General features: G+C 41.9%; 1 protein-coding gene across 2 annotated transcripts; it reads left to right on the forward strand.

The window, feature by feature from the left end:
* Nucleotides 1-13,675: 13,675 nt before the first annotated feature.
* Nucleotides 13,676-47,419, forward strand: spata17 (spermatogenesis associated 17). 2 transcript variants are annotated; one of them, XM_052063696.1, is made up of 10 exons: nucleotides 13,676-14,047; nucleotides 14,270-14,359; nucleotides 15,272-15,353; nucleotides 17,101-17,151; nucleotides 20,506-20,609; nucleotides 26,206-26,329; nucleotides 27,863-28,099; nucleotides 30,531-30,661; nucleotides 32,523-32,638; nucleotides 47,212-47,419. In XM_052063696.1, exons 1-9 carry the CDS (start codon nucleotides 13,980-13,982, stop codon nucleotides 32,602-32,604), a joined length of 969 nt encoding a protein of 322 aa, XP_051919656.1. In that variant the 5' UTR covers nucleotides 13,676-13,979; the 3' UTR covers nucleotides 32,605-32,638; nucleotides 47,212-47,419. The 2 variants fall into 2 exon arrangements, with proteins under 2 accessions (XP_051919656.1, XP_051919657.1); XM_052063697.1 differs by having other exon boundaries at nucleotides 20,506-20,540.
* The last annotated feature ends 24,670 nt before the right edge of the window (nucleotides 47,420-72,089 follow it).

A 72,089-nucleotide genomic window follows, 5' to 3' on the forward strand; every position in this document is an offset into this window, starting at 1 on the left:
AGTGAGTGGAAGCAGTTAAAGGAAGAGTGGGAAAGGTGACCCCATATAGGAAGAAAGAATGACCTCTGATAGCCATCTTTAGATCAGTGGAGAAAGAGATACCCGATTGGGCTTTGAATAATTTAAAGGGACATTCCGCACAGTCTTGTAACCCCACCCTCGGACACCCGGCTAAAATAAACAAATGTTACTCTTGACTTCAGATGAATGGCTGAGTTCAAGCATCGGCTGAAACATTTTCCCTAACTTGCATTAGTTCTTATTCAATATTTAATCAGGATTTTATACATGAAAGAGTTTTGATCCGAAATATAATGCATTCAACAAGATTACGTCATTTTTTTAAATCACACTCTTGGTAATTGAATGTCACGGGAAGAGCGAGTTGTTACTGTGTCAACAGCGGCGATGATGAGAAGTCGGACGAGAAAAAAAGAAATAATGCTGTGCTCTAAAGACAGAAATAGGAACATAAAGTTGCCATTTGAAGGCAATATTTTGAGATTGCCAACTTTAGGAGACAAAATATTTCAAATAAAATAAAGCTGCCATTAAAAAAACTAAACTCGCAGATTTGACAAAAACACAATTTCAATGTGAGCATGAGAGACGGACTGCCGGTCTTTGATGGAGTCATTTATCATATTACGTTTCCATTTTATTTTTTTTAATGCATTTTATTTCTCCTTTTTTCTGTGACACAAATACTCATACAAACACTTTTACATTAAATCTCAAAACGTGAGAAAAACTGGAATCCTGAAACACACTTTTAGTAAGGATGAATTACAAAACATTGAAACAAGAACAAAATCCAATGAGACGGCAAGGCAAAGAAAGGCAGTTTCATTTATCGAGCACATTTCAAACACAAGGCAACTCCATGTGCTCAAGCAAACAACTAATTTTCTGTACTCACCCAACTCAAAAAACATTTTAAGAAAGGCCATCACAGTTAACAGACTCAATCGCATCTCACAAAACGTCAACTAAATTGCAACCCAATGATGAGCTTCATTTAACTCGTCAGTCACTTGAGTCAACACGCACTTAATGAAATGCCAGCTCCACGAAAATGTGCACACCACTCATCAAACTAAACGTTGTAGTGTACTTCCTCCCAGAAAATTAGAAGACAGCAAAAAGTGCGGCAGTTCCACTGCTTATGTCATTTGCCCGTGAATTCAACATACGAATTCCACACAATGAGTTTAAAACAAGAGCACTATTCGGTAAGCCTGCTCCGTGTGGCAGCCGTGATGGAAAGATTTATTATCGTAATTTGTTGACACCTGCACTCGCGTTCGTGTGAGATGGGTGAAAGGCCAAGGTCAGGTTTAACAGGGTCGAGCTCAGTCGCTCTCCCTGCTGCACTGCATTATGCAGTCAGGGGGAGGGAATTAGCATTACAACCCGATTTGGCCAGTCTCTTTTCTGCAGATTCATCACAATAAGACATGCGCACATAAACATAGGCTAGGATTAGACACATCATTGATAAACAGGTATTCAAAATGCATGAAAGCATGTCATCAAAATGTTTTTAAGGTTGGTGGACTGCAGCTTTGATTTGGCGCCATGTGTGCAAATTATATTCTAGATTTCCTCGATAAGTAACGATACTACACACAATCGTGCACTAAAGACAAGTCCATTTTACCATTAGGGGAAAAAAAGGGTCATAACTAACCTGTGCAGTTGGCAGACAATTGTTCAGTCGGACCTTAAATAGCACTGGTCAATGGCAAATTTTAATCAGAGACGTGTCCTGAAATATATTTTTGATGCTGATTTCAAAAAATTCTCTTTTTTTCCGAGCATATCAGGTTTTAGAGATATTTGAAAGTTTGACCTATAAAAGCTTGCACAATACAAATATTCCATCGGTTGCTGAACCTTCAAAAATATTATTGAATAGATGACTAATAATTTCCTGTGTTATTTATCATATTATTATTAATGGTTAATATTAATTATTATTATGAGAACCACCTGTGCTGTAGAAAAAACAAGTGCAGGTTCAGAATCAGTACTACTCCCTTGAACATAACTGTTGAATGAAGACTGATTTATTTCCTTTTACTTTTTATCTACCTTATGTTCTGTCAATTACTGTATATGTTTTATGTTCAATAAACAATAAAAAAACAAACAAGTACATAATAATAACAAAAAAAATAATCTAGAGAAGCTTATTTGCTTCTCTGATTAAAAAATGTAACTGTTGATCAGTGTCGTTTAGCTGAGCCCGTTTAACTAGCCAAAAAAGCAGCACAGTGAAGTGGAGATTTAGCCTTGAAAACAAATTCAAGGCACGGTATTTCAGAAGGTTATGCGTTATTTACGGATGACGTCTTTTCCAGTGAGGAGCGTTCCAGTGGCCTCTCATGTGCTCACTCCACAACGTAGTTTGTGTTGGTCTTTATGCTGCCTCGTCTCCCTCACTTCTTTTCTCTTTCTCAAAATGTTTCCATCGTGGTGGTTGTTCCATCCAGTTTGACCTGATTCCTAATATACGCAGACCAAATGTTCGCATTCCTTACTATTACCAAAACGGTATCATTTGTTGACATCACAGCAAAATAGCAATGGGGAGAGCTCAGCAATAGATGTGTTAGGCTGCACGGGAATGCAAACGCCGGGTTACAGATCGCCCAGCAAAGCAAGGAGAGACAGGGGGGGGGGGACAGCCTAAATCTAAATTAAGATGTTGGATGCTGGCTTTCCAATAGGACCTTGACACAGCAGTTGACCTACTCATGACAGAATCACAGTGCCGCGGATTTGGAATTCTATTAGTATTACCCGCTCTGGGGTAGGGAGAAAAAAAATGCCATGCAGTCATCAGGAAGAGACCAATCCATAGCTTCTATCCATCAGCCAATTACTGGTGCTAAAGTGGAATTAGATATGGTATTGACAATGAGAGGAGGTGGAGGGAGATTAAGGGGGTAGAGATGGAAAGATGAGGAAGGAGGAGGGGCTGAGGGGCAGAGTGGTGCAGTCCTGCAAGAAATGTGTTTGTCATTTCAGTACTGTTTGTTTATGATTGGCTGGTGACCGGTCTAGGGTGTACCCTGCGTCTCAGCCAAAGACAGCTGTCATATGGACAAAATCACCCGCAATGTATGTACTGTATTGGTTTGTTTGAAGTAATAAAGCCAGCTGGTGGTTTAAAGCAGTAAACGCAAGTGAGGGATGGTTATGAGAGTTTCAGTGGTGCGTAAAACACTGGGTGAATTGATGCCCCAAAAACATTGGACCTAACAGGCTGGCTTGACCAACAGCCATAGCCATATTTCTAAGAATTCGGGGGGGGGACGAACTATATTTGTTGGTAGCGCTTCATATTTTTTGTCTGAAAGCAACCAACCAAACCTAAAATATTACCTTCCCATTTTTTTTGTCACTGTGATTAATACTATAACAAAAGAGATCAAGCAAAGATGATTATGTATAGTGAATGTTGAGCCACACTACGAAATGGATTTACGCCTGCTTGGCAGATCTTTATAAGTTATTGGAAAAATAGCCGTGGCGGTGTATTGACGCAGCTGGCTCTAAGATCAATACATCGAGAATGGGCAATACATTTTAATTTAAAGCTGTTCAAACTTTAGCAGCAAATCCATGCGGCTCGGAGCGGAGCAGCCTCCTGCCCCATCCCGGCGAACACACTTGCACACATACTCGATGTGAGGACCACACACACAAAAGTGAAAAATATAGCAGCCCACTCTGCTTGATCGCATGCTTCTTGTGTGTAGCAATTTGCGAGTAAAAGTTTGAAAACTACTTTTACACAGGTATGATCTAATGGTGAAGACAATTCATTGGGGTTGCTACAGAAAATAACTGAACAGCCTCTCTGTGATCAGCAGTCAAGAGATTATTTATTATTCATATTCATCTGGGCGAGCAGCAACCCAAGTGAGAGGTCCGGAGATGTGATGTGAAGGGGGGGGGGGGGGGGGGACTTTTACTCATAGATCACATCAATATTGTCAAATGGTAATGTATTGTCAAAAGATTTCAAACAGAGCCAAATCTAAAGTGGAAAACTAAATTGAACATAAAAATATTCTCGATTTAGGAAAAAGTCATGCCTTTATGTTGTGCTGGTGTCGGATTGTGTTATCTTTGTCAAAATAAATTGCTGCTATGAACACAAAAATGGTGAGAGAAAAACGGTGTGTCGAATCTACTCGATACTCTTATTTTGTCAAGTAGCTCCACACAATTGAACCATTTTTTTTCTGAAAACCACTTGACAAAGTAAAATTGAGTCAATTTTGAAAAATGTTAAGTTGAAGTTGAGGAAATAGACAACTGACTTGTGGTGTGTTTTTACTCACTCATACCACAAGCTGACATCCAAATGCTAAGCTAACACTGACCCCAAATGCTAAGCTAATTGTTTTTGCTCATGCCTTTTTTTAGAGTGTTTTGTTGCATGGTGGAGGTTTAAATCAGATTTAGGGTCTTTCCTTGTAAGAATCTACAAGAAGACAAAATCATGCACCGCCAAAGAAAGCTGACCGAGCCGCAGGATGAATTCAGAGAACCACACCGCACAGCGATTTTTACCAATGCAGGGCGGCAGTAGGCGGGTAAAAACAAGGAATGACTATTCACAATTAACACATGTGTAAACAAATTTTACACACAGTCCCTGCGGGTTTCATGTGAAATGGTACCAGGACATATGCTCACACGCGTGCGCACACACACACACACACACACACACACACAAGCTCTCACGTTCCCACTCAAACGCACCTAATATTGTTATATAGCTGTCAGCTTGGCAGTGGTGTGGGTTAATCAGAGAGGCAAGGGGAAGGGTGCTATCTACTCCCCACACTGCCACATTTATCGATTCCATTTACACACAAATACACTTGCGCTCAGATGTGCACGCACACACACGCGCACACAAATTGACACCCATTTTCTCCACAAGAACAGGCACCCATAACACCCCTCTAACAATTCTATTGGCCCCCAAATAGATTTTCCCATTTTACGCCACAGAGGCAGGGGGAAACACTGGAGCAGAACTGAAAGTGATATAAATGCATCAAAAAGCAGATGAACAAACATTGGGGGAAGATTTATTACTGGGAATTTTAATAAAAGTTACAGGCGGATGAATTGATTTTGGTTTAAGGGCGGGTTTTCTCAGGAACAATTTATTGGGATGGCCCAGGTAAGATGCATTATTTTCCAATTGTAATCCGGCTCTGCTGTTTAAGGGGCTGATTTGTGTTGTGTGTTGCATTTTATGGGTAAGAAGCAAAGGGGAACTTTCAATGATTTAGGTGGGATGTATTAATCAAAGGCGGCTTGTGTGAACCATACATCGCCACGCCAAGGAGGCACAGGTGACAGCTCATTCAGCGGAAGACTGTTTTGGGGCTGCACATCACCGCTTTTCCATTCCACTTCCTTCTTCACACTTTCCCTGCCGCTCTCTTTTGACATCACCCCTTCCTGCTTCATCATCTTCAACCCCCCCCCTTTCCATCCATTCCTCGTTCGCTATCCATACCTCTTGGCCACAGTTCAGTGCACATTTGCTGTTAATTTTACGAGGCTGAGAGTAGCATTTAACCATCCATGCGGCAAATAAACGGGGATTAGGAGTATTTAGTGGTTTCCTCCTCCCGAAAAGCCTCATACTTCCTCGCTGCTCAGTGACCTTTGCTGCTGCCTCTGACATGTGAAGAGACAAGCCCGTCATCATCATCCGACATACGACATACTCTGCTTCCATTTGATGTGGCAGTGCCTGTAAAATGATGTATTGTTTTCCTTTGTCTAAATGGCTCACTTGCCACTCAGTCAGCAACTTAGTTTGGACGTGTTACTCTCTTTTGGGGCATTTTAGGCAGCCGATTTTAATTTTTTTTACTGCCATCGTTTATGCAAGGGTGGAGACTTTTTCCCATCAGGGGCCATTCTAGTTTTAATAAAGCCACGTGAGCGCCATATTACATTTATGAGAATATATGATGCAACAATTGAACAAATCCTGATGATCCTTATTCTGTATGGAATGTCTTGGCTATACTTATGCTTGGACTCAACCGTGCTTAGAATGTTTTTTTTTCTTCTTTTGTCTAAAAGTTGCAATATGTGTTCAATCTGCAGCATTGTAAGATTTCAAATGACTCGCGTCATGAAAGTACTTACTACAGGAGTCACACGAAAGTGAACGCCCAGATCTGTTTATTAGACACTCCTCTATCTAAATTCACAGCCGAATGTGCAAGCCACCCTTTACTCACCTGGATGATGAAATTCTATTAGGTCAGGCCCAGTCACCTGTGGACAAGGTTGATTTTGTTGACTTGAATTTTGGATTGCCTCTGTAATGAATGGGCTTTTCTATGTGTGGGCATGCACGCTAAATGCGAGACAAATTTCATAAGAAGTAATGTGATTCAGATTCGATAAAAATATTCTTTTTAATAAATAGTAAAGATCATTTGTTTTTCTTATTTTGAAACCAAAAAAACGATTATCTTTGCATTTACACAAAAAAGGCTCTCGGGTGCATGTCAAGTAAAAGTTCAATCATGGTAGTCATTCAGCTGTGAATATGGGAGTGGAAAAAACAAATCGCCGTGCAAGGATATTGGCCAAACTGGCCAAAGCCAGTCAAAGTTCTTTGGACACAGACTGCGAAGCACAAATGGGAGGCTGTTGATGCGTGTTATCGTGTGGTCACCACCAGCAACCAGTAACTACTTCATCCTGTGACCAAAAAGAGTTTCCACTAGGAAAGAGATTGCGGTCCAGACCCTCAATCAGGTCCAATATCAGTGACCTCACAGCTCACAAAGGTATTTCTGGATAAATGTAAAAATATTCCAGGCACACACAGACACAACTCAAAATCTTGATCAATGGATTCCAGGTAGGGACAGACTCCACGTCTTTCACTTCCAGTAATAGTCATGGCGAAGTGTCCTTTGTCCCTATAGATGAAAATGTACGACCCCTTTCATTTCCCAACCACATACACAAACAGATAAATGGCATCAGAGGCCTCTGTGGCCTGTGAACAATGTCCAGAGATCCATCGTAGTCAAAGGTCAAGGTTTGGATGAGTGACTCAGGGCTCAAAACGGTGAGGTGGAATGAACCCTTGCTATTGACCTTTTTCTCTCTCTCTCTCTCTCTCTCTCAAAAGAAGAGGGCACAAGTATCGTTGATCTTCAACTGTGATCGTGATGTCATCATTGTACCTTAGAGAGGTGGCGCATCTCGACACTGTACACTCACAACCAAAGGCCGCTGGAGACTGCGTAATTGGTTTGTGGGGGAGAGACATTGTCAAGGGAACGGTGACCCAGAGGCACGTGCACCCGAAGCTACATGACTCCATTGCCGTTACTTCCTGCCTCGGGCTCACAAATATACAAACGATGAGATGGGGTTCGTATGCCTGAGTGACTGAATAGTGGGTGGTTAATTTGAACATTTTTTGGTTCAGTCTGCTCACCACACTGAGGCTGCAGCACAGGCCAATACATTATCTTTTCGAGACATGTGATGAACACTAGATCTTCTGAAACCGCAATGCAATAAATGAACTCTCAAAAACTGTAACCGCCACCGAGAATTAGGCTGGTTCATGTAAGTGGTGCTAGAAGCAAAGGTTAAGCAAGCATGAAGGAAGAAACTTTTGACACGAACAACAGATGTCTGCGTAAATGTTCAAACAAGAAGAGATTCGTTTATCATTAAAGGACACCACATGTCAGTGAGTTTAAAAAAAAAAAAACAAAAGCATCAGTCTATCTGAGCCTGGGCTGCTGTGCATGCTCATGTTTGTGTGTCAGAGCTGATTGCTCTTGACTTCATTAATCTCTGCAGTGTGGTTATGATTAGCTCTGCGAACCACGCCAGAGGACATCTGACATGCTCGCTCACTCACCGTCAGGTCTGGCCTCCTCTCAAGCCTACCTCTCTCACACGCCGACCAATTATCTGGGAGCAAAGAGGGGGGGGGCAAATCAAAGGGACGTCCATAGTGACATCTTTACTTTTATTTCATTGTTGACATAAAATGCATCTGATGCGAGTGTCAATTCTTTCGTCACTCACATTGATTGTTTGAAAGTGTTGAGCCAAGTTATTTCTGGTCAAAGTGTGCTGCATGGATCATTATTATCCTCAAGAAACTCGAAATGGTCTGTGAGTAACTGAGTGCTTGATTTTGGCGACACTGCCTCAATCTTGTACATGGTACTGCCCAATGTTTTGAGGAACAACATTTCAAGAAACTGTTGCTAATTTTAAATCATAGTAGTTCAGAAACTTGCCTTCCACAAGACTATTTTCAATCTCTTTTTTTCCTTATTGGCATCATAGCTAAGTTAAATTTTCAGGTTATGATTAGTGATACGTTTGTGCGATGGTACACACTGACAAAAGCCAAATAAATTGCATTAACACACACTAATTATGTATATTAAATACCTTTATCATTATTGTCTGATTGTTGAACTGTCGAACTGTCGAACAATGGAATGTCTGATGGTCCCCTGGATATATGAGATTAGCTGGTGCATTGCTTTGGTCCATTTAAAAAAAAAAAGGATTTGAATAACACGGCTTTGGGGAACAAAGCACATTCAGTTGGTAATTTTCAGAAAAGAATTGCACAAATGCACATGAAATCAGAATCGGATTGTTAAAATCTCTGCCGAAAAAAGACAGCAAGACAACATAGAAAAGTTAAAGTGCATGTGTGTTGGATTATGAATTAGAGAGCAACATAAATAGAACATGTAAAGCATCAGTGAGGTAAAAAGACTAGAAATGGAAAGGTGAAGAGTCAAATTTTGAACCAAAAATTGAAAACACTGTCCATCTCAACTGATCAACTTCTCACGTCTTGGGACAGAACAGCAGTGCATGCAATATACACAAAACATTCCAAAACTGGATTATTTGGAAAAATTACACAACTTTTCCTCTAATATGCCCGACTTGGAGTTGTCCAAAACATGGTAGGCATATTTGTGGCACTCGTTTGCTCATTTCTTGGAGCTGCCTCGTTTGCTTGGACAAATTCAATCTCATTTCTAATTCTTGGCTGTATACGCACGCGGGCAAACACACACACACACACAAAATACATACAGTAAACACATATGAATCTATTTGTGTGATTGTGCGTCACCACAAGACAGTGCGGTGACAAATTGCTGAAAGGAGGAACGAGAGGAATAATGATGGACAATAATGCCACATGTGTACTGTAGCCAGTGTGTGAGCATGTGTGCCGATGAATCTCTCATCGTGACAGCGGGGCCCGGCAGCAGTGAATGTCCTTCTGGGTGGGACACGCACACGCGCGCACACACACACACAGATGGAAACGGCCACACTAATGGATCACCCCTGTCTACACACAATCCGCCGCAAATAATGATGAACCACCCCTGCATTTAACTATTTTACACAATACTCAATTCATTACTTCTCTCTCCCTCTTCCTCTCCCCGTTTGTGTAGAGAGGTGAGCTAATAAAAGGTATGATATTTCTCCTCTAACAGCAGAGTCATAGTTTTTATCCGTTAGTAGCATATTAGGAGGGGAAATGAGGAGAGGTGGCGGGGTGGGGGGTGGCTTCAAATTGGTTTAAAAGCAACAGATGCCTGAGGCATTTAAAAAAAGGAAAAAAAAGGAAGCGTTTTCCTCGATGAAGAGCAGCAATGCCAAACTATGCTCCACCGGTGAGTTTTTGCTTCGAAGGAATACTCAAACACACAGCTGTTCAAAGATGGATGGAATTGGAACTATTTATTGCAAAACGTTCATTCAATAGTCATTAATATTTAAAATGCATGTCATTTATATGCAATACATAAGACTCAACTAATTGCTTCATTTCTCCAGTCATAATGGAAAAATAAAAATAGAGCGTGGCGTAAAAAATAGAACTGCATGACGACAACTACAATCAAATAAAAGCTTCTAACATGTCATCTTGATCAAATCAAAATGATAAGACTGCATGTACCATATTAATCAAAAATATTCACAATATTTTTTTTGGGGGGGGGGGGGGGTTCCAAATGTATAAACTTTCAATAAATAGTGAATGGCTGCATTTATTAGGTGTGTTAAGTCGACTGTCAGTTAAAACACCCAACTTAAAAAGTGTGTGAAACTGTCTTGATTCTCCTTTAAGAATGTGACGAGTTAGACACAGACTACACCCACATAAATAAAATATGGAGTCAAGTTGTATTTGTTCTTTTTATTTCGAAGATGTGCTGAAGAAACACATCTAAGATTAAATGTAGTGATTATCTTAAAATCATTTCTGAGATGATCATATTAAATGTTTTGTATTTCGATGAAGGTATCTATTAAAACGTGCTCAAAGCTATTGCAATACTTGATAAGACTGATTTCAAAAAGAAAAAGTATCATCTGGCTTGCTTCAGCGCAGCAGAGAAGGGAAGAGTCATTATGGATTTCAATTAAGTGATCCCTGGCCAGAGAGGGATGCGTCAGAGTGGAGGGATTAATGTGCTGCGGACAGATGTTTAATAATAATGGCCGAACTGGCCCTGCCGAGAAACACACATTCCGCCCGCTGCATCCTGCTGAGGCACGCACGCACAAACACATGCACAGACACTCAATTCTAATCACTCACACACTGCCACGCACAATAATGATTCACGCACAGTGGGGAAGGGAGTGTGACAGTCTTACTCACACATATACTCATCCATAGACGCACGCTGTCGCTATATCAAGAAAGTGTCCGCGCGCCTGTCTTTATGACCAGTGCCGGCCACAGTGCATATGGCCCTCATTTAGGAACAATGGGCATGACTGGGTGGATGAGCTTCCTGGCTGCAAAGAGGGGACTGGAGGAGTGTGAAATGGCATGCCCCGTACGGAGAGATGGAGCACGCGGCAGACAGAGCAAAGGGGAGAGGGTATGGATGGGTGAAGCTGGATAATGACTGTCTCGCTTTGGAAGCAAAATATTTTCTTTCGGCATCATCATCAGTCCAACGAATGAGGAAGTTGGACAAAGAAAGCCAGCAGAATGCCAGGATGACAGTAAAGGAATGTCGTGTGCAACCTCGCTGTTATACAAGTATGAAGAGGAGCAAAACCACTGGTGAATGGAACTAAAATAAAGTAAAACCACTCACTGGTTGATGCCTCACTGGTCAATGAAAGGGTTTGCAGAGTGATTCTGCCACCTAGTGGCATTTCACAAGTATTGTTTAATTAATTATGCAATAGATAAAATGTATTACACATTCGCGTTTTCTTGGCCAAATTAATGTGCCTGTATACCGTATCATTTGCAGTGCGTTACGGCTGCTTGGTGAACCAAGGGTTTGCATGTCTGCTTCAGGCCTTCTGGATGGAGTTTGCTTGTTTTCCTGTCGTCTCTGGGTACACTATCTTCCTCCCACATTCCAAAAACATACATTTTACGTTATTTGAACACCACCTCAATCAGTGGTTCTCAAAGTGTGGTATGAGTACAAATAGTGGGGTGAAGGCTCCCTCTAGTGGTGCATGAAATCATCACTGAATTAAATCGTTATAGTGTACACAATGTTACGGTAGTTAATTTAACAACAATACTTTTGCATGTAATCTTTTAAAACCGTTTATAAAATTTGTTTAGGTGCATATTTTAAATGAACTTTGGAGTGGAATACATATGAATTAAACCTTTGCTTAAGTAGAGTCTGCATTTTATCGCTGTGTTTGCATGTTTTCTTCAGGTACTTCACTCACAAATTTCCCAAAAATGCACATTAGGTTCATTTAGCAATCTAAATTTTCGGTGTTAATACCCTGCGATTGGCTGGCAACCAGTCCAGGACGTACCACACCTCTAACACAAAGTCAACTAGGATTGGTTCAAACTCACCTCACAAGATCAGTATACTGTATAGAAAATGGGTTATCATTGCATTTTTCCTCCTCCGCATTATAAAAAAAGCCAAAGTTTCAAAGCACATTTTTCCAGGTAATTTTGCAAAAAATAAATTACTTGAGGAACCACTGTATTTCAAGACCACTGAAGAACATAGTTTGTCCAAAACAAGAAGTTGGTCATTAGAGTGTAAACAGCATTTTTCCATCAAGTGCTTTCACTCTCTATTTTTTTAATCACCCCCTCACCTAGTGACACCTAATCAGCACGATGGCAGGACAAATTGCTTGCTCCCATCATCACACTCTCGTCAAAAAATAATACTTCGCATTCGGTGTACGTGCCATCTTGTCGCAGCCATGTACCTTCAGTAATTACTGGACCGGCCATCCTTCCGCCACTTCAACGATGGATAGTCCGAAGTCTAGCGGGTTCACTTTGGAGTCATAACTCTACGTGGGACATCTGCCTTCTTCTCTTCACAACTGCCGTGACCCCCGGACAGCAAATTAGCCTGAGAGAAAAACAAACAGAGAGGAGAGAGAAAATGACACTCAAATCGCTGCACAGGCACAACGTCTATATGCAACACACGTGGAGAACACAATGTCATTGACATGCAACATTTGTGGTTTGTCTCTCTCTAAAACTTCGAGTCATTACCAAAACCGGGATGCAAGTCATCTGTGATTGGATCACCAATTGCCAGCGTGAAACACGATAAAGAAATGTTATTCATCAAGGAGGCACACAATTTCTCTACAAAAAAATTTTGAGCAGTTTTTATTCAAATACATTCGTATCGGTTGATTTCTTCATCATTAATGCATGTGCATTTTGTTACAGCAAAGTACAATATATTTCAGTAACTTTGGGCCTTTGGGGAACCAAATAATTTAGATCTTGAGAACACTTTACAGAAACCCTCATCATAGGATTAATCCATCATATGGAGGCTAGCTAGATATCTTTGCTTGCACACAGTCATGCTGAGGGGATCATTTCGACAGGTGAATATGGCTGAAGAGGAGGAGATGTGGGGGGGAAATGAGGAATGAAGTGGAGGGATAAATAAACCGATAAGTGATGATGAAGAGGAAAAGATGAAGATACTGTCAGAAAAGAGGCTAAATGGAAGATAGAAGGCAATGGAAGAGTGGTGGCATGACAGATCAATCAATACACACAATCTGCATTCACAGAAGGGAAATTTTAACCTACTTACAAATAGTTACATATAATAATAGGGAGTTTTTTTCTGTCCATTCCAGCTACATTTCAGGAGTAATTTAATCAGTTTTAACCTTGCATAGGATGCTGCTTTCTATTTGCATTTGTTATTGCCCTGTCAATTCCTGTGCATTTTTGATTCTTTGTGTGCGTGTGTGTGTGTATCCTGAAATTTCTTCATTAATGTGCTGCAAGGGATAGCTTTTGGATAGTTTTTTCTTTACTTCAGCTTTATTCCAAACAAAAAGTAGACTGAAAAATATTTTTAAGGCGTTCAACAAGTTTAAGGAATTGATTCATAACTCACATAAATTCAACGGTGGCTCTATAAATATTTAGTCTAATACTTGACTCACAACAATACGTTTCAGTGCATTGTATGAATTTAGATTACAGATTGCAACTGCAACAACCTAAAAATGACCTCGATGCTTCATACAAATACAATACATTGATAAAATCAGAAACAGAAATACATAACAAAATGTGACTGACCTTCTGGACGAGCCTCGCACGTGTGTGTCGGGACTGACGATAGCCAACATCCGCGTAATTTGCTTTAAAACAATCAGCTGGCTGCCATTTTGCGTCGTGGGGGTGCATTTTCGTCACTGTGTTCAAAACCAAAATATGAAAACTACTCTCGATATTTTTGAATACCAAGAAATAATAAGAGGAGCGGTATCAAACAAATTAAGTTTTTTTAAAAATTAAACATTTTATCTTTATAGCACCGGAAGTAAACTGCGACCTCGGGTTTATTTTGACAGCTGTGTTTCCAGGGCAACCGTAAACGGACGCCCGTGGAGACATGGCGGAGCTCCTGCAGATTCAATGCGTGCTCGAAGAGTTCCGAAAGCTACAGTTCTACAAATCAAGGTATCACTAAGAACGACACAAATAGGCAAGTTACAAGGATATACTGACGTGACAGCTAAATAAACTAGATCTAAGATAAATAAGGTATGTATTAGTATTCGTTTATTTTAACCACACACGCTCAAATTTAAGTGATTTATAGTAGCGTTTGTGAAACATTTTCTTCATTTTTCATTCCATAAAACGAGTACAATTAAAGTGTTTTATTTTCTTTTACTTCAGGTTAGAAGAGGCAACTAGACAGCAGGAATACAGAGCTGCTCTCCGGATTCAGAGCTGGTTCCGAGGATACAGGGTGCGCTTTTACATCAGGTAATGCTGAAGTGCCAAGTTTTCATTGTCATGTGACAAATTACTGCTTTTTATTTCATACAAGCCCAGCCATTTTAGCACTTCTATGGCCTCTAGGACTTATAAAACATCTAGTCTTCGCATGGGTATGTTAATTTACAGGGAATACCCCGATACTGGCTCCCTCCCGGAATTGTAGGACTTCTGGATCTTTGTAAATGGCCTTGAGAGCCTGTTCTGTATTACGACCCCAGCGCCATTCTGCAGGGTCAGCAGACAAACTTCCAGACAGTAGGTTAATTCAGATTACTTTAGTTAATTGATCAATACGTTAAGTGGATAATTAGCAACAATTTTAGCTGCCTAAGTGCAACTCTGGGGTTGTGCTATCCCACTATAAGCATTGATTTTCCAGGTGTATAAATGGCCTTTTGGAAATTGATGGCCTCATTGGAGGTGGAGATTTGCAATGGACTTGCATTTAGGGTATGTTTGAAGATGAATACAAATGTCTGCTGCTGCATAAAGGGGGGGAGAAAGGCTCATCGGGCATGATAGAAAGGCCTGGAGGAGCAGCAATTTTGTGTGTGTGTGTGTAACATTAACGATCCCGTGACCTTTGAATTCAATTCCTTTACATCATAACAGTTGTGAGCAGAAAGCAAAATCACTGTTTTCCTTTCTTTTTAAAATAAAAGTAGCGTTAGTTCATAATTGATTTTCCGCTTTAGGCAACACCTACGGGTAATTTGAATGAATTTCATGCGGGATTTCCATTTTTAAGGCTGTTTTCAGTTTCATTTGCTGCTCTTGTATTTTAGGTTTTATTTGACACCCTAACAAAGAGATTCACAATTTAATTTAAATTCTCCGCCCCGTTTCAGCAGCACAAAATACCCATCTAATCCTCTTCCCAATATGACTTCATGACAGGCATCTGCACGAGAAGGCGGTCATTATACAGAAGATATGGCGAGGCTTCAGAGCAAGGGCACGTTGCAGACAAATGGTGATGGTAAGCCAGAACGCGGAACAGCTATAGATGTATTGATTTGGTTATGATAGCATGCATTAGAATTCAATTTCTATATGCCTAAGTCCCTGCATCTGACCTTAAGAAATATAATTCACTCATTACACATTGGGAAATTAGCACTTAGGAAATATGATGTAATATGCGATGGAATTTTATCTCTATTGCCAAGTGTGGTGAAGTAAATGGTGGGAGCAGAAGTGCAGAAGTGTTCGCACGTAGCGTGTGTGTCGTTGTGTTTGTGTGTATTTGTGTGCTTTGGAAAAACAAGGCCGCCTTTTCGGCATATTGCCTCCAACTGCTTCTTAATTGAACAGATTGTTGATACCGGATCCAATACCCAGCGCTCTCACATATAATTTTCCCCTGGATTGAGTTTTGTAAATGTATCACAACAAGCTATTTATCATGCCCCTAAATTGACTGTTTGCTAAAGCAAAACTGCCAGCCGTCATTTGGGAGCCGTTCAAAAAAAACGGGGGGGACGGCGGCGAGGGGCACTAAAATAAACGATGAAGGATGTGTCGCAATGCACATTTGGGCAAAAAAGTGGCTGTTTGGGAGCAGACGAGCGCTCGATTGAATCACTAACACTTTTCATAGTTTGGAATTAGCCTCCTGTGGCTCCATTCCTCAACTCTAGGGATCTGCCATTAAAACTTCAGTTCAGAGTCCCCTCAGGGTACTCTCGATTCCATTCAAAAACATGCTCCATAAGTTTACCGAAGACTCAAAATTGTCCACAGGTATGAATGTGAGTGCTGATGGTCGTAATCGGCTGATGACCTGTCCAAGGTGTAACCCACCACTCGCCCAAAGACGGCTGAGATAGGCTCCAGCTCATCCGCATCCCCAGTGTCATGGACTTCTCTCCTCGCACATGCCGACTTTCTCCACTCGCAAAGCTGCTCTGAATAAACTATTCGATTGGCTAGGTGGCGGCATGCGGGAGGAGTTACAAACATGCCCTTTGCTTGTGTATTACCTGTGTTACTGTCATCCCATAAGTTGCGCAAATGTATCAAATTTGTATTAGCCTGGCTACGGATCACGGCCAGAGTCCACCTACTGAGGATCTCAATTCTTTCTCACTCCCTCCAAATACTTTTATAAATAATGGGAGTTGTACAAAAGCCTCATCTCATAACACTGAGTGGAATTTACAACCCCCCTTTCAAGTCTCCTCCGTGTCTTCCCCGTCGTTATTAAAAAAAGATATGTTGAGGTATGAATCGCCATTATGGACGACTCTCCATTTTGCTCCCGAAACGGGCCTGCAGTGCTCAGCCTCGTGCGTTTGGTGTGAGTGTGCCGCTGCATATTCTCGGGCCTTTTGTGATTCTCTTCTGGCACCTCTGTCATTGATTATGAAATCCAGAGGAGAGCGTTTGGCCGTCATACATCTCCATTAGCTCGCTGCTTCAGCGCCATAGATTTTCCTGGCCCTTGCGTGTGTTGGTGTATTAAGAGAGCACTGTCCTCCCCTTGATACAAAGTCCCCCTCATCATTCTCTCTCTCTCTATCTCTCTGCCTCCACATTGCCTTGACGCTTTGTCTTTTTCTTCACCGTTGCTTTCCCCTCAACTCTTCTCGTCCGGAGCGGCCCTATCTGTGCTGCCTGTGTGAAATGTATTATGTAAAAAGCTGTTTATCTTTGATGTCTGCTGTGGACAGATCAGAGGGCTGTGAGACAGCGCGTAACGTCATCTTTTCCTTTTGTGTTCACAGGAAGCATATTTTATCATGAAGAGGAATTTCTACAACGAGATGGCGATCAGGGTAAATATCGCCGCGGTGCTTTTTTTTAACAGAAAGAGTGTCGCGGCGGCGGGACGTATTGTATGGTGACGGGAAACTTGATCAAGACGGCTCATTGTTGCAAAATGAACATCATAAACGTATGTCTTTGTTTTTGCAACGTTTTTGGAAAAAAAAATAGGAGGTCTGTCAAATAGGTTCCAAATGATTTAAAATCCAAATGACAAATTAAATGTTTTCTTATCTTCAAACCCCATCTCTGCCAAACATTTACACACCTCATGAATGGTTCTTCCAAGATTCCTCCACAGCACCGTCGGTCGGGATAGCCGTCTAGGTCTTGTTGACATCTTCAAAATGGATCCCCTTGATGAACCCTATGACCTTGAGGAAGAGGGGCGGGGGGAAATCCCAATAAGTCATGTTTGCTTTGCTGGGTGGTTTCTCCAGCACAGCGATGTAGTTCTCTGCAAGGAATTTTCTGATGCTTACGGCGTTTTGAGAAGATGATTTGTCATGGTGAACCAGCCGCAATTTGCGCTGCCACAACGCAACCCTTTTCACGCTCACTGAACAAAGCATATGCACTAGGATTTATTTGTAGATGCAAGGGTTAATTGTTTGGCCCACACTGACATGGAAAATGTCTAGTTTGTAATTAGTGTTTGAAAAATATCTTTTTGACACATCAGTGGATAGATGAAACTTTTCTTACAAACCGAACAATAACGTACATTTACAAAAATGTGTTGGAATTAAAAAGCCGTTCCGTTCAGTTGTCTTCTGTCTTTTTATAATTTACGTAGAAAACTATTCTCTATATATCGTTTGCATTTATATGTTTTATTCATTCATTCATTCATCTTCTGTACCGCTTGATCCTCACTAGGGTCGCGGGGGGTGCTGGAGCCCATCCCAGCCGTCTCCGGGCAGTAGGCGGGGGACACCCTGAATCGGTCGCCAGCCAATCGCAGGGCACACAGAAACGAACAACCATCCACGCTCACACTCACACCTAGGGACAATTTAGAGTGTTCAATCAGCCTGCCACGCATGTTTTTGGAATGTGGGAGGAAACCGGAGCACCCGGAGAAAACCCACGCAGGCCCGGGGAGAACATGCAAACTCCACACAGGGAGGCCGGAGCTGGAATCGAACCCGGTACCTCTGCACTGTGAAGCCGACGTGCTAACCACTGGACTACCGGGCCGCCCTTATGTTTTATGTTTGTTAGTATTCAAAAAGATGTGTGTAATCAGGGCCGGCAAGGCAAGCAGTGCCGCCCCCTGCTGGTAGTTCTTTGCATGCGAAGAATCGATGCAATAATTAGGTGCTCATATATCATCACACTTTGACTGATGTGTTTGGTATTTTTACGCAATACATTTGCACAGAAATCTTGTTTTCACAATTCCATATGGCCTCTTTTTTTCTGGCTATCAGCTTCATTCTGCGTCAGCTATTAAGGGGCTTAATAGGCCAACAAAAACAAAGTCTACCAGCTTTTATTAAAGAAGTTGTGTTGCTAACCAGCTGCACAAACGTTTGTCGGAACAGCTTGGAAATTGAACACTTCCAGGTTTTACACTTTTATTGGAAAAATGAACCAATGAAAACTGACCAGCCAATTATTTCAATAAATGTCACAGTAAGCAAGACATATATCCAGGAGTAGACTCTGCTGGTGTAGCTTATTGGGATGAAAGGTCAGGGGTTGCTGTCACCACGTGGAGCGGAGAACAAGCTACTTAAAGTGGAGAAAAAGCTGCTTTACGACCCTTATAAAATATCACAGCTTCCTCCTTTACGGCACAATAGCAATTTTAATGGAAAGGAAATGAATGCGAACGGAGCAGGGAATTGACTCCGTGCTCGGTGGTGGAAGAAGGATCTAAGTTTGAACCCCACAGAGGCCAAATAAGACTTTTCTTTGCAAAGTTAGTGTTTCACTTTGTGAGATTAATGAGAGTTTGGTCTGGATTTTGTCATGTCGTGCCAACACTAAAGTCAAATGGGAACAATACTGGCATTACCCTTGGCCAAGGCACTGGCCCCTGAAGAGGAGTTACTTATAGCCCCTGAAAAAGAAACCAAAAATGTACCACATGTATCTTAAAATAAGATTATAAATGGTTAGCGTGAGTGTACTGTTATTCTCCATGTTAGGAAGTTTCTTTCTCCCTGCCAGTGAGGGGCACACTTTTCTTATCAATGGACATTTTTTTACGCTTACAAATGAGCTTCGCTTTTCTTCACCATGAAATAGTTTTACGAATGCTTGCTCTATGGCGTTATTATACTAAAGATATCTATCAGTGATCTTGTTTTGCTCTCTTTGGGGATAGGAAACGTCTTTTAGCGCGTGTGGTTATTTTTTTTTTCTGATTGTCAATGCACTCAACAATGACAGCATGATATCTATTAGAGCAAGCCAAGACAACTCTTTTGTAATGTGTTGGGGGGGGTTTGGTTTTCTGTAGCATCGCAAAGTGGACTTACATTAAAGTTGAAGAACTTCTGTGCCAAACTTTGGAATGTGTGTGGCCTCTCACTTGCATTCTCTGCAGGAGTGTGCGCACATTCGAATAAGACTGAAATCCAGTGCCAGTGACCCTTTTCAAGAACAAATCAGTGAAGGGCGACGACGGTACTTGCCAAGCCGTTATTACCAAAGAAATATTTGATAGCGTGGGAATGGAAGTGAAAACACAGTGGGAGAAACAATCATCCCCGAATCCCCTGTGACACTTCCTTTGAATGATTCTTGTCGCTCCCCTCCAGTTTATGGCGCCGCGCTAGCTAACGGAGGATAATGTATTAAGTCCGTAATAGAAACTACTGTTTACACGCTGCACCTCGGATTTGTTATCAGATTCAACAGCATCGATTTCACTTGTCAACAAAGGTCAGCAAGAACTCGAGAGGCGGCAATTACTTTATTTAAAATTATCTATTGACTAGAAGATCAATGCTAATTCTCATTTTGCTCTTTGTTGTTTTTCCGCCCCACCCTCGAACCGTCGTTTCTCCTATTCCTTCGTCTTGATAGTGTGATGATTCTTTTACTCGCTGTTGTTTTAATCTCCTAATTAGTTTGAAGGACACCCAGCCTTCTGCCTCACACTTCTTCACTCTCGTGTGTGGGTGTGAGGCGAGGCTAATCTGCAGCCTCGACAATCAATCCGAAACAACATAGTAAAACGTATGGAGCTTTGACAGCTATCCATCCCACCTTGGCTTGTCCCTTCATCACGACAGTGAAAAAAAAAATTGCATGATGAGATGATGTGTGATTTAAGGCTGTTGTTCAGGCCGTTAATACTGTCATCCGTTTTTGTAATGTGTTTTTTTTTTCCCATGCTTTTTCTCTTACAGATCCAGCGAAGGTGGCGAGGTTTCTACGTGCGAAAGTACATCCATAGCTTCTATTCACGCAAGTGCTATTTGGAAAGAATATCCAGAACAAATGAATTAATAAGGTAAAAACAAGACAATAATGCAAACTATCATTGTGATAATAAAACCAGGCAATTTAGAAAAATTTGCTGGGCCGCCATTCGTCATCCATTGGCGGTTTGGGCACCCATTCGTCGTCGTCAGTCCATTTTTTTTAAGCTCAACCAAATTGGAATCGACAGTCCGTTATGTTTTGTTTTGTTTTGTTTTGTTTTGTTTTGTTTTGTTTTGTTTTTAACTGCGCTTCTATCATCGCTTCCGTCAGCAAATTTTACTGGGTTGCAATTATGGCAAAAAACTGATGCTAGAAAAATTAGAAACTCACCAGAATAAAGTTGTAATTTTAGTATCTGAACATCAGAAATGTCTTGACAAATGTCAATGTAACAGCGTCACTGAGACCATTAACGCTGCTCATCTTTTCACAGGATTGTGATCGGATTTTTTTGGGAGATAATGGTCTGATGAAACCAAGTTTGAAATTTTTGCCCCGGGGATAATTTATCACAGGCATGGAGGGAGTTATCAGCCGTCATTTGCTAGGACGCAGAAATAAATGCCAAAAGCCTACTAGAACATCTAAAACATGAATTTGTGTTTCCCTCGAACTGTGGGTTTATCAGGCACCGAGCAAGCGAGACGCCAGTGTTAAGATCCGTCCTTGTAGACTAGATATTACCTCAGAGAACATGTAAAAGAGTGAAAGTGACAGAGAAGACAGAGCGCTCAGAAGAGGGAAGGAGAAAACTCCTTGAAAGGCTGGAGGCGAAGCAAAGGGAGAAGTGAACGATGTGAAGAAATTAAAAATTAGCCTCCGACGTCAACCCCAGCTGCTGCGTTAATATAACACCCGGCGCTCCAGGGCTTACTGCTCTATCTACACCATCTTTTACTTTTGACAAAAAAGGGGGAAAAAACACGCTTAGTTAATAAGTCATATTTTAACATAATATATTTTAGCACCAAATATCTTTAGGCTTTTGCTAAAATTAAATGTAAATTTGTTACGATGTCTTGGATCATTGACTGCCCCCCTCCCGCACGCCCGCTTCCCAGCAGCATTTTCACCTTTTCATAGAGGTGAAAAGGGAGCAGACTTTTAAAGCCTATTAGGAAAGTGTTTCCACTTTACTACAATAGCAAATAAAAATAGATGGAAAAAGTGCAACCTCATCAAGCTTTCTGTAAATTACTTTAACTTTTCCATGATTCCCCTCATTTGAGTTTCCTAATTTGCATATCCCTACCCTTAACGCTGTTAAGAAACAAAAATGAAAGAACCAAAATAAGGGTGAGTGTTAGGTTCAATTCAATCTTCCAAACGAAGCAGAGCCCTGCTCAAGAGTCTCTTCTGATTCAGTCAATTGTGACAACCCATATGGTAGACATGCATCTACAGAGCCCCTCCTCTGCTGTGGTTGGGGGTGTTTAGGTCATTTACTCTCCAGTTAATCACATGTTTATTTAGTGCCACCGAGGTCACGATCAATTAATGCTGTGCGGGCGTTTATTTGAAACATCCTGTGAGCTGCTGAGCCTTTCGCTGTCCGATCAGTCATCCCGCAAAGGTCCGCTTTTTAATCCACCAGCGTGCTCCCTTCCTCTGTAAGAGCGTATGTCTGTCCAGCACTCGGAATGAATTATTCAAAGTTGGACTAATGGTCCCCGTTTAGCGCAGGCCGACCGGTTGTGCATGGTAATCGTATTGGGGAATTGCACCGACTGCCTGTTGTCCCTTATTGCCTTACTTCTATTTACACCTTAAGCGGTGTATGCTTTTAAAGTGTATTTTTAAAAATATTCAGTTTTTTTTTAATTGAAAAAAGTCAGACAACAATTGCATTTTTAAAAAATATATATGATTATTACATCGTATTGTCTTTATCATTCAAGGTCAAGAACTTGCCAAAGCGACAAGTGTCACTATAATATTTCAACCTTGGTTTCTTCAAACTTCAAAAAAAAGAAAAATTCTCCCAAACAGTGAAAATGTGCTATGGTCTGATGTGTGCTGACTTCGTTTAGCCTGAGTTTGAATGTGCTCTGTTATTATTTTTATCATCCCCTTTGTTTTGAAATTGAGTTTGAAAGGTTGCAGGTCACATTGATGATGGCAAACCATTTTTATTTTGCTTTAATTTTTTACTTATTTTTTTGTGCCTCCGTTTGGTGTTAGTACACCACTTGATTTTAACTCCAGCACCTCCTCACCAGCCTCTCCTCTTCTTTTTCTAATTTTGCTTTGTTTGTATCCTCCTCTTGCCCCCTCCGCCATTCCCATCAGTTCACTGAGCCTCCGCGCGCATCCTCATTCATCCTCCCTCTCCTTCCGCACAGCCTAATGAAGTCAAGACCCCAGCGCAGTCCCCACTCTGCCACAGTTTTCCTGGGCACCCCAACAATTTATCACTTTGTCAGTGAGACACTTAAAGTTCCTGGGCTTTAATAAGGGCACGCGGGTGGGACAATGGGGGCAATTAGGAAAGCAGAGCAAGGCTGTTTTGCATATTTACTAAATGCGCTTGAGTCATTGCCGCAGCCACCGTTGGCTACATGAATTATTCCTCTATCTGCCATAAACAGCTGGGTAATTATTACTGCCATCATCTGATAAATAGACTCGCCTATGATGCCGCAACAACACAGGAACTTATTTTGCTTTCACTTGAAGAAACGCGCAGACAGTGTGGCCGCGGTTATTTATTCTCCTCTCCTGTGGCGTCTCACATCCTCCGGCGACTTTTTCTCCTGTCTCTCTTTTCTCCAGCCTTCTTCATCGCTCCCTTTCTCATGTCCCTCCCAAGGACATTGATGAAAGGCGAGCCGCTACACTGGAGTGGGACCTGCGCTGCCAACATTCCCCATTTCGACGCGTCACTCTTTCTTTTGCCGCTTCTTTCTGATCCAGTTTGGTGGAGACAAGTTCACTCCCTCAGTTTGATTGGATTTGTATATTCAGTGCGTGTGTGTGTGTGGTGTGTGTGCGGCGTCGCATAATCTGGCTGCTGTGCTCTCCTTGACTCTTAAGAAAATTACTTTTGAGGAGGAAACAAAGAAGGGACATGAGGACGGTCTGAGAATGTTTCAACGTTTTTTAAGAGGGGGAATAAAAATATGGATCATATAATGTTTTTTCATACTTTACAGAAGGAACTGATCCATTTGTGAGTCACTTACCGGCATGGAAAGTCAGTGCAAGAAGCTCAATATATTGAGCTGGTCATGGTCTCAATCGAGTGTCTGACAGCCCCCTTCTCTTCCTTGCCTACTATTGAATCATTTAATTGGAGCAATTAAAGCAGCCAATCAGGTCACGTCTCCATTAAATATTTAGAACGTGGCCAATTAGTTGCACTGTTGCTGGCCTTGATGACCGCATGTGTGGACCGCTGTCCCGCACTGCCTCTGTCTCTGATATCCCTTGAGGCCTTTGACTCCTCATTCTGAACCAGGGGCTAAATTATTGAGGGAGAGGTGGGAAATTTAGCTGTACCGTATTAGCCATTAAATCAGTGAACAGACCTGGGTCAGGTCGGTTTGGGTTTCGGTGATTTGAACCGGCCTTAAGCTTGATTGGTTCCTGCATTCGCCGTCTCCATACTAGATGAGATTTTCTCTGGTCTGTCAGTCATGTGATGAGTATCGTGCTTCATATTTTTCTTTATGTTTAGACAACTCATATATCATATACTGTATGTATCTCTAAAGTCAATGGTGTCAACCTCATTTTTCATGGGCCACATGAAATGATGTTGTGAATGCGAAACCATATCATTGCATAATCATCGACCTGGTACTATTGTTTATTTGTTTACACAACAAATTGTTGAATAACTCGTTTTGAAATCAGAAGTCAAAGAAAAGAATTTGGTAATTATCTGCAAAAATAAGCACCACCAAATCTGCTCTCAAGTTTGACCATTTACTTTCCCTTCTTTCTTTTTTTTTGCGTTCATCACTCATTCATTCATTTATACACACACACACACACACACACACACACAGTGCATGTGCAGCGTGCCGAACAGGGCTAATGAGGGTTGTATGTTGTGTCGGCGGGTTGGGTCGACACAGATCGAGATGCCTTCAGCCGTTACAAATCTGTTTGGCTTTTGTCCACTACACAGCAATTAATAATGCTGGGGCTGGGGGCAGGGAAACAAAGGTCACCCATTCAGCCCAACACACACACACGCACACACACACACACAAACACTTAGACGCATGCTCATCCCCATAGTAATGTTCAACGCTGAACTCAAATTCAGGAAAGCCCTTTGAACACTGCATGAATATTGTCACGAGTTATTGTCTACTTTGGCAGTCACACGACAGAAATATTGGACCATATCCATTTTCGAAAAGCAGTTTAATGCATTGATGAACATAAACACTTTCATAAAGTACCTTGTAAGCTGTGCACATCGAATTATTTCACGAAGCGCTTTGTCCCGGAGTAAATCCAAACTACATATTTCATATTAATAAGTAATATTCCAGTTAGCCGGGTTGACAAATGAAGGCCAAGCAACCTCGATATTTATGCATATAGGCACTATCATACATAAACATGCGCAAATTCTTAAACTACTGAGTTTAACACCTAAACACACACACACGCATGCACCCACATTCTTGCGAGTGGGTAATGTTCTGCATATTTCATTTATTTGGTAATTTAATCCAATGCCGAGAAAGAAATGAAAATGCAAAGGCGCCGGCAACCACGTTGTGATTTCTTTTTAAAGGCTACTATCGCCGATGAATGTATTAACCCGCCATTACACACCCGCTAAGAATATTCTGATTCGTCTGTTGAGGTCTGTAATAGAAAATAGAAGTCGGATACAACAGTGGAGTGGAAGCAGTGAAAATGGCCGAATTGTTGATGAGCAAAGAGCGAACTCGTACTGGGATTGCTCTTGTGGAAATAGATTGGCTTTTGCGTGTGTGTGCGTGTTTTCACATTACCGTCATATGAGGGTTTTAGTAATTGTTTCCAATTCCCTCTTTTAAGTTATTACCCCCTTGTAACAATAAGGCTTGGTGATTGCCGGATGAAATTGCTGTGTATGGGCTTTTAATGCATCCCATTTAAGCAGCTCGGCTTAACAGATGTCACAGACAGACCTATCCTGGCTGTTGTGATGAAATATATTCATCATCTTCCCACTTATACCCTCACACTCGTTCACTTTAACCCCGCCCCCCCATCCCCCACCTTTCCCCGTTCTCTTGTTTTTCTCCCACGGTGCCTCTGCTGTCCCAGCCTCTTATTATCAGCCGCTTTTTCATTCATCTGAAGGACACTTCAGGGAATTACCACCAAAGGCTGCATGATAAATACACAGACACGGATCCACATTAATAGTACTATATGTGCTCAAAACTTCATATTTAGTCCTTAAAATAGAAAGCAGTTTTCCTCTACTTTCATAATTATAATGCATGAATAACGAAGCTTATATTTAAACAATATGCATGCATGGTAATATTTTGTCCCAATGTTTTTGAGATATTGAATGTGATTGAATTCAAATCTCAGAAAGAACGTCGATATAAAAATGCTGGTTTTAAATGAGTTTTGAAGCCCAATCAGTGGTATCCATTTGTTTTTAGGGGAGAGATGGATCAACTTGAAGAGCTCCAGAAGAAAGAGAGAGTCTGTCTGAAAAAAGTGAAGGAACAGAAAGCTAAACTCTATCAAGCTTACAGGTGGCATCACCTACTCAGCACCAAGCGGGTTTGTCGGAGACACACACTCGCGCACGGTCACAATGTTGTCGGCTTGATCATGAGCAAACCAAATGGGTATTCCATGTTCTCCATAAACAGTTTCATATACTCAATTGCAGGCCAGATTCTAAAAACATGCATGGTAGGTTAAACACAGATCCTAAATTGTCTGTCGGTGTCCGTGTGAGTGTGATTTGTTGTTTGTTTGTGTCCTGCAATTGGCTGGCGACCCAACCCTCGCCTTTTTTTGGGGGGGGGGGGGGTACATCTTATAAGCTTTTGTGTAAAATGGGAATTTTGTTTTTTGGTGTGTTCAGCATTTCCTAATTCACTGGGTGTTGAGTTCAGAGAAAAGTTCTACTTCTCCCACAATTCTCAGCTGGCCTGTTGTCTCGATGGATACTGTATACAGTATATTGTCTCTTTCTGCATATGGTGGGGGACTCTTTCCCTTCATAGCTCTGATGACCTTGTCAGCAATGAATAGATGGCTCTCCCACACAGTTCATCCTTCTGCACTTCTCGGACCCCGGCACACACACACACACACACGCTCACATTTTACCAAAAGGCCCCAAGTCCCTCTGACAGAGACAGAGATGCTGTGTTCTTGGGGTCAACATCATTGCTCTTCCCATAGCTTGCTCGTTGCTACTGTGGGATTAAGTGCGTCTGCGTTTGTGTGAATGTGTGTCTGTGTTTGTGGCAAGTGACACAGTTTGTGAGCTTTCTGAGGGTTGTTTTGGGGGCTTATCTCTGACACATGTCCCACACCACTCGCAGTTCATGTCAGACATGACTACAGTAAATGACGATGTTTGGGATTATTTTGTGTGTGAACGTGTGCTGCTTTATGCATGTGGAAATAAGCAGTTGTTCTGGTTTTCAGTCAATATGCAAATTCTGTTTGTAGTATTAGTATTCATTAGTTCATTCATTCCCTTGTAATTTGGTGAAGTGACAGTAAATTTGTTAAACGACATAAGATAGTTTTGCTTCGGTAAGGGACACGCATTCTCCGATCCGATATTGCCAAGCTCCGTATTAACTGAAGTTAATAGACTTTATTTTACAAATACAGACTAAATCCTCAGCAATATTAAACAAACCTTTACTAATCAACTGGTCTCTAAATGTTATTTTGAAAAGCGCTGAGACGCGGTCATCCTCATTTCCCACTTAAACCCTTTTCTCATTTTTGGAGTGTCCTAAAAATCTTGTGGCGTTATTAGCATATAAAGTAGAGTCTGACAACTCAAAGCTTTGGTCTGGTAATTAAGATACGTGCACAAGGATCACTGTGATGTGAATAATTCTTACTTGGGCCTTCTGGAACAAATCCACTTCAGATCTTGTGTATATATGTGTGTGGTTATGCTTGTGTGTAATGGAATTTTTGAACACGTGTTCATTATACCACGTTGTGTGCTTTTTGTGAAATTGGGAAAAGTGGATGCGAATCTGTGTCATTTGCTCATATAAAGTAATGTGAAGATGATGTCTATCGCTTGAATAGGGTTTCCCATCTCTTGCCCTTTAGTGCCCAGGGGTCTTCAACTCTCCATTCAGGCTGGCCCCCCATGAGATGGAGTTACTACTGAGGCAGGTCAAGTACCAGGCCCCCACCAAGCTTGTCCCGAGGGACTGCGCTCCTCTGACACCTGCAGCTCCTACACTCCCCAGTTTTCATGAGACTGTTGAATCCCCGAGGAGCAAAACAAGAGCTGGCTGTTCCCCCAGGCCCATACCTCCCCGCACAGCTAGCGCAAAACAGCAGGTAAGATGGTCTTCAATCGAAGGTTCACATCACTGTCCTCCACCAAAATCCCCTCTTACCAAACACGCATCGTAGTAAATTCCTCCCTCCAAGCTTAGCTGTATTGTCCACAAAAGACCACTTCCTAGGGGTGGTTGTGAATTTGAATTAGGGCTTCAACTAATGATTATATTAATATTCGATTAATCAGTCAATCATTTTGTCGATTAATCTGTAAAATTGGTTTTCAAATAACATGACATTATTTCAAATTGACAGTGCACAAACATGAAGGAAGTATGATTCAGTTAATCATTTGGTCCGTAACATGTCATAAAATACACAAATTTTGACCACTGTCAAAGCAAATGTTTTGTTTTGATTCAACCAACGATAATCGGTTGGCTTTCATGGCGTAGCGTAGAAATCGGACAGTATTTACTGTTGAGAAACTGAAATTTAAAAAGGTGTCGAAACAATGCATCAATCAGCAAAAACAATTATCAATACATTTGAGAATCGATTAGTCGTCAGTTCATCAAATAATAGTTGGACCACATGAGTTATTGTTTTATTGATTGTAATGCAACTATAGTCCTGTACTGCAAAGCACCTGACCTTTGACACAATGATGAACTGAGGATTCCAAAATATTTTATTTTTTCTTGGCCCGTGCAACACCTGTCCAAAATGATTTGTAGAAATCAAGAGACTGGCCTTTTTATGTGTAGTCATCAATACAGAATGGGAGATGAAGCAAAAGTAAAACTAATCCCTGCAGATACGAGAGCAATAATTTTATAGTGTCCTTCTCATGATTTGAGACCCCAACGTACTCGCCTTGCCCAATGGGGAATTATTCCCGTTGAAGGCAGAGATGCTTGAAAACTAATTGAATGGCATCATTGAAACATGGCACACAGCTCTCTCGTAGATAACTGTAAAGAGACGTGAACCATCTCTGATTGAACGTTGTTAGTGTGCAGCTCTGTCACAATTGTACGCATGGGTGACATGTTGGAAAAGCCCAATTTATGTTAATTGGTAATAATTATTGTGTTGTTTTTTGTTTTATTGTGTGATCAATGCATCCATCTGATTTTACTCCCAATGTGTTTGATTGTCTTTACGTTTAAGATTAACATAAATGACATAATACAAGAGTTGAGTGGCAAAAGTGTGTGTCACTTTTTCACTTGTAGAGGTCTAATAATTGACATTCAAAACATTTAACGGAAATCTGAACTAGGATACATTTCTGTAGTTTGTTGTTTTCTGTCTTATTAGTGCAGACAGGCCCGCTTTCTTTCTTCTGCTTTTACCCCATTCACCCCTAACTACCGTGATGACTATCTGGTAGTGATGGATAAGGTTGAGGTGGAGGTTGTGCAAATGGTCAGGCCAGGCCACTGATCCCATGGCGATAGGAGCAAGGACAGGTTGCCCCACACCTGTCCCTTCCTCTGTATCTCCCCCCCCCACCCCCCGCCAAACCGCCTTTTTCAAAGCCAACAAGGTCACCTCCGCAAAGCAACAACATGTACCATCTCCTTAATCTGTGCTACACTGTCGAATTGAACATTCAATTCTCAAACTGCTTCAAACAACAAAGCGTGTGCTTAGGACTGCACGGCTGTCCGTGTTTTATGTCATGTCTTGTGTTTATTATTTTACTTTGTTAACTGTTTTGTTAAACGATTTGTTACAGCTGCCGCTGTTGTGAAAGCGCTATATAAATCAGCATGTATTGTATTCTATTGTATTGTATTGTATTGTATTATATTGTATTGTATTGTATTGTATTTGCACAAGTTACACGTTTGTGCAAGCACATCCATTTGCGTTGGTGAATTTTGGATTTGGAGCATGAACAAAGTTATTATGTATTATATAGTCATGGTGTCATTTTTATTGTATAGATTTATTTTCAAGTCATCTATAATCTTGAAAGAAATGTCGGCTATTGAGAATTAACATTTCTAAATGATTATTGTGTTCACGGGGAGAACATGCAAACTCCACACAGGGAGGCCGGAGCTGGACTTTAACCCGGTACCTCTGCACTGTGAGGTTGCTAACCACTCGATAACCGGGCCGCCCCACCGTATTCATTTGCTTGGCAATTACGTTTCACAGCTGTGATGATGCAGCAATTGTGATTAAATGATGACGGAAGTTGAAGCTCAGCGTACATATAGCTCAGCGTATCATTTCTTTATCTTGCTCCCACAATGGCGCCACTTATGTTTCTTTCATTGCTCACTTACTTTAAGACTACTTTAGATGGATTGTGTCTTTTTTTTCCTCTCTGCCTCTCCTGTGGTGTGATTGGCTTCTGCTTTTAGCTGTAAAACCATCACCAACTGCAGAAAGATTGACAGAGAGGAGAAGCTGAAACAGAAAGAAGCAGTCATCATTGACTGATAATTGTAACTCTCTTTGGTTATTTCAGGTCCGGATCAGAGACCCTGTGGAGACGTGGGAGCCAAGTGTACGTTTTCCTGAGCTTTTCGTGGGTCTGCACAGCTCGTGCACACATTTGGACGAGGCTCAGAATGATTTGCGAGCCTACAGTGGCACAAGGTCAGTCAAGAAAGTATTTTTAATTTTTTTTCTGGACTGCAACATTAGCTTGACTCCATCCATTGTTTTTTATGTTCCATATTGTTCACGGGTGAGCGGGAGCTTATCCCAGCTGATTTGGGGCCGGGTACACTTTGGGCTGCTCGTCAGGCTATGACCCGAGACCTATAGACAAACAATCACTCACATTCACAAATATGGACAAATTGAATATTCAGTTAAGCTAACATACACATTTTGGGAATATGGGAGGAAGCCAGAGTACCAAAACAGACCACACGCAAGTATTGGGAGAACATGAACATTCTATTCAGGGCGGCCTGAGGTGAGGTTTAAATCTTTGGCATAAGATAGACTGCATTGTCTAATTAGAGCCAATAAAGGCTGTGTCGAAATGATCTACTCATACAACGATAATAAAAGGCATCCGCAGATCTTGAACAAAAAGTCTTAAATTTTCCAAAATGAAGGCCCTAATTAGCCTGACAGTTGACACTTAATTCTTATATGTGCCATTGAACAGGTCTGAAAATGCCACAGCAATGAACAACAGTTGCTTTATTCTCTCAGGAAACATTTTGTAAAGAATGCAAAATTAGTTTATGTCTGTCATCCAGTTTGCCATAAATTGTATGTAAATTCATCTCAAATATGGTGTAATTGATGATAGGCTCCAGCACCCTCCGCGACCCTCGTGAGGATCAAGCGGTACAGAAGATGGATGATTTTGATCCAACAGCCTATTTAACACAGCCTTCAAAAGAGTTTTAAAATACTCAGACTGCTTTCTTCATCCATCAGAGACACTGTGATATCGCTCAGTTTGACTGTCACACCGCTTAAGGGCCAGTAGATTAGAAACACGCCTATGTTGCACTCAAGTACAACACTATTACAAACTGCCACTACCAAATGAAATTTTCTAAAAATCCATGATTGTATCTTTCACGTGTGGATTATTATCTTTAAAACAAAGGGAAAAAATGAGTATGAGTGTGTAATGTGCCGACATGTGAAAATGTCTCGATACTTAACACAAGCACATTCGTTCCACATTAAGTAACAAATGAACACATCCTACGGAAACGTCATGAGGATATGCCTGGTGATTATTTGAACACTGCTTTGGTGCCCATTTCTTATTAACAGTGTCACAGGCTTTTCCGTGTAATTAAGATCAGTGTGTGTGCGTTTGTATGTAACAAGTGTCGCTGCGGTGTATTTGTGACTTTGTTAAACACTTGATTAGAACCTCATTACTACTCACGGACTAATCTACTCTGCTATGTGTGAAGTGCTCGTATTAACCCTCAGCTTGATCTCGCGCACGCTGTAATTTCCCTGGCAACAGAACAAAAGACCACCCAGTTTTCTCACCACTATACTCTTCTGTGGTATTTAACGCCGCTTCAATCACACAACTGAAGCTGCGCGGATAAAGATGCGAGTGTCTGACATAGAAAATCAGTGAGTGACTTGTAGCTATGCCAGGTGTACTAACAGCCGGTGAGTTAGAGCAGATCTTAGTCTATTTTTGAGAGGGATGATAATAAATATAGAAAATATTAGAAACCACTTCCTGTGACTCAGTGAAAAAGAAAAAACCCTGGGTCGGATCGGGACGTCCAGCATGGCATGGTGTTGTCTGCCAAATTCCCAAACATGGTAAATTACACTTGTACACATGTAAATGAAGATGTGGCAGTTTCTACGCTAGCGCGCCTTTGCTTGTCTACGAAAATAAAGCCCTGAGTGTCACGTTACCGATCCGGTGGTTTGGCCCAGTACAGTGTACAGTACATTGATTAATCACATGTCCTATATATTTTTTTTTCGCTCTGTCTAACTGTTGGTCAACCAGCGAACCAGAAAATATGCACCACCATTTGGACCACAACAGCATTGGCATTCCTCATCCCGGCAATGTTAAGACCTTTGCATAGTGCTCAACTGCTCATACACTGACATCAACAGAAGGTAGGTTGTCCATTTTAAATACATATTCATAAGGGTTATTTAATGTACCGTATTTTCTACACTAAAAAGTGCACCTAAAAGCCTTCCATTTTCTTAAAAGCTCACAGCACTCCTTAAAATCCGATGCGCCTTGTGTCTGGTCATTACGGTAATATTCGACGCCAAAATGGCTCCTTGTTCGAGACATGCTGACAACACAGACTTCAAACTTAAGGTGATCGGTTACGCAGTTGAACACGGAAATGGAGCAGCGGCAGGAGAGCTCAACGTTAACGAGTCAATGTTAGAACTTGCTGTTGCTTAAGTGAACTGTGTCCCTGCTTTATTAAATAATTTTTCCTGACATCTGATCATTCTGTTGGTGTTTCCTTGAAGATAGCTCCATCTAGTGAAGGCATTGTAGATTGCGTCTTATAATGCGGTGCACCCAATGTATGAAGAAAAATTACTAAATAGACCATTCATTGAAGGTGCGCCTCATAATCCAGTGTGCCTTTTAGTGTGGGAAAATACGGAATGTATTTGAAGAACTTCGTAAGTCATCATTGGAGATTATATACCTACCACACTGCCCTCAGATGGATCGTGCGGATAGCAGGCAATTGCCAGCTTTGCGCTTACCATTCAGTTCATATAGATATAAGCAATAGAGTGGGGTTGACTGAGGGGTTGCCAGGGCTCCCGCCTCAAATGTCACACAATATTCTTCCTTCGCATAAAAAGATGGAAAAACAGACTCTTGGTGCAGTCAAGCCCTTTCAATTTGATTTGCACAAATTTGTCAAAAGTGACAGCAATTTAATAAATCGGCGCTCTCTATCACACGCATATGTACACCCACCCACACACGCCAACACAATTCCCAGTTATGCCCTCCATTGCCCCCTTTCCATGTATACGTAAATGAGGTGTATGCATGGCTGTGTGTGTGTGTCTGCATGTCGGAGAAGGAGCGTGTGTGCACGTGGGCCCTGCGGTCTGGTCCAGGCATTAGGTAATTGACTGTGTCTTTGCTCAAGGCCTTTCATGGATCACCGTCCTTTATTAGCTCACTTTCCAGCAAGCACGCGCATACATATATGTGCATGCACACACACAAAGTTCCCAGCAGTTCCAGCCCAACCTCTTACCCCCCACTACCAGCATCGCCCAGACCCAATTGCCCAGAAACAAGGATTGAAACAAGCGAGGAGAAAGAGAGAGAGAAGAGCAAGAGAAGGAGAGAGAGCAGCGACACGGGGATGAACTAACACGGCCCCAGGAAGTGGAGATAAATAAGAATGGGGATTGAGTGGGTGGGTGAATGGGGTCTCTTGCAGCTGAACACTAAGGCTGTATGAGTATGGTCTGTTTTGATTCAGTGGTCTATACAGGCTTCATAAAATACAGAAAGAAAAAAAATCGCCTCTGAAATGCATCTTTTAAGACACCATCCTAAAATTAGAGTGATGCACAAAAGAAAACAGGCACAGTCCACTCTGACTAAAATATTAAAATTATTTATGTAAAAAGTGAATGTTGTATTGACCAGGTTAATTTATTTATAGCAAGATTATATTTATTGTATTCATTTCTACATAATCAAATTGCGTACACATTCAGCACATCTTGTTCAATTCATTTTAAATCCATTGTCATAGTGTTCAGAGTTCAAATGATAAAAATTGTTCCGATCTCCGAATATGTATGTATCTGGATACATATCTATCTTCACATGTTAAAACTGCAATCTTAACAGTTTACTGTCTGTAGACACATCACCATTTGGCAAAATGCACAATCCTGACTGGACCAAATGTACTTTGTGCACACCTGTCCAATGAATCAATTTGGGTTTGTGTAAAACAAGCCAAAGTCTAAGATTATGGGGAAACTAAGGCATCCAGCACCAATTGATTGATGTTTTGATTAATGCCAAAGTCAGATTCCATGCATGGAGCCCAATATCGAGCCGACAGACGTGTCGCAGACAAACGTAGTGTCTTTGAGTTGTCTTGACGCGCAGTAGCCCGTGTAGCCTGACATAATCTACAATTAGTCATGAGACCATTCATCATTCGATTCTTCGGCATTGACCAATCGGAAGACGGTGCCCTCCGATTTATGACAAGAGACTGGAATCACAATGTGGTGTACAGTATTTCCAAAGGGACATGAAAAAAAGGGGAACTATTTAAAGTAAATGAAGGATTTAAACTCATGCTATGTTTGCTAACAGCAAAGCTAGTCGCTGATTAGCAAACGTGGCGTGATTAAACAAACATCCCCATACAATTCCTAAATATCCCTGCCGCAACTATATTGTTTTCCCATTCTTGGCCCACTTCTGTTATATTGCTGGCAGTCAGAGCCCTTCTGAGCACATTTCGGTCTGTTGCTTCATCCTTGTGTGCCGCTCTACCTCTATTTGCGCTCTCTTCTCTGCCTGTGTGGTAATTAGTGCGTAAGACCTATCGTTGGAAGCACCCCCAGCTACAGCCGCAGCCAGCAGAGCTTTGTCACAGCTCAGAGGGCCGATGGAGTGGACAGCTCAGCCTTGATACTCATCATCTTCATACTGTGCCGGGGCCATGCCTCCCCCGCAGCCACATTATTTGGCTATGGTATCCAGCCACGCTCCTAATTATTTTCAAATCCCAGCCGAAGCCCTATCACCCGCCCTGCCACGTTACCCTGCTCTGCTTGTAATCATCACCTAAAGCCTTGCTTTGTAGCCTGAAGTCCCATCATTAGCATATCCCAATTTTTGCTAGCTGCATACTCTGCCTCTCTGGCTTGGCCATCACAGCTCTGGAAATAGCTCATGACTCCTGGACCTTTATTTACCATACCCATCTGTGTCACAGCAAGAAAGGCTGTCAGTGTTAATGTGGTGTGCCCTGTCACGACTTACAGCCATCCACACATAATCACACTGATGACAGTCCCCACCTCTCCAGGAATTCAATGGCACCCACATCTTAGGCCGAGGGGTGCTCGCCCTTCCTCTATCGTCCATGTGACCTTGCCCTCATTACACGGGTCCCACCTTCTTGTAAGTCGGCACTCTTCTATTTTATGACCTCAAATGCAAATTACAATAATGGGCGAAAATTCTGACCTGGGCCCTTGCCCTTTAGGAACATCAAATTGAAACTCGGTTTTCCAAGGACTATTGGCCACTCATCTTGACCGTAGTTATCTGCAGTGGGAAGAACTGCTCTAACACTACTTTCCCAACTTTCCTCCTGTCTATTGCTGAATAGCGCGTCTCGGGTAATGGGAGCCAATGCAAGATAATCCTGTGTAAAATCTTTAATTCTACTCAATCACTTACTTTCTTAGTTTCATGAAGTATGTTTTCGGACTGTCGGGGGAAACATAGCACCCTGAGAAATCCACGAAAGCATGGTACTGTAACTCCACACGGAATGTTCCAACTGAGACTTGAAGCCACATCTCCTGATTGTGAGGCACACGTGTAATCCACAACTTCACTGTGCTGCCTTCACTGACTGATGAAAGTTGAACAATCGTCGATTTATTAATGTTTCAAATGAGTTTTTCATCAGAAATGTTTTTGGATTATAATTGTGTGATTTCTAATTGTATTTTCTTTCTTTAGCATTGTACTTTAGAAAACACAAAAACAATAACATCGTTGAGCGAAATAGATCAGCTGATGAAGAGCCATTTTGTTCACTCGTTAAGTTTAGGGCCTCTTCCTTCAATTTAGTTGCAGGGTGTTTCACTGGACTCTGTTCAAATTTGCGTCTCTGAGCATACATAAAGGGGAGATCATACATAAAGTTTTGTAAAAAAAAGCTGAAGACAAATTATGTATCCAAAGTCAAACGCTGCTTTTATTAATTTGTAAGGAACATTGCTACTTGAATATACATACTGGCCTTGAATAGAAAAAGTAAGCCGAGTTTAAATGAGGACAGGCAACAAATACTGGACCTCTGATGATAGATTGCATTGCATGCTAGTTGTTTTGTTTGTGGTTGCAACTCGTATGAGTAATTTTAAATGCGGTTATGGGAAAGCCTTCATTGTCCAGGCTAATTTTGCGGCTTGCGTTATTAGCCATGTCACCAGTAGTCCTGCCTGTAACCATAAAAGATGGCTAATTAGGAGGCCACGTGCAAATCAAATGCACTAGACTGAGTGGTCACGTCTGTGTTTGCTTGCGCTCCCAGCGTATCTTTCCCCTCATATTAGACTGGCGCTCATCACAACTTTTAAACGCTAACATCTGACAAGAACCGTGGCTGAAATACACATCAAAACACTTGCAAGGCCAAGATATGCAATCTTCAACTGGAGCAGACACGAGGAAATCTTTGGCAGCCTACATATGCACTCGTCGGCCACCGTATGGTAAACCTGCACAGTGTAGTGAGATCCAATGAAAGAGAAAAGTCTGTCGCTACAACTCTAATAATGGTCGCTTTTGATTGACAAAGTCTGAGCTGTATTCATGTAGAAGTTTATTCTTGGGGTTGTAGTTGGCAGTAGTTATAAGGCCACACGTTCCAAAGAGGTGGAAAACCCTTTTGCTCCCAGCTTCTTGCCAGAATTATTATCACCGCAACTAATGTATGCAGGTTCCTTTTAATGTGAGCAATATTCCTCTGCAATTAAGACCTGGAAATGATATACAAGTGCGGATAATATATATTGGGAGGACAAGAAGGGGCAGCTAATGCTTGAAGTTCCCAGTGTGCCTGGAACTCGATGCATTTCATGTTATCTATCGCATGTGTCCATCTATCATCCGTTATGCTGCATAAGTGTGTAGGTTACTGTGTTGGGAAAGAAAGAACGTTAATTCTCCATAACAATTTTACAGCATGCGTAAAACTCTGCAGCCCCTTCATTTGCACAGTCATAAAACATTCCCCCTGCCATTCTCCTTCCCACTCAGGAGTGTGTGTTTTTCAATTAACCCACACTTCGCCTCCATTATGGCGGCATTTTACCCTGTGAGGCCCTTCAACATGCAGGAGAACGATCACAGCCAAGCATGCACGTACAGGATTTAAAGTATGCCTTCTCGATTAAGTGATTAAGAGTGATGCTTCCTTGTCAAATGAGCGAATGGATGACAACATAATAAGAGTTCAATACTGAAGTTATGCTCTAGGACAGGGGTGCCCATTAGGTAGATCCTGATCTACCTTTAGATCTAAGACAGGTCCCAAGTAGATCCGAGAAGTTTCGAGAAGAAAAAAAAAAAAACAATCATTTGTGTGTCTTTGTACATGTTAGTAATATATTGTTTGTGTTAATATACACTGCACACTAATCATCTTATCAGTCTCATTTTCACAAAAAAAAAATATTTAAAAAATAAAATAAAGCAGATAAATCTCAAATTTGTGTGTGTGTGTGTGCGTGCGCGCGCCGGTAAGGGTAGATCCCGGAAGGTTAGTTGATCGAAAAGTAGATCTTCGATCCAAAAAGTTTGGGCACCCCTGCTCTAGGATGTTGACCATGGCAAGGACAGATTAGGTTGTAACTCGGTGTTGGGTGGCGTGCAGGAAATTGGGGAAAATATGTTAATTTTCCCGAACGGCCAGCGCAATTGCAGGTGGGCCTGGGCCATCATGGCTCCTCGCAGGCATCTGTTAACGATTACATTGGAGCACGTGACGGCCGCAACCAGTCGCTAACTAAATTGCGGCGAATGATGGCCCATCCATGACAACGTTCTGAGCTGGAAAAAAAAAATCAAGAGTACAAATTGTTGCCAGCATAAAGCTTTTAACTATACAGGCAGTGTTTTAATCAATGTTGTAATCTTAATTCATGTCACACGAGTGTAAAAAGAAAACAACGTTGGCGTGTGACAACGTCAGTCTTAGGGTTCACCTCACGTAACTGTTTGCGGATATTCTTTTTGTTTTTAAAAGGTTTGGTTGGACTGTCGATCTTTGGAGGCATCTTGGTTATTACGGTGTCTCGGGAGGGCCTTCAACTTTATTTATTTATTTGCGTGTTCAAATCGGTGGTCAGAACACAAAACATTAGAAGTATATTTTTCCAATAGATTTTGGCTGGGACGATGTCTCATGAGTACCGATGTGCCGTTTGCTAAAAGCAACCCATTTGAAGAGATTTAATAACTGAGAGCTGTCTTTCTGCTGGCAACTAAGCATTTTTGTACCTTGAAAGGGAAGTGAAGTTCCAAAAATGTGCTTTACACTACCAGTAACATGCTCTATTCACCCGCACGAGTCTAAACATGAAATTCTTAACTCAACTCAACTCAGTTGTGGAATATGTGGAATATATTAGGCAGCAAAATCTACCCATTATTATCCATCATAAGGGGGTGCCATTTTGACACTTGCTCTCGATTGAAAATTACATCACAGTGCCCAAGGACCCATGAAACGACCATCACTGCTCACCTGTTTTTTTGAGCTTGGATAAAAATGGGTGGATTTTGCCACTTAATTCATATTCCGAAGTAAAGAACATTTTTGAGTTGACTTCCCCTTAGCCTGTGTGGATGGATGTGTTCCACTGAGCCATCAAACATGTACTGTATCGTGTTAAAAACACTTCTCATTTCCTCACCTCCTCTCCACTTGCAACTTTTTCGCGGACCTCTAGCACTTTCCTCCCCTTGTCTCTGAGTATAAAGGCATATGTGTAGCACATGGTACAGTATGTGCTGTCAAATGCCTCACACTCGCTTAAGGCATATAGAAGGCTCATATACAGTACAGCAGTGTGTCTGTTCTTTGCAATGTCTGTTTTTATCTTTTTCTTGTTGTTTTTTTGTTGTTGTTTTTTTCACTTGGTAGTCAAACTGTTTATGGGAAGACCCCGTTTTTACATTGGCTAGTACATAGATGGATTATACAGTATGTGCACGTTCATGCATGCTCGCATGTGTGAGTTATTGCCAGTCAGCACAGGGCGAAGTCACGGCGTCAGTGGGACCTGCAAAGCGAAGCAATCACAAACACTTAAATGTGCAAATGGCATTGATGTCCTGTGTTAAGCAGCCTGTGTTGACTGATGAGCCTGTTAACCCCGCCTGAAACAACTCCAGCGCAGGGGATTGGACGTACACTGTGGCCTCACGGGTTCCAATCCCAATTTGCATTGGAATTGTGCATATTTAATCTAAGGTGTGTTCAAAGGAGCAAAGGCAAGATCCCCACACCCCTCCTCTTTTTTCCAGTTTCTCATTATTGATGTGTAATAGCACCTTGGAGGCTGGGGCCTTAATTCACCAGCCCCAATCTTAATCTAAACGTCAGTGTCTGCCCCTCTTTCCCCCCAATGTGCAGTCTCTTCTGAAACAAAATCCTTGTTGCAGCCTTCATTCCAAGAGTCTTTACATCTCCGATTTATCTGTTCCATTACTTTGGGTTTGTTTGATTTTTTCTGTCTAGTCTCAAACAGCTGTTGTTTGACGTTTGTGTCATTATTCGTGTGTGTGACTAATATCATTATTGAAAAATGACTAATGGACGAGAGAAAAGAACTTTTTTCAGGCTATTTATGACAACCAATTTAGGTAAAATGTTGTATTTTATTGTAAATACATTCCCCCAAACTCTCTAAAACATATTTTTTTACCCTACTAAGAATTTTAGGATTTATAAGGTAATAACCAGGAAAATTAACATAATCTTCCATCTATTTGAAGAAAAAAAATGTTTTAATTTTTTCATTTTTTTCATTGCAAAATATTGGCCATTTTTCTTGTTCATCTGTAATAACGTCTACACAACTTTTTGGCCAATGTTCTACTAAATTCTGTGGGCTTTTGTCAGTCACTCAGTATAATCTTGATGGACCTTTCAGTCCTTTACTGATGGATGCCCATTTCGCTGATGAATGACAGAAACACGTATCGCTTATCTAATGCATTTGTTTGTGGGGCGGTGAATACAGTAGAGTTGCTTGAGTGTACGGTATTGACTATACCTGTAAACACTTTGCGCTTCATGTACAGTAGGTAATGGTGTGCATCAAAGAGCTGTAATCTGCCAAAAAACTAAGAGTAGAAGAAGAAAGAGAAGCAGAAAAAGAAAAAAAAAACATTGATAGTCATGGCAACTCGGTTCCAGTTTTTCCAAGGATTAATTACGATGCACACGGATGGTACCTTTGGCTACCGGAGTGCTCCTGCTGAACATAACAGTTCAATAGATTAAGTTGGCAAATACTGTAAGCGGATGTCAGGATTTGTAAAGCTCTTTCGTCGTCCACCGTATGATGTTGATACGCTGATATATAGTGCACTCACTCCATTTACCTTTTTCTTACGGAATAATGGACTGACAATTGACAGCCTGATGGAGGTGATGACGGAAACGCTGTGAAAAGAACGAGGATGGACTGATGTTTACAGTTTGGTTCGTCATGAAATAGCCACAGACTGTTGATGACCAACGGGTGCCCAGCCTGCTGAGAAATGACGGACTGGTAGAATTAACTGCTGTGTCCACCTTTGATTAAATCATGGTTTGACTAGTTGCTTTTCTTATCAAATCTTCCATCAGAGTTCTATAAAGTCTCAAATCGATCCGAGACAACTTTATCTTAGTGTCTCTGTTGCTTCAGGTGGTCACTCAGTTTTGTCGATTGGGCTTACTGTTCCTTTGTGTTCAAGTGGTTTCTCCCTTTTCGTTGCTGTGTGTTGAACTGTACAGTGTGTGACTCTTTGTTCCTGTATTGATATGATTAAGTGTCAATGACAAAGGCTCTCTCTCTTCATCTCATTTCCCTCCACCTTCCTTTGACCAACACTTCCTTGCAGTCAGTGTGTTGTCTTGTTTTCTGACTTATCTTTCCCTTTTTAATTTCCTATGTTTCCTTTTTTCCTAATACGTGGGAAGACTACAGTAATTGTGTGTGTGTGTGTGTGTGTGTGTGTGTGTGTGTGTGTGTGTGTGTGTGTGTGTGTGTGTGTGTGTGTGTGTGTGTGTGTGAGATGCATGAACATAGCTTGAAGCGGGACCCCGTGCAGTGTATGTAATTCCTTGTTTGTACACGTTTCTAGACCTCTTTGTGCCCTGCACGGGAGGAGGAGATATGCAGAGAGGTTGAACAAGACAAGAGAGATTGTTAGAAATGGAAAGACATGAGGAGGGGAGGGATGCGATTGGGTGGGGTAGGGGGTATATATGAAAAAACAGGATGATAACAAAAGCAGCTCAGATTTCACAGACGCATATTTCATCAATCATGTGAATAAGTCGTCGTGATTATGCATGGTGGTGGCAGGCCGAGAGGGGTGGTGGTGTTCGGCGTGGTGATTACCATACACCATAAAACCTGCTTTCTTATCTCACACACACTGATTAGTTTCTGTCTGCAGATAGCCTCTCACTCTGTACTCCTTCCTGTAAGTACACCTACACATACGCGCGCACGCACACACACACAGCCATTGTCTCTGAATGGATGCGAATAATCACACATGTGCCAGCACATTCCCGTCTAAATGGTGCTGCTCGTAATGCATTACTAAGTAACACTGTTGTTTCCGAGTAAGACTTTAGTCAGCAATCGCTGCCATTTCAAGTAACTAGTAATCTAATACATTACTAGATTTAATATAGTAGTCTGGTTAACATTACGATTCGAAATTTTCGTGTTAGTTTTAGACAAAACAAAGTTGGCGAAACGTACGATTCGACTTGATACTTGATAGTGTCTCTCTTTAGAGAAGACAATAGCAGGCAGTTGCCACTAGGCTACAGAAGTGAGTAACTTGAGGCGCAAGTCAATGATCAAAACACCAAATTCAGCCGCAGTCTGGTAGATATGTGGTTTGCACAGGCAACAAAAGTAATAGTTAATGAAAAATAAAATTAAGGCATTTACGCACAACCTTTTACTGGTCAACATGCATACAATAAACAGCTGTACATTATGTAATACAAAAGTAAAGGGAAAAAATTGATCCGTGAAGCATTATGGGATGAGTTATTCTACACCCTATCATGTGGCGAGAAGAAAGTTACATGAGGGCAAAGTCACATTTTCGGAATGTTGATGTCTCACGTGTGCATTCAATTTTTAGGTATTTATTTATTTAGGCATCAGGTGAACGTGAGTATGAATGGCTGTTTGTATATCTGTCTCCATAAGTGCCTTATTAGAGGTGTAGGAGATGTAAAAGTGATGTGCAAGCAATAATCAGCCCATCATTGTTTCGGTTCTGATTTACTCATACAGGCCTTAAGAGTCAAACCAGCAGTGGTTTGACTGCTGCTCGAATCATTCGAAGCCCTCACACAAACCATACGACCGCATTGGTCTGAAAAGTGTTAGGCCAATAGTAGTTAGTGTTCATTGGCTCTTAATGAGGGGAAGCTAAAGCAAAAGTGTCATTGTTTTGGTACTGTAGGTCAATTTCCACCAAAGCAGGCCTTCAAGTGAGACTAGAAATCAATAGGAGGAGGTGAAAAATTTGCTACGTATGAAAAACCTCGCTTGGTGTCTCAATCAGGTGATTAGAAATTACTCTTTTCTCTTTCACATGAACTATCTTGCTCAGATATTTAATGTCAGCTCATTTGGTAAGCAGGCTAGGCCACTGTATCGCATTTTCTGAGCGGTGTCTGCATGCGAAAAGCGTGCAAGGGACGCATTAGGACCTCCTGACAGGGGCCCGGGTGAAATAAGTGAAATTAATGGAGCTCCTTTCATGTCGGACAAGGCCGCGGCACCCCTTTCACGCCGCATACAGTCGCTGAAAAGTCAATACTTTTTTATTACTCCTCGCTTGCCCTACATTCTCCGTTACAAGTGCTCTGCTCGCTAATTGGTTTCAGTTTGCCGAGAAGGAGGGAGCGAAAAAGCAGGCGAAAAGGAGCCAGAGGAGTCCGTCTCGGAGAACACCGAAACAAATAAATTGATGTCATATTTTCTTCACAACATTTCCCCCCCCCCCCACTGAGGAGCAACGTGTGGAGGTGGCAAAATTGAGGGAGATAAAAAGAAACATGAGGGTAAATACTCGGTTGGCGCACAGCTAGTCCCCGGAGAACCTGATGATATCCAGGAGCCTGTTAATGGGGACCAGTTGTTTAAGTGGTCACCCCTGAGGTTTCTTCCCAGCAGCCATCATACAGCACTTCTGGAAGATTCTTTGATAAAAATGACATTCAAATCATTTCCAGTTCATGTTCAAATGGAAATAAAAATGAGACCAAAAGGGAAAAAAAATTCACATAAATGTGACCAGTTCCACCAAACATTTTTTTTCCTAAATCGTCACCAGGAGAGGATGTGAAAGTAAGCAGATGAAATAATGTGGATGCACAAGTGTAAAAATGTGCTTTGGTCTCATAAAACAATGGTTGAAATTTTTCGCCATCATTCCGCCACCCCCCAAAAAAACAATGCCACTCTTCAACAAAAGATCAGCATGGCTGCGGTGAAGCACGGTGGTGTCAGCATGACGCTTTGGGGCCATTTTCCTTCAGCTTGAACACATTGAAAGGAATTCGGAACAGCTTAGAATAGCAGTCATTGTTGGCACAAAAACTTTGAAACAATGTCTTTGGCCTATTTACTTATTATGGCTTTGTTGCTGTCACACTCAAACAGTTAATGGCCGAAGTAGGGCATCTCTTGGCAAATCAGTATGTTTGCATTTCATCTCTGATCTGCAATTAAACTCTGTGTGTGTGCATGTGTGTGTGTGTGTGTGTAAACTGTATGCGCGCTGTCTGCCAGTATGCCTTGTACTGCTGTGCTAAACTTAAGTGGCAGGGGGGTTAGCCTCTTTCAGAAACAGCACAGCCACAAATTGATGTGACACTTTGAACCCCTGCCCTCCCTCCCCGGAAGCCCACCTCATCTCCTCCCAGCCTCCGCACTCACACACACACACAAACACACACACTGATCGGCTTCCGGTTCGAGGCAGATTCCACCAGTCTTGTTTTCTTGCTGCATCCCAGTTTTCACAGCTATAGAATGTGCACGAGGGTAGGTTTGAGGGTGGGGTATGAGCGTACATTTTTTTTGGTCATGTGTGTGTGTTGAAAGAGCTGTCATAGAGGGCTGGCATCACCGTCTACTTTGCCGTCTACTTTGCCAGCAGCTTGACAAGTCCCTGCTCCGTGCCCTGTGGCACAAACGGCGTGCGTGCACACACACACACACACACACATGCACACACACGCACACACACACACAAAAAATGTCAAGTGCCCCATGCCACTCTCACTCCTCTGCCACAAATCACAGTAGAATGATATGTGAGCCCACCACTCACACACTTGCATCCATTAAATGTAAATAATGAACACATGTATGTGCGCATGGGCGCACCCATATATAACTACAACTACATGCTTCAAAACCAGCTGGTGTACACTTTAAAATCATGACCAGAGGAGAAAAGAAAATCTATATAAAGATTGAGGATACGTTGCCAGTTTTGGGTAGGTTCCCAAAAATGATTCATGCGATAGTAGTTCTTTTGTTAAGTTTGTCTATTTATTTGTTTATGAAGGGAACGAGCCTTCATGGAAGTTGTGGACGTCAGATCACGGAGGACCACTGTTTGTTACAAGGACAGGCTTGTCTCCGCCCTCGGGCATTGGCGCTATGATGATTGTCATGGCCGTGGAGTGTGAGTGACAGGCGGGGATCGCATGTGCTAGCCGCGGAGCAGTAAATTCCAACAGCCTCAGTCTCTGACATTAGTTTGTCCTTCATCAAAACTTTGCAGTCATTTACAACTAACACTCACTCTGCAAAAATCTTCTTTTTTTAAACCATCTGTGCTTGCCATGATCTCATCTACATTCGTTCATTTCGAAGTCTGCGCCTCTTCATGTGCCAAGCAAGATGTTTGATATTTTTTTTCCTGGCATCACAAGTCACTTTATTACTGTAAAAAATCGGTTCGGAGAGCAAATGGTTTTTTGTCTGGCTATCTTTTTGTGTGCACTCATTTGGTGAGTATGCGCCAGTTTTTTTTTATTTATTTTTTTTGCAACACAGTAGAAAAGGAGGTCAGTTCATTTATTTAATTTTTAACAGTTTCAAGCATTCATCATTTATCCGGTGCCGGTAATGCTGCCCATTACAGCCATGATGAAGACCCTCGCTTAGTTCCAGTAGCCACTCTGGTCTCTCTCTCTCACACACACACACACACACACACACACACGAATATTTGTAACTATTGTCGTTTTATGGAGAACACCATGTTATACCATCACCTGGTTTCCTGGTTTCTTATATATGTGCTTAAGGGCACCGAGTATTTCACCCATAATCTGAGACACACACAAATACATACGCCAGTAGGCATCCTATAAAAGTACCTGTAGACAGCAGCCCCTCTAAAAATGGAATGACCGTCAAAGAGTACAATTCGGAATGTGAACTTTGACTTGACTAGTAAACATTTACTCTGGCAATGCAGGTTTGCATTTTTTGGGGGGCTTTTTGCGGTGTTTTCTGCAACACAGTCCAAAAGATGGTCAACAATTTTGTGAATGTCACAAGAGATATAGCTCAAACCTCAGGGTATTTCGCAAGACTTCAGGGATCAGCCGTAAGAAGGGGATTTAAGAATTTGAGAAAAGAATAAGAATCCTCATCAACAAAAGCTTTCGAAGACTCAATGATTTATTACTCTTGTCTGCTTAGCGATGTGTGCCACCACCCATTGTTGAGGCAGAGTTGTTTAGATGTTTTTCCTTTTCACATTTTTTTTTCTGCCCCTCGTCTTCATTAAGCCTGAGTGGTGTTTACATCTCAGAATCAAAATAGCATTATTGTCATTGTGCCATAGGTTGCATCGAAATAGAACGGACACAATCTGCCCGAGAAACAATGACTATGACAAATGAACAGGGCGATACAGAACATGAGTTCTCCAGGTAACCCTTTACAATGCCCCATTTTCAGAGATGTAAAGAAAACATGATGGGGAAGATGGGGAAGAAGAAAAAAACGTCTCCAGATTGACGTCCTGTAAGGGAGGCACAGTATGGAAAACTCAGCAAACAGGCATACATTATTACACATCATACAGACTAGCACAAGCACGCATGGGCCTTGGGGTGGGGAGTGTCGGATGGGAACATTACAATCCAACCTGCAGAGCGCAGACTTCACAGCCAACACGGCACCACCATACCTGATTCTGCAGGTGCGCCACAATAGGAAGGAAAGGAGATGGGGTTGATATATGGACTTCTGTATTGCATTTGTGTTTTCATAGGAATGTGTGTCTACATGAGTCTATCCGTTGTCCGAGCGGTATGTTAACACATCGTCTCGTTGCCAGGGGGATGATATTTGGCATCTCAAACACTGATGTGACCGTTCACGTTAGAGGTTAACGGGCAAAAAATGTTATGATGGAGACATATGGGCCCCAAAACTGATTCTTTCTACATCCTTTGTTTGATGGAATTTCTTTTTCTCAAAAAAAGTGATTTGAAATCTAAATGAGGTCATCAAGAATGTTGATACACTTCACCGCCAAAGGAGTCAGGTAACCCTTTGGTGGTTGCTGTTGTTTTGGACACTGAGCGATGTCTGAGATGATGTGCGCTGATAATAAATAAGTTCAACTTTCTTCACAGATGGCACTGCAGGATCAGTGAACACCAGCCCTCAATGGCTTCAACAACGTGTGTTGCATGATGACAACAAACAGGAGAGCTCTCGTTCTAGATCACCATCCAGCCTCACTTGTCACGTTCACAGAGCTACAGGAGTATCCAGATGCCATGCAGCAGATTCAGCACTGAACACTTACCCATAAGCAATAAACAAAATTCGAAATCATCCGATTTTATTTACATCTGTTTTGTTTACCTTGCCGGTGTCTTCATATCGTGTTGCAACGTGGGGTTCACATCCGAACTCACCCAGTGGTCACTGAGTTGGATGAGAAAGGGAGAAGGAACTGCATACTGTCGTAAAATCTAATATCAGAAACAGCACTTTACCCTATTTTGCCAGTCCGTCCTCCGTCTGCGACCTGGGTACCCTTCCGTCATCGTCCCTCTATCCTTATTCATATAATAATCGTCTGTCCCCATCCGTCCTTGTACTTTTAAAGTGCTTCCGTGCCAGTCCCCCCTGCCCCCACAAAAATAAAAAACATCCGTGCATGACACTGTAGGAGAGAGGCATAGGGTGTGGGGGGGGGGGGGGGGGGCAATTAATACCTGACAGACGAGACAGCACTTACTTGGCTCCGTACATTCACGTAGCACTGCCGATAAAAATGGCCATTAATTAAACAAAAATGTCATCACTGTTTCTTTATGTTTTAAATGCCTCTGTAATGAGCGACTAAACATTAGTTGCTTACAACACAAAAATATTTACTATGAAAAAGAATAAAAAAACTTTACTTTTAGAAAACCTAGCCATCAGCATGGTGAGGAACACACAACACAGCCAGCTTTCTTAACCAGCAGGTTTGATGATTAATGAAATGGGTGTCTGTAGGCACTTTGTTATTTTCTCTGACTGTATACTATGTGGAAGTTTTGCTATAAAAGTACTGTTGAGATAAAATAGCCTGTTAAGAAAACTGTTTGGCTATTTTCTACACTGCACTCTGGTTTTGTTATTTTGCCTCCCGACACCACATACCTGATTAAGAACCACTGTTCTGTCCCAGGGATGGAATACCCACCTCGTCAGAACATTGCTTCAAAGTTATATTATGACCAAATATGAGTGTTATGAATCAATGGACTTTCAGTTTTCATCTACGTACAACGATGATTAAAATGGTGCATCTTCACATAAGTACAGAAATGAAATAATTTTCATTTTCCATTCACCTCAAATGCAATTTGTGTGTTGACAAAAGTACAATAGACATAGAAAAATACCCATACATATTTCCTCCCTTTTGAGTCCTCCCACCCTCTCTATGCCGCTGGCACTCCCGCGGGCCTACGCTGTAAGGCCTGGAAGGCTTAGCAGAGACAGAGCATTTAGTAATGGCTTCTTAATGGGCTTGTCGACAGCCACATTAGAGCGTGGTGCAGGCGGTGGGCGAGGCCGAGCAGTGATATGCCAAGCCAGATGCCATGCCAGCTGTGGCACTCGCCTCACTCGCTCACAATCTCATTTGTAATCACATTTCTCAGACGGATGGATGCCATGTGCGCAGGAGCGCGCGAGCAGATACATAATTTTTGCCTTTTTCTTGCGCCTGCCAGCAAAGATCCTTTTAATCTGCTGCTCCATATTTTCTCTGTCAGGTCCGCCATGATCATCAAGTACTGCTGAGATCATTTTACAAAGGAAACGATCGTATTCCTTTTTAATTATAAGCCGTTACTGCTTTCTTTTAATGTTGCTTTATCTTGCCCTGTTGTTTGAAATTAGAGGGTCTTTACTGGGGCTCAAAGCAGTTTATGCAATGAAATACAAAATATCTTCATTTATATAGCGCTTTCCACAACAGCTGTAGCTGTAACAAAGCGCTTCACAGAACATTCAACAACAACAACAACAACAGAACAGAGCACATAACATAAAAACATCGACACTAATACAATACTTCTGGAAACTGCGATTTGGACCAAAATTCATTCCGGTAATATTCTTCGATGGCCAGGGAGGTGGTTTTGGCCGCCGGATGGGGAGGTATTTTCACACTACGAAAATTAATCAGTGATGGGGCGTGGGGGGAAGCCATCGCACTGTTTGACCGTCCGTTCAGGAAAACTGCCCAGCAGATTGTTGCTTTGACACTTCACAAAAAGCAGCATTTTGGTAGATGACAAAAAAGAGGGTTCAGGCACTTATTTCCACCCCCAGATGAAATTAACTGTTAAATTAAACAAGATAATTATAAGTTTTGTTTGTAAAGCAACGAGAATCAAGAATGTCGCTTGTTAGAGAGAGACCTCTGCCGATCATGTACATTTAATAAGTGTTGGATGTCAACCTATTTTTCTTTGCCACCGCTGGTGATCAGAGTATGAAATGACATGTTGTCTATATGCGGCCCATTTTATGGGTCATTATTATGTAAATGTTATATTGTAACCAGAAATTCCCTGTCCTATTCAAATTATACATACAATACTGTAAAGTGAAATTCCAAGTTGAAGTACCCAAAGTCGGGTCTGACAATATGACGACACAATCTCAGTATTTATAATTATTACTTTATGATGATTTAAAACTGCAGTGAATAATACTTAGAGCTCTTGTGCGCTGTTTGTTGTTTGACTCACCGTATTTAGCTCCATGAGCAGGATGCTTGTTTGTATTTTGTCTTACTTTGCCAGTATACCTAAAGAAGTATCCAGCGAGTGTGAATGGCCATTAGTCGATCCATAACATGACGTAAAGGTTCAGTACAACTTTATACCCATTACATGCAAAGTTGTAAAATAGCAGCAATCTCTGTGGCGTCAAATTCCTTTAAAAAGAGGACATGTACAGTAGATGAGGAAGAGGCAGGAGATGAAGGAAGTCTTCAAGGGTACAGGTCATGCCAGTAAATATGGAGACGGGAGCAGGAAGTGAAGAAAAAAAAAGATAAATCGAAAAGGTTGCTAAAAAGTGGGAGGAGTGATTAAATGACTACATGGATGATTGGATCAATTAATGAATGCTAATGTGCTTCAGTGTCATTTCCAAAGGTCTTACAGGTCTCCAGCAGGGGGAGCCAGGTGTTAGTCTGAATCGTGTTTGTTTGTTAGTGTTTGTGTGTGGCAAATTATGCCCGTGTAGAAGGGGTAATGAGAAGGTGATTCTTTGTTTCCGCATCTGATCAGGCCTTTGTTGCTACCAAACCAAATTTCCATGCATCAGCGATGAGCAAGTGTGATGTGGATGCAAAGAGAATAATGTATGTGTGAGTGCAGTACAGTGCATGTCAGGAGCTATGTGTATGTGTCTGTGTGTGTGTATTGGCAGCTGATAGCATTTCATGAGTTGAAGCCTTGAATATAGACGGCCGTCCCTGGACACTGTATCGACAGCTGCCAATTGTCACTACGCTGACTGACAGTGTTGTATTGATGGACAGTAGCCGCTGACAGAGAGATGGAGGGCAAAACAAGAGGGAAACAATTGGCGGAGAGAGGCGAGAGTCAGTAGAAAGAGAAGATGAAAGGTGTACAGAGAATGCTGACTGGGTGCCAGTGCTGAAACTTTGTCAAGGTCACGGACAAAAGGCATGAGTACCTCACAAAGTCACCTTTTTACACATGTTTCCCGAACTTTAGTGAGGCAATGCAAATACGGCAATTTTACTTTTGAAACAGTTCCCAAACCACCACAGCTGTTTAATTCAATAGAAAAATCTACCACCAGAGAGAGAGATTTTAATTCTGCAAAAATGGGGGCTCACTCTTCAATTTGCAATTTTAAGTACGTAATACATTTTGTACCCCAATAGCTCAAAGAGAGCACATTGAATGAGCGGAGAGAGCTGTTGATAGAAGGTTCCCAACCGGAACCCCATCTACTAACCGTAACCTAACCTAACCTAACGCTCTAACGCTCGCACCCTGAGACTAACCCTAAAGCCTCTGACCCGGACCCCCTAAACCTAGCCCATTCATCCATCCATCGTCCGATCAGTTTTATCCTCACAAGGGTCACGGGGCATGCAGGAGCCTATCCCAGCTGTCTTTGGACAGTAGGCGGGCGACAGTAGGTACGGGGTTGATTCCAGCGGCAGCCTGGAGTTTGAATGTTCTCCCTGTGCCTGCATGGGTTTTCTCCAGGTACTCCGGTTTCCTCCCACATTCCAAAAGCATGCAGGGCAAGCTGATTGAACACTCTAAATTGTCCCTCGGTGTGAGTGTGAGCGCGGACGGTTCGTCTCCGTGTGCCTTGCGATTGGTTGGCAACCAGTTCAGGGTGGCCTACTGCCCTAAGACGGCTAGGACCCCCCTGTGCAACCCTTCTGAGGATAAAGCAGCACAGAAAATGGATGTTTGGATGGGCTACAAATTGGTTTAATTGTTTGAACAGAAGAATGAATTGTTTATATGTACTTCTGATTTTATGCCACATGCCATTACAACTTGTTTGCAGTCAAGCATTCAGTAGTTTTCAAAATAGAGTATTTGATCCTTCCCTCCCTTGTGGCAATTTTGCATAATACCACCATGAATAAAATGTGGAATAAATTGTCTCGACGCTATAGATTCGAACAAGGAAACAGCTACAGATGGGAAGCTGTGAGGCTCTTTTACGCGGCTCTAAAAGTCCACATGTAAATGTCCCAAAGCACATGAGCAGCATGTTAAGTCTGTAATTGGATGGTTTTCTTCTCTTAAAACAAAGGTATTGTTGGCTGCCTGTGACGTATTTCGCTTGATTGACAGGAAACGAGAGAGGAGGCTGGGCAAACTGTCATATGGCTAAAGACCCGAGGGGACACATACACACACACACGCGCGCGCGCAAATAACAGCACAGCTGGATTTCTATCTATATCTTGGTACAAATCTATTTCTCAATATGTCCATGTCTCAATCTCCTTCAGAGGCATAATTTCTTTTTCTCCCTCTCTCTCACCAGATCACTCACATATCAAAACATTCCTTCAATGTTGGGCCACGTGGCGTTTTTACTACAGGTTAATAACGAGAGGAGAGGTGTGTGACCCTGTCAGGAGTGTGAGAAACTGACCCAAAGATACCAGACAGAGGCCGAGACCCCAGCCCTGAGGGCATCAAGTGTGTGTGTGTTACAGAGAGTGAGAAGGTTGGTGTTTGTGTGTGTGTGTGTCCATTGCCATCTTCTCATGGATGACATATGTGAGGTCATTTACATGCATGCTATTACTTTTCTACAGGATTTGATGTACCACACACACACACACACACACACACACACACACACACACACATCCAGTGGCCTGGTGGGATGCCCCTGTCAGATGTCAGGATGCAGATGGGAAGAGGGGGTGGGGCGTGCAGGTCAAGCCTGTTTCCCATCTCGGTTTCTTACACACACACACACACACACACACACACACACACACACACACACACACACACACACACACACACACACACACTCACCTGTCTCCCCCCCTTCGTGTGCAGTTACTAAGAGAGTTGTCAGCAGGCCCGTGTGAAGCGTCAACTGTTTGACATCTGCCAGCGTCTCCCCCAGCATACACCCACAACCTATCACCTCATTTCAGAACAACAGAGGATGTCCCTGCGATCAACATTTAGACAAAGTCATCATTTACCAATCCCAGCTGCCAACACGCACACGAATGCACACACATGCAAACATAAAGAGAGTCAATTAGTCAATCTGTCACCATCTTAAGGACCCTTATTAACTGTACCGGTACTGTAAGTAGCGTTTTAACACTCGAAACTGCCAGATGTAAAAATTTGTAAACTACTGTGAATTAAAACGAAATGGAAATGGAAATAAAATGAGGTGCATCAGAAAAGTTATTATCAGGATATATTTAAAATTGCGGACTGCAAATTTTCCCTTCGAAGTAATTCTTCTAAAGGCTTTCCAGCCCTTCTCTGCCGTGCCCTCATACACTCTCTCGAGGATTTTTCGGTGATCGTGGCCTTCTTATTGTCATCTATGTCCATTTAATGACCTCCTCGAACTTGTGAAATGGGAAGAGAAATACAAATATAAGTGATATTTAATAACATTACGAATACCTTAGTATCATACTAGAGTACACACATTACCCCACACATTAAGAAAAAACAATATAAAGAGGGATGTATCGTGTCATGTTGGAAAAAGTTCAGAACCAAATTACACTGCTTGTGTGTGATGTCATCAACTGAATTTAAGCAAGCAAACATTTTCGGAGAAACAAAACTGATACTTGATTATTGTTTTATAAAGGGCCCCTAAAACCAAACTGTGCTTTGTACTTTCTGTTCTTTCATTATCCTTGTTGAATCATTGAAGTCATATTGTTCTGAACAGACAGGAGAGAGACTTCCACTACTATGTCAACGCTTAGTCGTAATAGATTCCATTTCAGGTTCTGCCTCATTGTGACACATTGCTATCACAAAACACACAAATAGCCAAAGAAGAATCCAAAACTATTTTGGACTTAATATTTTAAAAGTTCACTGATGCCAGACATTTTGGGTTGCCTTCCAAATTGTATGACCTGAGGATGTTCCGCTTTCGAGGTGCCCCGAAGTTCCACCAACTAAAAGAACAAATGACACAAGAGGTACAAGCCAGTCTTGTGTGTGTGTGTGTGCTTTTATTTTGTTCAGCACTGCATGCTTACATCTGCTGTGATCCAGATAGACAAGCCTCCATTTGTCCCACTTTCATACAAAATAATGAAGCTGTCATTCGCAGACAGCCAGACAACTTCATTGGATTGGTTCAAGAGCGCAGAGGGCTGCTTGGTGACACACACACACACACACACACACACACACACGCACACACACACACACACACACACACACACACACACACACACACACACACACACACACACACACGTTTGCACACAACATTGCGAGCAATCCCCTTGGCCCCTGTTAAGCATATGTCAAATATAACCACGTACAGAAAGTGAGATTGTTTGACATATGTACACCCAACTGAATGGCAGAGACACAAGGCACAATTACACACACACACACGCACACACACAAGCAGCACATTCTTGCAATCAGACAAGACACTCATGATAGCAATGGATATGAAATCAACCTTGAATTGCAAAATCCTCAGTGAATACTTGTCTCCCCTTTACAAGTCAATTTCATTCCCTGCAACTGCGGACAAATCTAAAGAGAATTGAAATCAATGCAGAAACAGTCAGTAGATGGGCAGAAATGGAAAGAGGAACACAAAGAGGAAGTGGGCGAGCGACCAGGGCGCGACCATTGTGAGTCTGTTAAAATGAGGTGGAAAAGTCCGACTTCTCAGTGCGGCGAGCTTGACCCAAGCCACGCCATGGTTTTACAGAGTAACACGTGCAATCAATATATGCCTTTGACAACTTTACTGCTTTTCACAAGATGGCTTGCAATTTGTATTAAAACTCATTCACTCCCAAAGACGTTTTTAAACGTCTTTTCAGACTTGGTCTAGAATTGGTTGGTACTGAATGAGTTAATACTGTATTACTGTCAATATTTTCCTCTGCCAAGTCGTGGATAAACATGATTCAATTATGTCAAATCAAGTCATAGCTGAGAATCTAGACTATAACACATTCACTGTTTCTTTAATTAATTCATGAAATTCATGTTGTTCTTGCATAAAGCCAAAACAAATATTGTTGTTGTTTTTTTAATCCATAAAAGTTGAAATCGGGCGGCCTAGCGGTCAAGTGGTTGCGCGTCGACCTCACAGTGCAGAGTTTGATTCCAGCTCGGACCTTCATGTCCCCTGTTTGCATGTGCTCCCGTGCCTGTGTGGGTTTTCTCCAGGTACACCGGTTTCCTTCCACATTCCAAAAACATGCATGGCTGGCTGATTGAACACTAAAAATTGTCCCCATGTGTGAGTGTGAGCGCGGATGGTTGTTTGTCTCTGTGTGCCCTGCGATTGGCTGGCAGCCGGTTCTGGGTGTCCCCGCCTACTACCCGAAGACGGCTGTGAGGATAAAGCGGATCAGAAAATGGATTGATGGATGGAAAGTTCAAATCAACAGCGTGAGCATCGGGTGTGGATGTACAAAGGAAAGTTCAAGGTGGGAGGTCGCTAGTGGGGGATGTAATCTTGGTTGAACACACCGGCTCCTACATTTCCCACAATGCAATTTCTCTTCAGAGTCCCCTTAAGAGGCCCCCGTGGAGTTTCGAAGGAACTGTGGTTCTCTCATCAAGGCTTGCATTAAAATTGTACTTCAAAGGTGAAATCATTAGTTCAAATAAAACACTGGAGGTAGTGATTGGAAAGGCTCTTTACAAGTTTAGTGAAGTGCTGCACAATGGACACATCAAGACGGGCACAGCCGGAAGCCCAAGCGTGAAGTGTCTGTGTTGTGTGAGCAAATGAGAGAGAAGAAGGAAGGCTGTTAACTTGCCTTTTTTATCCGATCATCCGCAAAGCCACTCATCTCTGTCTATTCAAAGACGAGGCATAATTACTGCTTTGAGTATTTAGCTTCATAATTTACTCATTCTGTCACATTATTTACAAGTCTTCCCTCCGTCTTGGGCTCTCGGCAGGGGTTCGCCTCTATAATCTACTCTGTTAGGGCCGATCCCGATTGCAAGTTATTATCACTCTCATTTGCTTTTTAAGTGCGCCCTTGTTTTCTTCAAATAAAGTTATAATTACAGATTCAGCGGCTTGAAATACTATCTTCTCTTCGTAGAATATTGGCTGGGATGAGAGAGAATTGTGTTTTATCACAGTCGAGGAGTTAATGAGGCTGTGCGCAATTTGATACTGATGCTGTTTGTAAGCGTCTGCGCCTGAATGTGTGTGCGTCTGTCTGTGAGAGAGCCAGCGATGTATATAATGAATGGAAAAAAGTTCATTATTCCATTTTTTTGGAGATGGAAAAAAAACGGGGACTTAAAAAACGAAGCAAAATAAGCTGTGAACTGACATGGGAGAACGCTATTCATGTGCTTAACGTTTCATCTCATCATAAAAATGTTTTTCATATAATTCACGGTCCAAGTGCCATTCCATTTGTAGTTTTATCAATGCTTCAATGACCGTAGAGTGTATTAAACCTCTACTTGCACCAAAATTATTGATAAACCTGGAGAAATGTTATTTATGTTTGTTAGTCAGTCAGACACAGAGAAAGTTGCGGTGAAGACTCAACTTGACATGCTGAGGAGTGTGCAAAGTACCAGCAGGATAAAGGGAGAGGACCGATTTGACAACTTTCTTCACCTTTTGAAAAACCCTTCATGTTCTGAACTGTTATTAGTAAAAATTGAGAAGATTGGTTGAGTTGTACTTGATTTTTTTAAAATAATGTAACCCTTTTTTAATGAACTAATGCATACGTGCCATAAGTTCAGTACGAGACACCTGATCTAATGGCCATAAAACATTTTTTTTTTTGTTTTTTAATTAATGCTTTTTATTTCCTGTTCTGTTGTCAGAAAAGCTACCGTCTGCGTAGTAGCCTGCTGTACTTTAAATTAACTTGGATGGCGAGAGCTCTCACCTTTGAGAATCAATCAAAAAGCTTTCCTGAGGATGGTCCACTGATCCGTTCTTACCTTTTTGTGACCCCCCCGCCCCCCTCCTACGGGCCCGGCGCCGTCTTTGAGTGGAGTACATTAGGACACGGCCCAGCGCCACTCTGATTACATATGCTAGCTGCGCTAATGAGCTGAGGTGGACAGTGGAGGACTGCCGCTGTTTATGGCAACTCATTATCTGGCCCATTGACCAGAACTGTTCAACACATCACAGAACCTTGTGTCCTCTACATCTAGTCAAGCATCACTCTCTGCACTTGTCTGCACCGGCAAGGGGGAGGGAGGGATGAAAAACTGTGCTGTGTGTGTGTGTGTGTGTGTGTGTTTGCACTCAGGTGAGATTGTTATGATTGGTTTCTGGTTGCGCGCGACAAGTAAGATGCTGTTGGTCGCTAAACACTTTATTTGCTTTCCAGCTTGTTTACATGACGAGAAATGAATCCCAAAGCTAATGATCATATTCGCATAACACGGCGGGTTGTTAGTTCTATTAAAGCGCGTGTTAGCGATTCTCACTTTTGCCAAGTGCGCGTGTGTACATCGCTATGATGGCCTGCCAAAGTAAAGTGTTTGCAGGCCCAGAGAGAGAGAGCTCAAGGGCACATTTGTTTCAAGCTAATGATAGAATGTAAATGGAGCAAATTTCCTCTGCGAGAACAGAAGCGCTCCGGCTCCAACACGCAACTCTTTCGCATGCACACGCACGCACACACACACACTTGCACAGGCATCGTGGCATCGTGTTGATGGAGTGCAGAATCTCATTACACATCTAATAGAATAAGTGTAGTGTGCGTATGGGGAGAGGAGAGGAGCAGCCAACCTGATTAGCCTTATCACTTTATTATGCCGCTCTGCACGCAGCACACGGGACAATTGCATTAGAGAGGAGCAGATGAGCTGAAGGCAAGGAGAACTCAGCAAACACTGCCTTAATTGATTCCTCTCCAAATTAGCAGGGACAGGTTGGAAGGAAGGGGAGGGAGGTGGGGGTGGGGGTGGGGAGGAACGGTGCTCGTTGCCTGACAGACTGACTGGAGGCTCGGGACACTTCTTCACCGAATGGATGACTTACTGGTCCACCGGTGAGCTGGATGACTGTCTGGTTTTGTAGCGAGCTGGATGACTGGTGGTTGTGCAAGGCCTCCTGTGCCTTCTGTGCAATTCTCTTGAATGTTCTAATTGATTCCACCAATTGTGAACAGGTCACAACCTCACAAGTTTTGCCTTGGGATTCGTGAATGCGGCACTTAAGTTTAGACACATGGATGTGTCTAAACTTAAGGACAGAAGCCTAATCTTAATATTCCAAACCGAATGTATTTTGCATACTCTTCCACTGTGAATCTTGTACTCGATATAATTGTTCATCATGTTGTTTCAAACCCACTTTTTGGGTGAAGCTGTGTGTGTGAGGGAGAAAGAGGTGAGAGACGGAGGACGCGAGGGGGAGTGAGTTTGTCTTTGTCTCCATAGGTGCCCCCGGGGATTGTGGGATAGCAGAGGGTAATGAATCTGATTGGCTGCTGGGCATTTTTCTGCTTGTGCTGCGCTTTGCTCACTGTGGCGCAAGTTCACTTTGTTTCAGTGGCCAAGTTTTGTGCAGCATGAAGGACAGCGCGGTAGACAGAAACTTTTGGATTTAATACATGCTTAACATTATGTGTGTATAAAGGGACAAATAAGCAAAGTTTACCTTCATTAAATCAATTTGTGTGTGTGATTCAAAGGCTCAAGTTTTCAGATCCGTGTTGTAAGGTAGAACACAAACCATTCAAAAACATGGCTAGACTATGAATTGTTCAGGTTTAAACAAACAAACAAACAAAAGCATGTGAGCTAATGTAAATAGAGAAAAATATGTGGTGTTAATGTTATCATATTTGCGCCACCGCCAAGAGAGTCGGGGTTTGAATCTTTGCTTGGTCCCTCGTGTGGGTTGTATTTGAAAAGTTTTTCTGAAATGTCTACTTTGAAAACATCACTCTGTGACAAAGTGAATGTGAGTGTCAATGGTTATCTGTATAACTCCAATGATTGACCAATTCCGCTCACGTTATATTAAAAAAAAAAACCTTAACAGATCAAACTTTACTAGACCTTTGCAAACCGTATGAGTCTGTTGTGTGTTTGGAGTGGGGGTGGGGGGGGGGGTCGCAGCAGTGCGTCCTCTGCTCTCCCAGCAGGTCACAGGCGACAGATGTTCCCAGCATATGTGGCGAATTAATTAGCCGCTAGTAAACAGAGAGGGCCGCCACCATGAGCCACCACTCGGGCCGCGCTGCCGTCAAGCTGCGACGGGCCACCTTTTGTCAAAATGCTTCTTTCCTCTCTGCTGCATTGGGCAGCATCAGTCTTTCTTTCTGGAGCTCCCTCAACGGCCCAGGTCAGGTGCTCATGTCGCGCTGCGTCTGTTGGTCTGAACGTGTATTTCTATTAATCAGAATCTCTCAATTTGTAGCCAGGCAAACGTGTTTTGGGCACAGCCCAGTGATAACTATGTTTCCACAATTCCCACAACTGGGAATGTTTTCACAGTCTCACAACAACTTGGCAGGGACTGGAGACACTTTGGAATTAGTTTGGATAAACACACTCACACAAAGGGCCTTCATGAATTTGAATGAACATTTTAAGAAGAGACAATTCTTAGTTATTTCATTTGTGTTTTGTATATTTTTTTTTAGGTTCGTCTTTTTATTTTATAATATTTCAGTGTATTAATTCATGTGTTATATTCTTTTAATACATGGCAATCATTACTATAAACCAAATTTTCCTTCGATGTGAATGTGAGTGTGATTGATTGATTGTCGATATGTGCCCTGTGATTGGCTGGCAACCAGTCCACGATGCAGAGTCAATTTTGAACACGGACTACAGGTACAAAATATCGTTACTTACCATAAAAATAGGTCTGAAAAGTATTGCCTTCATTTTTTATTCAAAAATATTTGTTTGTTCCTTCAAAACAGGCCATTTTTTTCCAGTTCCTGATATATTTGGGTTGCTATCATGATCTGAACTTCTAGAACTAGATGCATTTTAAAAAATGTCAAATTAAAAAAAAAACTGAGAATAAACATGTTCATAAAATATGGCATTTTGATATTCAATACAGTATTTTATACAAGCCCACAAAAAGTGACCCGTGAAACTGAGGAATGCCCACTTTGAATCAATTTCTATCCTGTGACAATTTTTTAATTAAAGTAGGTTCCCTGCAAAGTGAATGACATTTGCTGTGAGTGTGTGTGTGTGTGGCTGCAATAATGAAGTTGTTAGTTAAAGTGGTCCCGACCACTTGGGGCTGGCTTAAGCTGTGTGTGATTGCTTAGGAATAGGACACACACATGGTCACACACACACACACAGTGAGAGTCATTACTCTATTACGCACATGGACTATTGATTTCCTGCCATCTTTTCATCAGGTGAGAGCTTGCCAGGGAATATGGGAATGAGCAGCTTGGCTGGGAAAATCAAAGTGTCACTCCTTTTCCTGTCTTCCTCTCTCGTCTCCTTCATTACGGACACATGACAGGTCAAAGCTGTTGTTTTTCCTCCTCTTCATCCCTCAATCACGCCGCTCACATCACAATCCGACGCGTTCGGATCCATCGCCGTCTCTCTTCATCTCAGTCCGTCTGTTCCGTTTAGCCTCCTTTTGTACTTTCCCAACCTCTTCTACTTCAGATTGGTTCCTGTCTTCCCATGGTGGGGCTTCCCGACATCTGTGTGATGGATTCCTCCCTCTGTTGTCTTTTCCCCACTCTTCCCTCAAGTCTCCAGCACTCTGCACAATCAAACAGCAGACCACCCGACCATCCCTAAAACCCTAACAGACCACACTTCATCCCCTCTTATCCCACATATCCTTCCCTGCTTCACCACCTCGGTAAACTAAATGTGCAGTTGTTTCCATGCAACACAGATGTGAAGCTGATCTCAGAAACAGTCATGCATCCATCTAACTGATTTAGGATGGGGGGCAAGTCACTCACAGATAAACAATGGTACACAATAATAATACTTCAGTGATTCAGAGGAAAGCATCTTTCAACTTAAACGCACTTACACAATTGTCTATCAGCTCCCTAACCAGGTTTCTTCCCACCTTTCATCAATTTTGGAGTAACATTTGGTTCCCTGTAATGTCACCGTGGTGCTGTATTTTCTCCACCTGACTCTGACCATCTTCGACAATATATCTAATGGCAATGGAAATTCTTGTTCTCCTGACTGAGATCTTTCAAGGATCCCTGGGCTGTCCCACGGACCATGGACTCTCTGCTGTAAGATTTAACAACAAAAATGTCAAGAAAAGCCCACTAGAACATCTGAACTTCATTCGGTGCTAAATGGGGGTAGGTTTGGTGATTGGTTAATTCTTAATGCAGATAAATCAGTTATGAAAGTTTTTGCACACTTGAGTTGAGGTGTACAGGTTTACCGTCGGTCACATCAATGTTGAAAAGCGTTTGGACATGATTTGTCTTGACCACTTTTCAAGCTTGCACTTGTACGGGGGTGTGTCGACTTTTTATCATCCATCCGTCCTTCCAGTTTCAACACCGCGTATCCTGAATAGGGTCAAACATATTGAGATGAATAACCGTTCACACGCACATCCACACCATCACTGAGTGGGAACAACTACAAGTCAGGCGAGTGTACCACTACACTATCAGCGACGAGGCTTTTTATATTCACCTGCATCAAAAATTCTGCAATTAAATGAATGTGTTTTTTTTAATATTGTTTCTGAGCACAACTCCATGTGCATTAATCATTTTCTCCCTTTCCACTTGCCATTTTTCCTGTAACTTTTCTGCATGTCCTTTCTTTCCTAAAACTTAAAACCCCTCATCCTGCGGCCTCAACTATCAGTCACCCCTTGCCACCCCTTCTGCTTTCCCTCTTGATTTCACCTCCTGTCCTCCTCCCTCCTCACCTCTCTCCTCCCTGAGAGGACGATACGGGATCAGAAGATGACAAGGGTATCTATATTTAATATTAATGGCCGCGCAGGACCCTGGACAAGAACGCATATGGAAACACACATGCTTCCAGCCAAAGACAAAGTGATCAGAAGGCCGGCACTTCCCCTCAGGACAGTAGTCTCGTGGATACATACGCAACACACCTATGTGGCCTGCAGGATGGATGTGGCATCATTAGGCAGAGCAGAGTGTCCATTCTCAGCTTAAACCAGCGCACTGGTGGTAGACATCAATCTATAGCACCACACACTCCCTCTGACACCGCACGCACACACACACACACACACACACACACACATACACACACACACACACATATACACACACACACACACACACACACACACACACACACGCACACACACACAGACTTGGGACAAGCAATATCAAACCATAGACGTCAAAATAAATAGGCACGAACTTACATGCTATTACATTATTCAAAGGCGCATTATCGTCTGTGTGCATTTATTTGTTCATCTAATTATTATAAAATATATAAATAAAGTAAAATACAAAGTAATATTTCCTTCTGGAAATACATTAAATGGTAATCAGGAACAGTTTAACCGTCATGCAAGTTTAATAAGCACTGTTTGTATTCAAAGGGGGGGAAATTTGGGCCTTATTTTAATGACAAAGGCATAGTATGAATAGTGAGTTGTGTGAGTATTTGTAAACGGTCGTGTTACTTGTAAAACAAACAACAAAACTGTCAAAACTACGCATTGCGAGCCACACATCGAATGTAATTTACAATTGTTTTCTGATTGTAAAAAGAAATTTAGAAATAATTAAACCATGTTCCATTCCTACTCTTGCCTCTGAAAAAAAACCCAGACCATAGTAGCCTTTTTGTTATGAGAGTAAATGTCATTATCAATAAATATTGCATCCGTTTCCTTTTTCCCCTTTTTGATATGCAGACTTATTTTGACATTTTTGATCAGCTGAATTTTGTTCTGGAAATAATGCACCAGGAAAAAAAGGTGCTACATATTTTCTGAACACTTTCTCAAAATTCTCCACATGTATATTTGACTACATGAAGCAAAGTATCACTGATTTGTGAATATTAAACTGCATTTTTTATATTATTTGCTTTTTTTTTTAAACAAAGATACGCTACTAGTTTCTATCACAGTGTTTACACTGCAGCGCCCTTGGCATCACAATCATATTAAAGCAAAAGTGTGCACTTTCAATAATATTTATAAAGAATATCTAAATCGTCGCAGTCTTAATGATGTCTCCAAGTTTCACTGAACAGAGGCGTCCGTTATCAGTCCACCGATAGCTGCTTTAATATGCAGATTTTTGCAGGGGAAGCGTACACGTCTGCAGGTGCTTTCAATGTATTTTGTAGGGTTTTTTTTTCATCCTATACTGCTAATGATCTACTATATGAGAGAATAACAAGCGTCAGTTGCAGATACCATCTGCCTGCAGGCTACACACACACACACACTCACACACACACACACACACACACACACACTTTGCACCTTTGTGTGTCTGCACAGTGTCTCCTTGGCTTGCATTGATCTTTGGCTATCACACTGTATCACGTAATAGGATGCTTTGGGACAGGGGCAATATTTAAATGAAAGACGACCAGTGTGCAAATGCATAGACACAACTGTCTTCCTATGTACAGTTGTGTGTGTGTCTGTGTGTGTGTGTGTGCTTGGCCGAGTGCACTTTCCCAGCTGTCAGAGGCATTGTCGGCCCTATTGGCAATCAATGGTCAAACTCCAGCCATTGAACAACTGTCCGCCTTTTCAATTGTGTCCCGTTTGAGAAACAATTTGACAATAATGTGGGCTTGAGGAAAAAAAAAGACACGCGGTCAATACGCGGGGAGAGTTGTGTGAAGGACAATTTACAGCGCCTCGTCATCCATATGAGTGTGTTGCGCATGTGTGTATGTCTTTTGGACAATACTCACAACAGAGCATTGTGTACCCTTCACTGATAAACAGCTTTCAGACTTATTATAACCGAGTTAGCACGCGCGCGCACACACACATACACTGACTTACAGAGGTGAAACTAAAAAGACAAAATATGAATTAAATCAGACCCAAAATGTCGTGTTTGTTATGAGTTAGGAGTTTATTTAGGTTGCAAGATGAATGATTGCAGAATTAAGTTCCAAAAGTGATTAATACGCTGTATAAAGTCATGGTCAACCCCTACACAAATGCCAGTCACTTTTGAGTACTTATTTTGAATTCACAATTCAAATTAATTCATACACTATGCAATGTAAAATAGATCAAACTAATCATATTTTTAGCTACTTTGCATGATGTAGTTTCACTACATTTGCGATACTGAACGAGTCACTGCTACTCTAGAAGGTCCTTCTTCATTATACCATGTGTGATGCTGTGTTTAATTTCAAATTCATGAGTGTTGCCTTTCACACACTCTTATTTTACCATTTAAAAGGCATTGTTCAGACCACAATTCTTATTTTGTTATCGTTCCATTCATTCTCCATTCCACATTATATTTCAATATTGATAGATATGTTCCTAGCACCAATTTATTCCAACAATTTCCTCCCTAAACAGGAAATAGTTGTGTGTCTTTCACACATGCTGACAATTTTCATGTGGCCCAGTGTCAAATAGTCTCTCTCTCACCCATGGGCGCGCACACACACGCGCGGTTCCTTTGTCATGATAATGGAGTCTGTGTTGTTGGCTTTCAGGTCAGCGGGTCAACATAAGCTTCTTAATGGACTGTGAAATAACCCTAACTGCATTAACCTCCTTCCAAACCACACACACACAGGTGTGAGCTTCCTCATGCATATGGCGCATACATATATACATACAGACACGCCATGGTGTGCAACCCACACACGGACACACCGTGTGCTCAGATGCGATTGGATTGGTCTTTAATTGGCGTAGGGGCAAGCACACCTTGAGGATGTGGCGAGGGGCCTTCAATCAGACAGAGTGATGGAGCGAGGCATGCTGGGAAGGAGGAGCAGTGGATGGATGGAAAACAAATGAGCCAGCCTAAAAAAATGGATACACTCACACCTATGCATGCACACGTTTGGTGGATTACATTAAGACAATGTGCAGTGCAAATAGTGTGTTGCCTTTTAATTAGAAATTGGGTGTTGTTTGACCTCCGCCAGGTGTCATTCTTCAATATGCGTTCCTCAAATACGATTATCTGTCCAGCTATCTGGCATCATTTGGTTATGTCTGGCCCATTGTCATCTTTAGTCACTGTTTGTTGATTGGTTGCAACATAACAACTCAGGTGATTTGCAAGTAAAACTTTGTGGATGAAAGAACGTCTTCAGTTTGGAGGTACATAAGAATTAAAAATACAGATTGTTTTATTTTGTCTTTGACTTGAGCTCGGCCGATGTGTCACCGTGGTCTACACCAGTTAAGACCGTGGAGACACTCATAGCAAGATACCAACACATTGCTGAGGTTATGCTTCGCCCCGCTCCTCCTTGGGTACACCCAAGACAGCATAAGAATAAAGATTAATGTTGCAAGTATTCAAGGACCGGCGAAAGTTCAAAAAAAGAAAAGGAACATGTGACTCCTTTATTTTTTTTAGCGCTACATATATACTGTATGTATACATATACACAAACACATTATATATATATATGTATGTATATACTATACACACACACACACATTTAATTGTTACTATTATTGGGGGCGGGGGGTTTAAGCATCAGTGCAGCCTGGTTCCAAATGCTGTATACTAAGTGATATTCCAGTTCCGGCTTGTAAGTGTTTTGGATTTTTGGATTCTCAACTTATTTCAATAGAAAATTCCTCAAGTTATAACTTTAAAGACAGATGTGCTCGTGTGTAACATTTTAAAACAAACTTTGCAGCCTAAATTGTCTTCTAATTCCTCTTCTGCTTGCCTCTCTCCGATGCCAAATGGGTCTCCCTGCAAGGGGATCACAGAGGATTTGGGGTGTTGGTGGGGGGATTTAGCAGTGTGTCTTAAATCAGTCTTAATTTTTTCTCTCTGCCATTAAAGAGCCACCATTAAGCTCCTCTCTTCTCGCCTCATTTCCCTCTTCCTCTTGTTTCACTTTTTCAATTTGTGCGAGAGGGGGAGTTCGCTCCTCATAAAATTTCACTTTGGCCGGCCTATCATTTGCATCTGAGCCAATAAATAGCAATTAGCATTAACAATTAAACCAGCCAGTGGAACCGCGGGCAGCTCCCTGAGATGGCCTGATGGATGGATGGCATTGCTAGCTGTGAAGGAAGAGAGGGAACCTTTCGCATCTTGTGTGTGTGTGTGTGTGTGTGTGTGTGTGTGTGTGTGTGTGTGTGTGTGTGTGTGTGTGTGTGTGTGTGTGTGTGTGTGTGTGTCTGTGTGTGTCTGTGTGAGTAGTCGCGACATGAACCCGCACAGGGCGCTCCAGTATATCTTGCACTTTCATTTGCTTCCCAAAGCTAATTTATCTGCTGTCTCGGTGGCCTCATCACCACACACTTATGCACCGCGTGGGCAGAAATGCCAAGCTGGCACGCCATTTGGTCCACAGTTAACACACAAATTTTCCTTGTTAATTACACTCATTAACTAACAATTGATGTGAGCCGGCCATTGTTATACGTCATGTTTCCTACACATTCCCCATATAGGTTTGACGTAAACAGGCCGCATGTAGCCAAATATAATCTTCCATAACTGTCTTGTGGCCTGCTGTTGAAGTTATTTTTGAAACTCATGAGAGCCCACTTCACAAAGAGCGGCAAATGCTTCCGAGTGTAGAAAATTTGGGGTTTCGTCAGGGTTCGTAAAAGTTGCAAACATGTTTACAAAAACAGTTCTTTCTTGTCACGTGTTCAACATTTCCTTGTAAATCCATTGTTGGACAAACATTGGCAAGGCTTTGAAAAACATTTGTAAACGATCACAAGACGTGTCGCCAAAGTACTTTTTTATTTATCAATGCTTTGTACCCCTTACCATGGTTCCTGTATACGCATTTTGTAGCGCATCAAATTTAATTACCCATAACACATTTCCATGTTATCAAAATCCATCTTCGACAGTCGAAAATTTAATGCTTGTGAAGGTTCAAGTACATTTGCGTTAGGTTGGGTCCGTAGATTCCTCTGATAATCCAGGAAATGCTAAAGGTCCCAAACAATGGCAAAGGAAAAGCAAACTGTTCCGAATCTTCGCAATACTGTCCCAAATAGTCGCTAATCGTCTTTTGTCTTTTGCAAATACTTTCCCAACCATTCACACAATGTCTCTAAGACTTGCTAAAAGTCGCTGAATAGCATTAATGACAGAGGCCGCCTGATTTTATTTATTTTTTGCCAACATTCGTCCTGAAAAGGTGACAAACCCAACATTTGCTACCTTCGCAAGCATTCACCGCTCAGTGATACACCACCTTAAGGGACGCAAACGGCAGTTTTTAAAGGCATTTCAATGAATGCAAATGGTCAAGGGTCAACTTGCGTGAAATTGTTAAAAAATAATAAATATGTAGTCTACAACAATTCATACTCACATTCACACAATTTTGATTCTTAACCGAACCTACCAAGTTACGATATGACTTAATTAATACATTGCGATTTAGAAAAGCCACAGTACTTTCATGGGATGAGATTGTGCCGATGTCCGTAGCGTTGTATCCGGTGTGTATACCTCGGTGAGTGTGTGATGACACCCAGCTGTCACATGTCCGTTGAAAATAATCATGTAGGTGGCTTGCTGAGGTGCCGTCCATCTCCATACATTAATCACCTCCAACAGAAAGTCCTGACACAGCAACTACAGTGGAGCGTTCTGCCCTGCCTAACAAAGCATAAAGCAAGGACATGCGGCGCCAACAGCGCACAGGTGCGGGGCTGCGCGCGTGACAGTGTTTGTCACCGTGCGAAGTGCGCCGCAGAGCAAGAAAAGTATGAATAGTCAAACTATGAAAAATAAAACATGCTACATGTTTTCCCGCTCTGTCCGAATGTGTCCTTCTTTCTCCGGCTCTTTTTTTTTTTTTGGGGTGGGGGGGGCATCTTGGTTTTATTATTATTACCACAGCAACACCATTAGAGAGCTCCATGTTCTTCTCCACTGGAGCAATAAATGAAGAGGGCCTAACTCCCTCTTGCCCTCCTTTCTCACACCTTGTTCACATTCCCACTCGGCTCTTTTGCATCACTCCTCTCCATTTTTATTCATACTTGCCGGATGTTGCTACGCAGATTTTACCCACGAACAAACTCTGCCCCACATGTGCACGCAAACAGGAAGGGTGTAAAGTTCAGTCGACTGGGCGTTGCCGTCACGGCGTGCTAAATTTCAAACAAACAGTCTTTTTTAAACACGCACTTAAGTTTTTTAATTATTTATTCCCAGCCATTTTCACTGCAGCAACCCCCTCAATCCAAGCGTTTTACTGGATTTTGACTGATCTTGCAAGGCCCACAGAATATTTGGTTCTAATGCTATATAAACACAGAGCCTACAAAAATCAAGTTTGGACTCTCGTCTTTCAGCAGAAAAAAAATGTTTCCATCTTTTTTCCATTCTTCAGCAATCGGCATTATAAAATGGTTTCATGAAGATGCCGATTCCTGGGCAAAAAACAGAAAAAGAGCTTTTTGTAAAAGCATGCATTTCAAGCATGTGAGGCACCACTGCCACCTACTGGTCGCTTTTTCACATGATTTACAACGCAAACGGCTTATTCTCATTCACAGATTGCATCAGACCCTCCTCCTTCTCTATGACACAAAAAAAGACGTACAAGTACGTCCTTGGTAGGCGGGGCCTAATTTTAAAAAGATATACAAGTACGTCTTGTGGAATGAAAGAGTTAAGAGACGTCACACTTGCAAAGGCTCGACAAAGCAATATTTTGTTCCTATTCACAGTAGATTATAACCATGTCAAAAATAATGAATATTTAGAAGTGAGGTCATAAACTGTTTATGTCAACCTTCAAAGCAATTGCAATTATGTCAGATAGAAATTTTCCAGCGGGGAAAAAACATTCTGATCATCTAAGTGGTGCTGAGGAGGATCTCATTTGAGACTTTACTCAACTTATTCCACTAAGCAAACTCGAAGACAACTGAACAACCTTGAACGGTGGACCGTGACAAAGTGGTGAAAGGCGGATGATGAGAGGGAAAATAAAAAGATGTGAAAATGTGATTACGGCGAGTCCAAAATAAGTTTTCAAAAGTCCCTGCAGTAAAAGTCACACTTGAGTGGCTGCTGGGGGAGAATATTTTGCAAGTGCCTGATGACAACTCATGAGCCTCCCAGACACAATCCAAATAGCAGAACGTTGAGTATAACGAGTATGTACCTGATCCTATAAAAGACAACGACAACGTGCAAACATTTGCCTCACACATCGGGCAGACAGACACACATGGAACGCTAACGGACATGACAAGGTCAAAAGAAACAAAATTGTCCAGACAATTTCATACGCGTGTAAAATGTCTCATATTTAACTCATTCAGTACCAGCCAATTCTGGACCAAGTCTGAAAAGACGTTTAAAAACGTCTTTGGGAGAGAATGAGTTAACAAACCTCTGCTTTTGCAAGACCTTTGGCTTCTTAGCCTTTTCATCACCGACTAGCTCCGACTTTTTTGCTCCGACTTGGACATTCATATTTTTGCTTTTCGCTAGACGTCCCTGGACATGCGTATCGATATGGACCAACAGCATGTGTCGTATCTCTCATTTCATCACTTCCTTTGTTTCCGAAACGCCAGCTGAATAACCATTGGCAAGGAGTAAATGTTTCCTTAAACGAGGCTTTATGGCCTCCGCTAAATGCAAGCAAGGGGTATTATTTTCATTGGCCTTCACAGGGGGTCTAATGTTCTTGTTAATTCATGTGGATGCACATGAAGATACTGACAACTGCTCGGTAAACTTCAGTAATACTCATTACTTTTACAGAGGATAAAGGGATGCCTATGAGGATTATTTTTTTCTTTCTTATTTTTGCATGTACCGGTACATGTGATGCTGTAACATTTGGGTTTGGATATCAACTACAGTACTTAAAAAGTTGTATGTAGTTGTTTTTGGATACCCAGCTAGTTATTCTCTTTTTCGATATTTGATTTTACAGTCAACTTAAAAAGGGAGTGGCAACAAACATCTTGTAGTTGTTCAATTTGTGCCAAACTCTTGCTTATTGTCAAGTGAGCAGAGTTCGTTGCTGCAATGTGATGTTCGTATCCTGATTTTATTTTTTAATAAGACAAAGCAAAAAAAAATGTCGAGATACTACCATACGCCACTTAATTTCACATTTTACTGAAAGAGTGCACACGTGGGACATCAGAACAAGTGTTCTTTAAGCAGGTAAACACCATTTTAAATGTGAGAGACATTTTTTAAAAAAACATTCTTCAGTGTGAAAGCGTGCCTTCAAAAAAATTGTAAAGGAGGCCCAATGTTTGTCCTTGGCAGAAGTCTACATTCACCTTCTCACATCAGGGCTCGCTTTTGCAATTTGTATTGCTCTTTTCACCAGCAGCACGTTACGTTCTCTCATTCCATCTATCCATCCAAATTTTAGGACTCTAATGTCCTGAAAAGACCTCGTTGTCATCATTAGCCATTTCATTTCTCCCCAAACATTGATGCTGTATTCTCCGAGTCCCTCCCGTCTAACATCTACATCAGTCTACTTGCTCCCTTTCCACTCCTCCTCTTCTTTCACCTTTTCCCCTGCTCTCACTCGCCACTCAGGCTCCTGCGCCTCCCTCACTGCCCCCGGAGAACGAGAGAGAGATGCTAAAATTAAGTGGTGCCACTTCTCAATGACACTTTAATGATAGCACCGCCGCTGCGCACACACACACAGATAGACCGGAGAGGTGTACTGTATATGAGCATCTGCTAAAGATAGGCCCCTCACTCACACACACACACACACACACACACACACACACACACACACACACACAAACACACACGTCCAAACCAGTGAGCCTCCCTTTGTCTGGCCCGCCACAGGGAACGAGGGGGACGGGTGGAGTCTAATTAAGAGCGTCTGCAGGGAGACGCTTGGGTATGCATTTGTGTGTGTGTATGTGTGTGTGTCATTCCAGCTTGGCATCATCATCACATGCCTGGAACTGCCTTCATGGCTTGTGTGTGGACAACGGAGGTGCTGACAGGACTGCTTGGCACCAAAGTGTTCTCAAGAAGAATGGGTGGGGGGAGGACAAACTCACCCTTATGTTCTGTTTGGATCAGATTTGACCCCATTTGATGTCTGATGACTTTTCCTAAAGTGTCACAAAATTTTAAACGGTATTTTTTGGTACCATTTATTTCTTTAAAGTTTTCATATTGATTGCAAAGTACTATATTGTACTGTTTGGAGTTCTCGAAGGGCTGTATTGGAAGATAAAGGTAGCTGGGGGGCTTTTTCTTTTGACAATCCTCAAAATGTGAAACACACTTCTTTAATGACATAGACAGACAGACAGATAGATTTTTAAATCATGCTTAAGAATTTTATAAATATAATGCTGCATCAGTTATACCGCAGTTGGCCTTTTTTATTCTTTTTATAGGCTAATATGACTAATTTGGAAGTAATTTAGTATTTATTTAACATTAATCACTGTGGGAATGTATCTCTGGCAACTCATGTACATGTTTTTGCCTGTGTTTTATATATATATATATGTATATATATATATATATCATAACGTGAGAATGAGAGTCTGTCTGGGGCAGACAGGACAACAGCAATGGGCTTCACTTGCCATTTTGGAAGAAGATTCCATCAGAGATGAAAATTCTACAACCCTCCCTCTGTATACCATCAGTGCATAGTAAAGATCTACTGTCACACTAACCCTTTTGGAATATTTTTCCAGAGCTGTATAATGCATCATATTTTGTGTCCTGTACACAGCCGCTGTCCTATTCGTGCCACCGTGCACCAGAGGAAACAGGCATCAGCTTCCATCGGCTGCAATGAATGGAGACAAGACGTATGCTGCCTGCCGTATGCAGCCAGGTGTGTGCATGTATGCATGTGCTCATGTTCGTGCGTGTGCGGGTGGGTGGTGGTGACCTCGGGATGAGTGGTCTATTCTGAGCGCTGCTTTCCGCTGAATTGAGTTCTATTACAGCTTGAGTCGTCTCCTCGGGTCTATGGCAAGATTGAAGGGCATCAATATCTCAAATGGGATGCTCTCACACACACACCTCACTTTCCTCTGGGCACACACACAACACTCAAGAGTTGAATTACAAATGGCGCCCTCTGCTTTATTGAAATTAATTGGC

The sequence above is a fragment of the Hippocampus zosterae genome, chromosome 4, assembly GCF_025434085.1.
Source record: "Hippocampus zosterae strain Florida chromosome 4, ASM2543408v3, whole genome shotgun sequence".
Classification (NCBI taxonomy): domain Eukaryota; kingdom Metazoa; phylum Chordata; class Actinopteri; order Syngnathiformes; family Syngnathidae; genus Hippocampus; species Hippocampus zosterae.

Excerpts from the sequence above, each read along its gene's own strand:
- spata17 (XM_052063696.1), top strand. The coding sequence starts at position 13,980 with ATGGCGGAGCTCCTGCAGATTCAATGCGTGCTCGAAGAGTTCCGAAAG. Across the intron at positions 14,048-14,269 it reads CTACAGTTCTACAAATCAAG|GTTAGAAGAGGCAACTAGAC; the intron begins GTATCACTAAGA and ends CTTTTACTTCAG. Across the intron at positions 30,662-32,522 it reads CGAGCCTACAGTGGCACAAG|CGAACCAGAAAATATGCACC; the intron begins GTCAGTCAAGAA and ends TTGGTCAACCAG.